Genomic DNA, 72089 nt, shown 5'->3' with positions numbered 1-72089 from the left:
AGTATTATGATAATGGACACTGGTCAACGCCAGTATTAAATGGACACCGGTCAACGCCAGTATTAAATGGACACCGGTCAACACCAGTGTTAAATGCACACCAGTCAACGCCAGTGTTAAATCCAGATTTCTTTGAATTGATTTTTTTTTTAATTTTTATTTATTTTAAATGTATTTATAAATTTTAAATTCACACCAGTCAACGCCAGTGTTAAATGCACACCAGTCAACGCCAGCGTTAAACACAGATTTATTTGAATTTATTTTAAAATTTTAAAATTTATTTAAAATTTATTTTTGAATTTATTCAAACTTGTATGGAATGAAGTGCAGTAAGGAGGCGATAACGGAGTTATCGTTCCTTACGGAACGGAATGTAGACACGGCTACTTTTGGCTACTTAGCAGCGTATTACTGCGCTTTGGGTGCAAATAAAACGCTACTTAATTTTTTAATGAAACTTTCCACATTTATAAAACTCGGTGTGATCTACGTCCTGACATATTCGGTATATCTGGGAAAAATCTAGTTGTCGAGATATTTGGGGCCAAACAGGCCAAAATCGACACTTTGACTGTTGGTTACTGTATAACTCGACCTGGAGAGTTTAATCTTAAATCTGACGAAATGACCCTCCAAATGTAGCAAGTAGAAGTAATTCTGAAGAAAACAGTATCTTTGGTTTTTCGATAACTGTCATAAAACGGCCACAATAGGGTTTTGAAAAAGGGTCGTATTTATCAGACGTGTCATGGAATGTTCTAGAACATTCTAGAACACATTCCAGAGGCGAGTCTATTCCGGATGTGACGTCAGTGACGTCACCAAGTGTGTTGTGCAAGCCGCCTGCCTGATTGAACTGCTCGGTAAGCTGGGTTCAGATGAATTTTACTGTTATTGCCAGTATATATTGCTATTTTTCAACATCAGAGGCAATGCTCCAGGATATAGATACTTTGTAGCGATCACAAACATGCATGCGAAAAATCAACCCAGCGTTCAGAATGTCAAGCAAATTCCCGAAGCCTCGGAGGTCTAACGCTGACGGTAAGTAAAAGTGTTTGTTGACGTTTGATGAAACAGACGACGGTAAATATGCACGGAGAACAGTCCCCGTTTATTTGATATTTAATGTAGTGATACTTTGTCTTCGAAGTTAACTAATTGTTTAATTTGGGTAGTCTGTGTACCGTATTTGTTTGTAGCTAGATTCGTTATGTGATTGTTTACGTCTAAAAATAACAACGGGAATCTCCAGATTGAAGTGACAAATGTACACAGAACCGTGTTCTCTGGGATACTATCTCGTGAATGACCACACCCAAGGCTATTTCATTGCAACTTTTCTGATATATGAATTAATTTGTGAAAAGAGAAATAACATAAATCTCGATTTTTACCGATGATTTACTGACGTAGACTTACTAGAGTCCCCGAGGAGAAGGGATGCCTTACTCGGGCACGTCTTGCATTGCTACGTACTCTCACAAGAAAGACTAGCATTACCCATGAACATTATAAAAAAATACAAGCATTTGTAGAACGGCGACTTAAATGTGACTTGGATTTCATTTAATTTTGTAGAACTATTTAAATTGAACCACCTACACTGCGGGCTGGAAACTTCCTCACTACACTACAGTACAGTACAATACTGCAGTAGGCCTACATCATATCAATAGATTAAAAATGAAAATTTCAAGATTTGGAATAGATTTCTGAATAAAATATTGAATAATGTCAGCCTGTGTAGCATTTTACAATTTGAAAGGCCAGTTCAAACTATTTGAATTATTTGGTTCACCTCATATTATCAGCAACTTTTTTTTCAATTAGTTCATTTTTGAAATGTTTAATGAAATAGTATTCTGATCTATTATATTCAAATGCTTGTAACTCAAAATTAAAGTCTGTAACATGCCCTTGATTGAGACTATGCCTTTGGACAGGTTAAATCATATCATCTTTTGCATACATGTAAATGTAAATAAACAAAATTAATATATATAGTAAATTTTCAAATTCATTGTTTCAAATACCATACAACATATTTAAATCGTTCGCTTGCATACACCGAAGAGAAGTAAAATACAAAAAAGCTGTTCTGACAAATTTATGCTAAGATATTGTCAATTATTATGATTGCATTATCTGATTAAGTTAAATTAAGTTAATTTTGGGTGGGAAAACATGTTATGTACAGTAGCTTTTTTTAATATCTTGACTGAAAGTTCATTTCAACTTATTAGAAAAGGCATTATAGAAAATTATTTGACAATATCAGTGTTACCAGAATTCAGCTCTCACAATTTTGCAAAATATTCTTCGAAATGTCACCTGCACACACGAAAATTTGTGAATTTTCAAATATCTTTGCCTCAAATACCATACCAACATATTTAAACCTTTCGCTCGCATACACCGAAGAAAACAATGTGCGAGAAAGCTGTTCTGACAAATTTATGCTAAAATATTGTCAATTATCATGTCGAATTAAGTTAAATTAAGTTAATTTTGGTGTGAAAACATGTTATGTTATTTTTTTTGTAATATTTTGATTTAAAATTCATTTCAACTTATTATAAATGGTATTATAGAAAATTATTTGACAAAATCAGAGTAACCAGAATTCAACCATTACAATTTTACAAAATAGTCTTCGAAATGTCATCTGCACACAGGAAAATTATTGGATTTTCAAATATCTTTGCCTCATATACCATACCTACATATTTAAACCTTTCGCTCTCATACACCGAAGAAAACAATGTGCGAGAAAGCTGTTCTGACAAATTTATGCTAAAATATTGTGAATTATTATGTTGCATTAAGTTAAACTCAGTTACTTTAGGTGTGGAAACATGTAGTGTATTGTTTTGGCTTTTGAAATCAATTTCAACTTATTGCAAAAGATATTATAGAATATTACTCGACAAACTTTAAGAATTACCAATATTAAATTATGACTCTTTTACAAAATATTCTGATTCAAAATGTCATCAACAAACAGGTAAACAAGAGTAAATTTTCAAATATTTTTACCTGCAATACTGTACCATACCAACATATTTCAACTTTTTATTTACATGTGAAAACAATATGCTCTTGATAGCATGTGAAAGGCCTCCTATACTGTATGTTCTTAAGTGAGGTAGTCACAAGCTACTACAAGGAGACCCTACCTCAAAATGAATGGCTGTTCACGGGTTGATAATCCCAGCAAACATAACAACACAAACATAGTTAAGAGTAAGACATGTCATTTATTTTCAGTGTTGTTTTGGTTGTGTCCTGGATGACATGCAAAAGGCCTCCTGCATGTTGTTCATTGAGGTAGTCACCAACTACTACCCGGCCTTAACTAAGATATACCACTTATTTTTCAGAAACCTGCCTAACTGGTGTACACTGTTGCCTCATAAGAGGTTGAAAAAAATTGATTTAAAAGAAAACATGATTGTTTACACTTGATTAAGCTTCATTTACATAAATTTTAGCTCAAATTCATTTAAAACTTGCTACTTACCTTATTTGTGATCTGGCAAAGATATTTAAGGGAGATAACTTGCTTATCTGGTCTAATATATAAAATTGATTATCAGTAATAATGAAATGATTACTGAATAATTATTCAATGTTTTATAACAAACTCAAAATGACAGATTGGATATTTCATAATCCATATATAGGCTGAAGACTGGTTGATTGCCCACTTTGTGAACCCGTAAATTTTGGACACAGGATTTTTACATCATATATGACATTTTAAAATCTTAGATGGCATGTCACTAATTTATTGATTAGAATACTGTGAGTGTGTAACAGACCGCATGACTAATTAGATTTAAATCACTGTCTCCGCTAGGGATCGAACCCAGGACCTCTGGCTTACAAGTCTTACGCTCAACCAATCGAGCTATAGAGAAGATCTCTCTAGCCGAGCGGTATATTGCGGCTGGTATTTACCAGGGTTACATACTTCCCCTCCAGGAAAGAAGTCGTCCTCGAGTTTACAGGAGTAACAGTGATGCTTGTGGAGCAATCCTGATTATTTTCCCCAGGTCCCTACATGGGCCAATGTAACAGAGCGCATGATTAATTAAATTTATATCACTGCCTCAGCTAGGGATTGAACCCGGGACCTCTGGCTTACTAGTCTTACGCTCAACCGATCGAGCTTAATTGAAGATCTCTCTAGTCCAGCGGTATATTGCGACTAGTTTTTACAGGGTTACAAGTGCATAATTTATTGTTCTGTTTGTTAGCTGGGTTTATTGCCATATGAAGAGTCAGGATCATTTTGAGGCTGGGTCTGCTTGGATGGAGTAGTTGGTGACTACCTCATTGAACAACACACGAGGTGCCCAGAACTTAGGATTGGATAGATGCTATAGGATTGGATAGATGCTAATTGAATCAACATGCCATATTCCAGAACCTGTTTTAGTGTGAGAATTATTACAAGATAATTTATAACCAATACATAATTAAGTCCCCCACTTAATGAAATTTGACACTCAAAGGCTTCTAATTACTGGTGGAAATTGAGTTATTGTTCGATTTTGAGGACGTTTGGTATGTAGGTACATCATTGGACATCGGTCCCTCTCGTAGCCTCACTTTCACTTTTAAACAAAATGGCCGCCAATCCTTGGCCTCCGATTGGTCCAAATTTAGATATAGTTCGATTTTGATGAAATTTGATATGTAGGAACATCCTTGGACACAAGTCCCTCTTGTAGCCTCAATTTCACATTTAAACAAAATGGCCGTCAATTCTTGGCCTCTGATTGGTCCGGATTTAGATATCGTCCGATTTTGATGAAATTTAATATATAGGTACATAATTGGACACGGTACCTCTCGTTGCCTCACTTTCACATTTAAACAAAATGGCCGCCAATTCCTGGCCTCTGATTGGTCCAGATTCCGATATCGTCTGATTTTGATGAAATTTGGTATATAGGTACATCATTGAACACCGGTTGCTCTCGTAGCCTCACTTTCACATTTAAACTAAATGGCCGCCAATTCCCGGCCTCTGATTAGTCGAAATGTAGATAATGTTCAGTTTCAATTCGATTTGATATATGAGGGTATTAGGGGACTGCAAATTCAATTTCATGAGTTTTGTTGCCTTTACGAACAACACATTCTTTTTATTGGTCGAAAATTAGATATTGAGCGATTTTGACAAAACGTGCTCACACAGAGTTATCGCCCCTTACTACACTTCATTCCATCTGTGACATCCTTCAGGTGTCACCCTCTAGTAAAGAATGAAGTGTAGTAAGGGACGATAACTCGTTATCGTTCCTTACGGAACGTAATGATAGTATGAGCTAATTCGCCTATTTTGCCGGCTATTGTAGCGATTTGGGAGCGGAAAAAATGGCACATACAATTCTGATAGGTCTTTTGAACCATTGTAAAACTCGGCTCGATCTAGGTCTGGATGTATTTGGTATCCTTGTGGAAATTCGTATTTAGGAGATATTTTGGGTCAAACATGCCAAAATCGTCACTTTGACCGGTAGCTTCTGTTTAACCGGTCCTTAAAAATCAGCGATTCAATCCAAAAATTTGAAACTCCAAACATAACAAGAAGAGATAGTTCTGAAGAAAACCGTATCTTTAGTTTTTCTATATCTTTCATAGAACGGCCACAATAGGGTTTTGAAAAAGGGTCGTATTTTATCGAGAGGTGGCGGATGTTACGTCACGAGTGTTACGTCACAAGAATGTGTGGAATGTAGTGTATTGAAGGACGGAACGTAAAGTACATGCGGCTAATTCAGACCACTTTCTGGAGCTAACTGAAAAGCGACTCTATACATTTTGATAAAACTTTCCACACTTATAAGACTCGGTGTGATCTACATGTATGTCCAGGCATATCCCGTATATCTAGGAATAATCTAGTTATGGAGATATTTTGAGTACAAACACGCCAAAATCGACACTTTGACTGCTGGTTTCTGCACAACTCGGCCTAGAGAATTAACGCATAAAGCCATCTTATTGAAACTCCACACATCACAAGTACATGTAATTCCGAAGAAAACAGTATCTTTAGTTTTTTCTATATCTATCAGAGAACGGTCACAATAGGGTTTTAAACATAGGTACTATGTACCGCGAGGTCACACATTTCGGAGAGTCTATTACATGTACGGACGTACGTCACGAGTGACGTTACTACGTCTGTTCTGCTTGTCTGATTGAACTTGTAGCGCTCGGTGAGCTGGTTGTATTTTGCTGTCACTGCCTATATTTCTTACAATTTTACAATATCAGAGAAAATACAAACGACACAATTCTCGGCACATTTTTTTTTTTTTTTTTTTTTTACATATTTTTCACAAATATCTCCATCCCAAAGACAGGATTAATCTTGTTTTGACATATATGGTACATTAAGTTCATCATGTCCGTGATGCAACAGTTTCCGCTAAGGGCACACGGGTACGTATAATCGAAAGACAGTAAGCCAGACATTTACACTGCACTGGGGAAGAATTCCCGCCTTTTTACACCCAGAATCCAACGCACTAACACATTTTCGGAAAATCTGAAAATTTGAAATCCGGAACCAGCTTAAGTGCAGTAAGGGACGATAGCGGAAATTGTATTTAACACTGGTGTTGACCAGTATTCATTTAACACTGGCGTTGACCAGTGTCCATTTAACACTGGCGTTGACCGGTGTCCATTTGACACTGGTATGTCTACATCAGTGTAAAATGCACACTGGTTAACGCCAGTGTTAAATGGACACTGGTCAACGCCAGTGTTAAATGGACACTGGTCAACGCCAGTGTTAAACGGACATTGGTCAACGCCAGTATTAAATGGACACTGGTCAACGCCAGTGTTAAACGGACACTGGTCAACGCCAGTATTATGATAATGGACACTGGTCAACGCCAGTATTAAATGGACACCGGTCAACGCCAGTATTAAATGGACACCGGTCAACACCAGTGTTAAATGCACACCAGTCAACGCCAGTGTTAAATCCAGATTTCTTTGAATTGATTTTTTTTTTAATTTTTATTTATTTTAAATGTATTTATAAATTTTAAATTCACACCAGTCAACGCCAGTGTTAAATGCACACCAGTCAACGCCAGCGTTAAACACAGATTTATTTGAATTTATTTTAAAATTTTAAAATTTATTTAAAATTTATTTTTGAATTTATTCAAACTTGTAAAGAATGAAGTGTAGTAAGGGACGATAACTCGTTATCGTTCCTTACGGAACGTAATGATAGTATGAGCTAATTCGCGATTTTTGCCGGCTATTGTAGCGATTTGGGGGTGGAAAAAATGACACATACAATTTTGATAGGGTTTTGAACCATTGTTAAACTCGGCTCGATCTAGGTCTGGATGTATCTGGTATCCCTGTGGAAATTCGTATTTATGAGATATTTTGGGTCAAACATGCCAAAATCGTCACTTTGACCGGTAGCTTCTGTTTAACCGGTCCTTAAAAATCAGCGATTCAATCCAAAAATTTGAAACTCCAAACATAACAAGAAGAGATAGTTCTGAAGAAAACCGTATCTTTAGTTTTTCTATATCTTTCATAGAACGGCCACAATAGGGTTTTGAAAAAGGGTCGTATTTTATCGAGAGGTGGCGGATGTTACGTCACGAGTGTTACGTCACAAGAATGTGTGGAATGTAGTGTATTGAAGGACGGAACGTAAAGTACATGCGGCTAATTCAGACCACTTTCTGGAGCTAACTGAAAAGCGACTCTATACATTTTGATAAAACTTTCCACACTTATAAGACTCGGTGTGATCTACATGTATGTCCAGGCATATCCCGTATATCTAGGAATAATCTAGTTATGGAGATATTTTGAGTACAAACACGCCAAAATCGACACTTTGACTGCTGGTTTCTGCACAACTCGGCCTAGAGAATTAACGCATAAAGCCATCTTATTGAAACTCCACACATCACAAGTACATGTAATTCCGAAGAAAACAGTATCTTTAGTTTTTTCTATATCTATCAGAGAACGGTCACAATAGGGTTTTAAACATAGGTACTATGTACCGCGAGGTCACACATTTCGGAGAGTCTATTACATGTACGGACGTACGTCACGAGTGACGTTACTACGTCTGTTCTGCTTGTCTGATTGAACTTGTAGCGCTCGGTGAGCTGGTTGTATTTTGCTGTCACTGCCTATATTTCTTACAATTTTACAATATCAGAGAAAATACAAACGACACAATTCTCGGCACATTTTTTTTTTTTTTTTTTTTTTACATATTTTTCACAAATATCTCCATCCCAAAGACAGGATTAATCTTGTTTTGACATATATGGTACATTAAGTTCATCATGTCCGTGATGCAACAGTTTCCGCTAAGGGCACACGGGTACGTATAATCGAAAGACAGTAAGCCAGACATTTACACTGCACTGGGGAAGAATTCCCGCCTTTTTACACCCAGAATCCAACGCACTAACACATTTTCGGAAAATCTGAAAATTTGAAATCCGGAACCAGCTTAAGTGCAGTAAGGGACGATAGCGGAAATTGTATTTAACACTGGTGTTGACCAGTATTCATTTAACACTGGCGTTGACCAGTGTCCATTTAACACTGGCGTTGACCGGTGTCCATTTGACACTGGTATGTCTACATCAGTGTAAAATGCACACTGGTTAACGCCAGTATTAAATGGACACTGGTCAACGCCAGTGTTAAATGGACACTGGTCAACGCCAGTGTTAAACGGACATTGGTCAACGCCAGTATTAAATGGACACTGGTCAACGCCAGTGTTAAACGGACACTGGTCAACGCCAGTATTATGATAATGGACACTGGTCAACGCCAGTATTAAATGGACACCGGTCAACGCCAGTATTAAATGGACACCGGTCAACACCAGTGTTAAATGCACACCAGTCAACGCCAGTGTTAAATCCAGATTTCTTTGAATTGATTTTTTTTTTAATTTTTATTTATTTTAAATGTATTTATAAATTTTAAATTCACACCAGTCAACGCCAGTGTTAAATGCACACCAGTCAACGCCAGCGTTAAACACAGATTTATTTGAATTTATTTTAAAATTTTAAAATTTATTTAAAATTTATTTTTGAATTTATTCAAACTTGTAAAGAATGAAGTGTAGTAAGGGACGATAACTCGTTATCGTTCCTTACGGAACGTAATGATAGTATGAGCTAATTCGCGATTTTTGCCGGCTATTGTAGCGATTTGGGGGTGGAAAAAATGACACATACAATTTTGATAGGGTTTTGAACCATTGTTAAACTCGGCTCGATCTAGGTCTGGATGTATCTGGTATCCCTGTGGAAATTCGTATTTATGAGATATTTTGGGTCAAACATGCCAAAATCGTCACTTTGACCGGTAGCTTCTGTTTAACCGGTCCTTAAAAATCAGCGATTCAATCCAAAAATTTGAAACTCCAAACATAACAAGAAGAGATAGTTCTGAAGAAAACCGTATCTTTAGTTTTTCTATATCTTTCATAGAACGGCCACAATAGGGTTTTGAAAAAGGGTCGTATTTTATCGAGAGGTGGCGGATGTTACGTCACCACTCCCCTAAATATCCAATCAGTAGGCCCGGATGCATTCATCTTCCTATTAAATCTTCTGCCCAAACGGGAAAAACCCACAATCTATTTTTGATTTTGTTTTGTGGTCCCTAGAAGCCCTGATTTTGACATCATAATGATATGCATAACATTTGTTTTATCTTTGATCGTATATGTAATTATTGATCGATTAGAATACCGCGAGTACATCTGTTACTAAGATGAACTTAGGGTTGATTGTTTGGTTGTTTTATCACCACGTGTATATATTGCAATCAGGATCGTTTTGAGGCTGGGTCTCCTTATAGTAGTGGGTGACTACCTCACTGAACAACAACACACGAGAGACCCTAACGTATGCTTGCATAGATGCCAATTGATGTCTCATAATCAATTAATGTGTCATATTCCAGAAAACTGAAGAATTATTAAAATTATTACAGTGGTAACCCCCAAACCTTCAATTCCTCTCGCCAGTATTAATATTTAAACGTATTTGAGAGTTTTAAATGTCGCGCGAATAAATTAAGTGCAGGTGAGAAAATTAAGTGAAAGTGAGGAAATTACAGTGCTAACATGCAAACCGTTGACGGTTCAGGCCGTGTATAATCTGGTGACCCATTTGTCGAACATCGTTGTGCAATACAAAAGACAGTGGGCGGGACCACGATACCAATTACCGCAGCTCATTATAACACACGAGCGAATCAGCGCTCTCGGATTGACAGGCCACGTGCGACAGAAATAACAGACCGATTGTCTGTCTTGTGGAGCGCATACAAGTATATATGTGCTACTGCATTTGAATAAAGGGTGGATTGTTAAAATAAAATATTTATGGGAATTGTGTACTTTTCCCAAGTGGCAAAAGAAATATCTTTGAATTAAAAGGACTGTTTTACTCTCAACGTAACCCAATTTAAGTATTGTAAAAAAAATCTCAAATCCCCAAGTATCACTAATTGGTTAATTAACCGTAGATAGACATGGCATTTGTGTACGGTAAATTATTCTGTACATTTTCGGTGTTTATTTTAATACTGGTAGGCACAGAAACTCGTCTTATTCTCATTTGGGCACACATGTAGTTCTCATCGTTATATACATTTTGCACATTTCTGTTGTCGGAACGATAGCGATAACATGGAAGAAATTGAGGTGTTGGGCAATACTGTATGTCCCCTTGTGATAAATGAACATGGCGATTGTTTAAACATTTTCTCATAGATTTTGATTAAAGGAATGTTTTTGAAAACCCTAGCGTATTATTATCGGAGGGACTTGACATGTTACCTTGACAGAAGATCATTAAATGTTAACAAAATTATTCCATTTACATGTAATCCACTTCATATCCCTATGTATTGAACACGTTTCCGTGATAATAATAATATATAAATCCTACCCTAGATCCCTATTTTTGGGTCAATTTGAGAAAGGAAACTAAAAATCGTATGTGAAGTTTCTCAAAGAATGTTTGATTAACCGATCACGGGTGTCGTATCACCGTCGGCTGATTGTAAGGTCCTGTCAAACGCATCTGGTGTTTTGTCATAATTTGGCATGCTATAACCAGTGCCTTTTCACTTGAAGTCAGATTTGTCTCTGGTTGTGTGCAATAATGTAGGCTGTTGGAAAATTGCAAAAAATTCTATTTCCGTGAAAACACCAAAAAATCATGATGTACAGAAAAAACTTACCGACAACGTTCTTCATTTTCAGATCAGGACTAAACTACTCAATGAACACGTGTGTACTGACGATACTGTTCCGTCAGTAAATTTAATAAATAAGGCTATCCGGGACGATTTAGGAATGTCAAGTAAACGAATTCAGTGTACTCCAGCAGAATCGTTTACAGATAATGTTATTCCGACCGGAGCAAGTTTCATTTTTTCGACGGATCTTCCGTTATTAAAACGGCAGGAAACAGGAATTACGGACATAGTTTTGTAGGTACACCTACACAGTTAAGTTGTGTTGTGTGTTTTTTTTTTTTTTTTTTTTGGATGGACTTCTTTGGTATTATTCAGGGGCCGTCAAATGCCCTAGAAATGATCAACTTTTTTGACCAACTTTTACAACAACGGAATGAATTTAGAAATCCGATTATTGTATTATTCTTGATAACTGCGGTTTCATCATCACAGGGTCGGAGAACAATTACTACGTAATCTTTTTGGTCAACATGGCGTCGAATTGTTATTTCAGTCCCCGTACAGTCCAGAACTGAACGCTGCCGAGTACGTTTTTCACCTCACGAGAAACGGTCTAAGGGAAAATGCTACATTAACATATATATAACTTTACTGAACTCGCAACGACATTGGCAATTACTGCCATTCCCAATCATGCCTGCGAAAAACTGTTTGAAAAATGTGGTATGTATAGTGACTACTGCTTACATTTCTAATTTAGTACTATATATATCATAGACACGGTTAAATTTAATAGAGAAGTCTAATAAAATCCTGTATATAATTGAACATTGTATCAATCTCATGTTGTCTGTTATTTCTGTCGCACGTGGCCTGTCAATCCGAGAGCGCTGATTCGCTCCCGTGTTATAATGAGCTGCGGTAATTGGTATCGTGGTCCCGCCCACTGTCTTCTGTATTTTACAACGATGTTCGACAAATGGGTCGCCGAGTTGTCGGGTGGTGCCAGGTGATACACGACCTGAACCGTCAACGGTTTGCATGTTAGCACTGTAAGAGCAAGTGAAGGTATTTATGCTAAAGGAAAGGAAATAAAGGTTTTTGGGGTTACCAGTGTTATAAGATAACCAATAATCTATTTAGTGTCCCACTTAAAAAAAAAGACACAAATGTTCTTCAAGGTCATGGGGTTTGCAACTGATCTTTTATTTTCCGATCGGTCAGCCAAGATGGCCGCCGCAGACTTATTTGCCTCTGCCTGGTGAAAATTTAGATATTCTTTGATTTCGATTACCATTGGTATATGGTATATATTGGTATTAGGGGACTGCAAATTCCATTGCATCGGTATCATTGCCAAGGCTTCCGATTGGTCGAAGTTTAGACAATGGATTTGGATGCAAAATGGTACATTTTTGTAAATAGGGGAATTCGAATTCAACCACATGGGATTCATTGCCATATAACCACGCTGATGCTTCTTATTCGTCGAAATATTGACATTGAACGATTTTGATGTAAACCAGGACTCGTGCATGGAACCTCTGAACTCAAGACGGACAATTCTGTATCACCCTCAGCATTTATTTTTTTCTGTCTTTCGTGGTCATCCAGAGTTATCTTCCCTAACTACACTTCATTCTTTCTGTGACACTCCTTTAGGTGTCACCCCACTAGTAATCACATTAAATTCGAGTTAAGAGCACATAAAAATTATCATTTCAACTATAGACTATAAAAATAAAGAACATCATATTACTCAAATAAACGATTGGTTACAAATTTAAGCTTGGTGCCAACACATCAATAGTGCTAGATCTTTCATAGTGCAAAAAATCATATAAGTCAGTAGAGTGAGCAACTTATAAGCAAATAACTTTAACCGAAATACGAAATCACTAATATTTGCTAGACCAGTCTACAAAACACTTGTCCATTTGTCCATGTCTTTATGTGTATAGGGAAATCCATTTTTTTGTTTGCTCATTTTGTCTTTGTTGTTGTTCCCCCTTCCCCCTCCCTCAAGATATCCACCTTTATTCCAGTCTCTTACATTCTTTGCTATTCTATAACGTTTCAATCAAAGATAAAGTCAGTATACTTTGATAATAAATCCAACTACTTCATTCAGTTAATCTTATACATTTTGTATATCATAATATATTTTGTATACCACAAGGGCTAATGTAATGTTGATGTAAAGTATATATTGTATGTAATGCTTCCCCGTATGTATATATGTATGTTATTGTATTCTGGTTGAAAATTAAAATGAATAAAATATAAATTTAAAAAAAATCTTACTCATCCTTAAAAAAAAGGCTAAATGAAACAAATTTTATAGATAAAATACATTAGATCAGAATAATAATTTTGCAGAATTGAGTAAAAAGGCAAAGGGAATCAGATAATATTAGAGTATATAGAATTAAGGGAAGTATAATAAGTGCAAAAGCATAATGGAATGAGGAAGGTGAAAAACCAATAAATTGTTTTTACAATCTAGAAAGTAGGAACTTCATGTCAAAAGTTATTCCAAAGTTACAGCGAGATAATGAGGAAGTAATCACATAACAATGGGCTATTTTATCATTATTTTATTTTGAGGTTAAATCTTTTTATGAACAATTATATAGGGGTGATACTGATATAAGTGAAGTCAACTTGGATTATTTTTTTCTGGGGAATCATAAGATTCCTAAATTAAATGAAGAAGAGGTAATGTATTAAGAAGGTTAATCCAAAAGGTCACTCTGACGTGACCCCTTATGCGATGTTGTTAGATGTTCTAGTAACGCAGTGAGAATGACCATCTAGATTTTAATTGGATTGAGAGGTATTACTGTAGGTATGATATATGCTCTTTAGATATACATCCGCGGATAACAAATCATTTTGAATTTGATGATATGTATATCTATACTAATAAGTACAAGTTCGTATGGCCTACGTAGTGTTATATATAGAACACCGCGAATGTAAACCGTGTATTTACAGTTGTGTATATATACAATTGTACTATTTAGAGGACATTGATAAGTTGTGATAACTTGTGTGCAATCACTTATTTATGTAACGATATTGATCTAAAGTCAAAAAGGATAACAAAATCTATTTGTGGAGAACCATTACTAATCGAGTACAGGTAACACTTACCTTCAATTAAACATACACAAAACAAAAACAAAAACAAAATAACAGAAACAAAAAAAAACTACCATTTTCTTAAGAAAGAACCCTTGCTTTTCTTCGAATGTGAAAACTTTGTAAAGCAGTAATTACAACAATATCAAAAATACATCATGAATTATTTTTCGGTACATATTTCATCACAGGAACCTAACATTATATTTCTAACAAACAACCGATGTATGCATGCATTATGTACTAGTTCTATAGATCTATATCAACCTTAGGATGGTGACATGTCTCGGTGTTTTCAATGTCTCTTTCATATCAACTTTAAACATAGAACTTATATTATCTCCGCTATAAAAAGATGTACCCCAGGCACAAAATTACCATTTTAAAGCTGAAACAGAAAACTCGTCATCTTTGGTTTTCATTCGGCACTCTTACCAAACGATACCAGCTTAATTAGCCAGAACGTTCCGACGTCTTATCGAGTCACAGGAAAGCCGTGCCAATTTTCAGGAGGTGAGTGTTAATGAAATCTACTCGATATTGAATATTTATCAACTAATTTACGAAAATGAATAACAAAGTATTTGTTTTATGAAACCACTCATATATCTTGTGTGTGCTAAAATAGCTACAAATTAATGCATCTCTATACCTTAACACATCCTCTGAAAGGCTATTATCTGTGCATACATTAGGATATAAAATTATTGAATTAAATCACAGAACTTTTATAGATCATTCATTACATAATGTTTTGATAAAAGTAAACTTTAAAGTTCAAAGAAACAAACCACAACGTCGCCTGTAAAAGTGTAATTATGAACAATCGAAAACAGGACATAGCTTTTGTTTATAATACCAAATCTTAGATACATGTTACCAGGTTCTAAAAGCTTGCGTTTTTTCTTATAAGTAAATGTTGATATGCAGCTTTATTCGGAAGTCGTTATTGAGTTTTTTTCATTTGTAGGTGTCTATTAGATACATATTCCCTACCCTGTGTACCATTTTAGGCATTTTAAAGATATACCGTGTCTACTGTCGGGAATGTGACATTCAAACATGCATTACATTTTGTTAAATCAAAACTAACACACTTCATTTACGTCATAATTCAATTATGTCAATCCACACTTAAGGATTATTATTATCATTGTAATTTCATTACTAATACTCAAGACTCCAGGCAACATAATTTTAACACAAAATGAATAATAACACGAATTCTAAATAAGTGCTGATACATATGTATTTCCGCTGTAATCAATATCAAAATATCATAGAACGTTCACAGTTAATCAATCACTTCGATGCTTTCGACATTTAGTTGTATCGATACAGATAAGTAAGCAGTTTCATTTACCTGAAAATTCATGTTATCAGCCCATAAAAAGTGACGTCGCTGTTTGTAACGTTGCATTTGATTGGCTGATACAGTGGCGTAATAATTTCCCAGAGAAAATAGTTCATCAATAAAAGTGGATTTCCATATTGAGGAAAGTAAATTCAATTATAAGGATTAACTTGAAAATATCTTCTTTTATGGAACTATTCAAAATTCCCGAGTGTTCTTTTTATAAACCGCTTCGTTTTTGTTTTGTTTGTTTATTTCAATAGCGTCAATTCCACCCCACTTCCTCCTGGAAAACGTGCTACTATCTGCAAAGTGGCCCTGTCGAAGAAGTTAAGGTCACCCAAAGTTTTCTCATCGGTTCCTGTGTCAGGGCAGCTGATTTGCTTTCCATTATATACCAAGAGGATATCTTGTCCCGATAATCCCTCATGTTCGGATAATTTTTGGAATAACGATGACAGTTTGTCGCTCTGTGTAAAACCATAAAGACAATAGATTTAAATGACTATATTTGGATTACACTGATTCTAAGTAATGGAACATTGGGATTAATAAATGATTTTTTAAAAATGAAAGAATAAAACAGGATATAGAATCAAGTTTAAGCTTATGTTAATCCAATTCCTTCAATTGATTTTTTTTAGTATTATTGAAATAGACTTATTTCATAATTTTTATCATATAAAAGAAAAAGTAAACAAATATCAACGCTGAAAAGGTTGATTCTACAATATACAGGGGCTCACGGGCAATACGCAGATAGTGGCGTAGTCAGAAGAACTTTTCAGGCAGACGGACTACGTACGCGAACTCGGACAAGAACTATTGCTGAATTGGGGGTCTTCTCAAATAATATTTCATTTGATAAGTTGTGACTCTGTGACACTGACTACTCGACGCGTAATAGTCACGTGCATTGTACACAGAGTCTGACTATACAGTTATATACGATACTATTGCAGCATGGAGGTAAATGGAATAAATAGATATATTATGTTTGTATACATATTGATGCATTGTTCTGAAGGCCTTACCAACCCAAGATGTGTTATTTCAGGTGTCGGAAACAAATTTACAAGCATGGTTTCACGATGTCACATGCATGACTTCTGATTCCTGTACAGGGGTTTGTATTAAATGGTTTATATGATGATAATTCAAAATCGAGTTGTAATCAGTATCTATGTTGTTTTTTGTGTATATTCGCAAACTGATAAGATCTGTAATTGTTATCGTAAAACCTTATTAAAAACGAATACGATCGCACACTGAGAATATACACGAGTGTACATATATGCACTTAGGTAACATCGCGGAAACAAACGCCAGTATACACTTTTGTGTTTGGTTTGTAAAAACATTCGTTTTCCCGGATCGTTTTGTCAAAATACGACCAAAAGCAATACAAAAGCATTAACATCGTTGGCATCATTCTTGGCCGCAGTCGTCTTGCAGCTTATCAAAGGAAATAACTCTAAATCTGATAGATCAGAATAAGCGTGGTTACGTTGTTATGGTAACAACTGCGGTATTAAATTCATTGGATTCATATGAATGTTAGATTGAAAAACGTACGTGTTATAATTAACACTGGGGTTGCCATTTTTACTGACTTTTAATCTAGCCCCAAAAACGTCTGAACATGTGCTATATACACAAGGGAAGGTCCAAATACATGTAGACTGTAGCTAATTATCAGGTCCCTGTGTCGCATTATGTACATTTACACCTTTGAGACGACCCCACAATTTTGCAGTAGTTAGCGTCCAGATCCGCGTTCCTAGTCCATCTTCCTGAAAATCGGAAATGTCTTGAAACAATATGAGTCGTGTCTTTTACTTTAAAACCTATTAAACAACATATTAAAACGCTACTATTACAGCTGGTCAATATGTGATAAAATGTTCTTATTTATATAATGTATCATACTTACTGATTGACAGGTCTTGAAATATTTCTTTCCTTTAATATTTATGACCTGTAGTTGTAATGATGCCATTATTTATCCACCTGTGATAAGATAAATAAGTGACACTTTATATATGGCATGTTAATTAGTAAAATCTATATGAATATATCAAATTTGCTTTCTACTTCCCTGGACGTAGTACGATGGAGGCATAGTCAAGAGTTAAGAAATTTGTGGTGACATTGACTTAATTCATTAGCGATTGATTAGGGAAAACTTGTATATGTGTTACTATAAAAAGGCACTACTCTACATATAACCTATAACGTATGCTATTGAGGAACAGGTCTCCTGTATTATAAACCTCTGTGGTCACAAGCACTTGTTCCTCATTAATTGTGTCAGTTTCCATTCGCAAGCACACATTCATAAAGCATTACGTGGAAAACACGTTGATCTGTAAAGCATCAGCGCTTGCATTATATATCAGAAGACATGTTTAAATATTATTATTTTCATATATTATATCGGACACTGAGCTTTTGTTATAAAGTATATATACATATATATATATTATGTACATCCATCACAAGGACAGCGTTTACTTTTAATTATATATACACACACATATATATATAATTGTCAAGTAGTAATAACGACAGTACAGGCAAGTAAATTGTCGAATTTTTGAGGCAATCTGCCCCTTCATCAAGACATAGGTAAATTACATACGATCACATATAGACATAGAACATGGAACAGTTACACAAATATAGTAGGTATAAACAACAATAAATATCGTTATGTTTTGAAAACGATCCCCCTCGGCCGATAATTAGTTCGCCGAGAGCCCATTATGATTAATTAGAAAACATCGTAGGTGGTATACAGATGGTGAAAGTTAATGAATAAATAAATAATATGACTAAAAGGTTTAACAAAATAACATCGCGAGTTGAATCGATGTGATGGCAGCGCGTGCTATGTAGTGAATGTTTTTGCTTTTCTACGCGGCCCAAACAGCGTGTAGCAGTGATATCGGGTAGCAAATCCCATATTACATATACAAAAAAAATGTACTAACATTAGTTCGTTTTAACGAAATTGAATACATTTTATATTTATTCAATTTCGTTAAAACGAACTAAAAAGAACTAATTTTAGTCAGTAATATGGGATTTGCCAACCGATATTGTCACTGCTACCCGCTGTCTGGGCCGATATTTGTGGGACGAAATGAACATAAAATCATAACCGATCACATATAGGCATAGAACAGTTGCACAAATCTAGTAGATTAGCCACGAACAATATCGTAATGTTTGTGAAGATGATCCACTCGGTCGATAAATATACGCCGAAGGCCTGATTCTGATTAGTTCGAAAACATCTTATATATAAATAATTGTATAAACATTTCTGTTTCTGTAACAGACTGTCTAATGTACATTGTCAGGGATGCAAATACAGTTGAGTGTAAGCTAATCTTTACACCCTAGTGCACACCTAGTGCACTACGAGCTACAGGTAAACTAGTAGTGCACTACGTCCAGTCAGGTGTGACCACAAATCCCCCTATACAGGTAAGCGACAGTGCAACTGGACACCTGTGTGAGATACTTGTAGTTGTTACATATATAGACCTGTGTAAATTGACTGCCTTATATCTGTCATCCTGACTTTACCAGGTATATTTAAATGATCTAATATTAACTCAAAATGAAATTAGCTGCGGTTCTTATGATATATGGCACAAGAGGAATTAAAACTCTATCAATTGGATTTGTAGTGGGTTTTTCTATCATTAATTTTTTTTAAAGGTTTCATTATAGTGTGAAATTAAGGTTGATCTTTCTGATTTCAAAATTTTGATGCTTTTCATTTTTTAGATGTAATAAATATACATTTAATATTAATGATTATTTCTACCTTAGGCCTTGATGACTGTAGATGTTCTTTTCAAGTACAGTACTGTATATGTACCTTATTTTGATATTCATTACTTTATCAAACAAACAGAATCTTAAATTCAATATATTGTTTTTTCTCTAATATCTGTTAATTCAACCATGAAATCATTTCATAGTACATAATCAAGAATCAAGAATCAAAAGTTTAGTATATCTCATTTATGTTCGGTTAAAGACTAATAATAAGAGCGTAGCTCTAGGGCGCCGAAGGCGCCCGAGCGAAGCTCTCTAAATACTTGAAAACGGTACCTCCAACAAGAGTTGCCTCCCTTCCCATACATACGAACAAAGAAAATTGTATGGTCCAAAAAACCGGTACCGGAATGGCTCAAAACCGGATGTAGTAAAAATCTTGAACAATATCAACACCAAAGTCTCTCTATAGTGTTTTAACATTAGTGATATATGTCTTTTGTTCTCAGATGAAAAATGAATAACAAAACAGCGGTATGTTTTCGCTTTTATTTTTATCATGTCGTCCTTAACCGATCGGGAATTACCGAATGTCATCGTCTCCATTCACGTCTGAACTATACATGGTACACAACAAGACATGCGAATATGTTGGAATTAAACTCGGTATAGGGTCCTTGTTATTATTTTTGTATGTGGTTCTAGTCTGATCTGATCAAAGGTAGGCATTTGCCGATAACACTGTGTTATGATCGATTCTATCGTAAATATTTAGGCTTCTTGTCGATTTATTTTCTCAGTGTTAACGTTAGGCTTACGTCACAGGCACTTTATTTACATTGTAAACAATAACATGCCGAAAGACAACTAGGCTAGGCATATGCATAGGAAACAAGTGTCTATCGGTTACGTCCCAGCTTTTGTATTGTTAGTTACAGATGATACGATGTGCCTGACTCGCATTGTTTATTATAATTAGAAGTAGGTTATATTATCTACAGCACATGGGGCTAGTAACCATTTAAAATGTGTCCGAGTAATAGGCCTACTAGGCTACTGTATATCAAGCCCATGTGATAACCCTAGATTTTTATCATTTATGAAATGCAGGCTTAGTAGACTACATGTGTAGTTAGTCTACATTAGTCAGCAGAAATAAACATAGATCAACATGGCATATGTAGGTTGTACCAACAATAATGATTGAAATTTATCTGAAAAATATTGTCATATTATACTGTTGGGAGTATTACAGATCAGATTTCTATTGCTAAGTATAGTAACTGTTTATTTCACAAAATATTGCCTGAAATTAATAAAAAGGAAATTCAAAACAATCTTATGTGTTCGAAGTTCCAACACTTCTCCAATGCCTGGCATGTTCTTAAATGACCCTGGCAGTTAATTATATAATGAGGCTCAATTTAGAGGGACATTCCTTCTTTCAGATATCAGAACCATGTACATTTTTTACTGATGAAATCCACTTTTGAACAGGGAAATGAATCAATGCCAAAATGTACAGAAAAATGATGAATCCTGCAAAAATACTGACTGGCTTTCAAGTACAAAGTGATATTTTGGTAGGAATAAATAATTACCCTGCGAGTCAAACTTTTTGATTTATGTAAATTAAAGATTTACTATTTGGGAAAAAAATCATATTTTCCAATAAGTTTAATTTTGGTGACCTAACCTTTGAATTTAAACTAATGAATGAATGACCCTTGAAATGAAGTAAACCAAATTTAAACCAAATTTATTACAATGTTTATGAACACATGTACATGTACAGTGTAATATGATTAAAACCTTATAATAAACAACTGCTGTTAATTTCCAAAGCCTGGAAGATTATAGAATTTCTATAATTATTTTGTAATTAATCATAATGACAAAAGGAGAGTAATTGTCTATGGTGTTGACTCTTAGTAGGTTTAACTTAAATTTGCTACAAATTCTGTTTTAGTGGAGACAAGAGAACACATGTATTTACAATCAAAATTAATTAACTCGAACTATGATAACTCAAAAACACTGATTATAAATTAAAGTATCTCACTGGTCCAAGGCAAAATCTTTGTTTTTTAGGTAATAAAATATATATAAGATAATTCAAAGTTTGACAACTCGAAAAACTCTGATATAAATAACAAAATTTTAACTTCCAATCAGATATTACAAAATTGACAGAACATTATATACTGATGTAATCCCAAAGTTGATTCATATTTTATTTTTAAAGGCGCACAATGTTAACTGTTAAGTGAATTTCTTTTAAAAGTTCTCTATAAACAGATCTTCAAATCATATGTTATAAGTACATGTCCTCGGTCCAAAGCGGTTTTGCCCAAAAATGAGTTGAAGTGACTGAATAACAGTTCAAAATGTTCTATTCTATTCCAAATATATGGTAGAATCAAATATTACACATGGTAGAAGGATCTTCAATTCAAGTCCTTTAAAGTTGATATAATTTAATGCACCTTGGGTCTCTAGTTTTGGTTTTTTTTAAGATGAGGGGATCCGTGTTATTAGTTTACTCTGTTTACTCTGCAGTAATAAGGGAAAATACAAAAACAGAAATTATATTGAATATTGCTATTGGAAATAACACAAACTTTAATAGAAGTATCAGAATGGGCAATATCTGTGCAATAGTATATGTTTATATATTTATGTATATGTGTATATTCATATATATATATATTAAAACTCGTATAAACTTTGTGTATAGATTAAATATATATATAAAAATATATATTGGCACTATGACTGATCCACAGTGGCCTGAGTAGTGGGACCAAAAAGCGTAAAATTGACGAAACTTCTAAACTTCCAGATATGAAGAAATCAAGCATCCTTCATGGATGAAAGAGACTTGATTAAGGCACTTTTCAAAATATGAGTTGTTTTTTTTTCTTTCTTTTTTTTGTTTTTTTTTACCACAGGATGTCCTGTTCTAGATCTGTTATACCCTATAGGGATGGGTTATTGAAATAATTGTTTAATTCATATACAGAAATCACACTTTTTGGCCTTATTTAATTTGTTCAATTAATTTATTAAATAAAAGCGAGTTAACAACCATCACTACAAATGTATTTAATAGCAGTGGCGTCAATATTTGTTTAAAGTCCACATTTGACAGTGTTATTGAGTTGCATGCTCTCAGATTGAATTGAAACTGGTAAGGGTACTGATACAATCATATATACTGTTGTACATGCACCTGTCCATCATTTAGAGGATTTTTTTTCAGGTTCACCTATTTTTGGGTAAACTAAAAATACTAACAGGTAATTTTGTGAAGTTATGTTAAGATTCACTTTAAACTGTGTTATAAAAGCAATATTAATCTAATTGAAACTTAAATGTCTTTACAGATTCACATATTTTGGCCTCAAAACTGAATTTTGAGAATTTTCATTAAAGTTCAGTTTTCACCCTATCTCAATGTCTCACTGAACATTTGGTTTCTGATATTATTTAATTACTTGAACACTACTCCATAAATTGAAAAATGTTATTGATAAAGCGGGAAAGATGAGATATAGAATTCTGTATAATTCTTGTTATATAAGGCCTTTTGATGACTTATCATGATGCATGACCTTGTGATTTTCATAAATCTGCTAATATAATGAAAAATTACATATAGTACATTAACATATATATATACACGTATACAAGGGACAATTAGATTAGCTGTGCTCTTCCAAGGCTTTGCCTTCATTCATATTATTATATGTATGTATATTTGGTACTCTCAGAACATGCTTGTTATCATGGCCACCTGGGCCCCAGGACCCAAACCCCACCTCACCACCACCTAATGGACATCTATAACACCTTACCTATATATATTCATCAGATGAGGATTAGTCTTAAGGTGTGCTTGTTTTAACGGTGTGTTTTCTTTACTCTTTTTAGAAATAACATACGGGAAGGTATGTTGTGGCAGTCATTATAGTCTGCTTCATATATCCCTTACCTGTACATTCCCTGGGTTTTACCTGTATTCTCCGACATTACATGGTATTAACTCTATTTTACACAAGCTTTGAACTACCTCAGTTCATTATTATTCAATCAATTTTTACATAGTTCACTGTTTGAAATGATTAAAAATGCGAAATCACATCAGGCCATTTACTACTATCCAATAACCCTTATCAACATGGCCAAATATCGCTGGTATTTTTCCTGATACTAATTAATTTAAATGGTTACAAATCATATATATACATTATTGGAATTAAGCTGAAAGCTTATACTAATTCCTTTCCTAAAACACTATTACGGCGTTAAACCATGGACATTTGCACACAAAAATGGAATGGACAAATTAACTTCTCAACAAAATACTCCAGCTGATTACATATTTGATACTTTCAATTCTGGAAAATTCGATGTACATGTAACCTCAGTGGAAAAAGAATCAAGATGTTGACATTATTAAAATCTCTTACTGTTACAAATGAATTCTGCACAGAAATGAATACTTCTTCATTTTTCTTAGTGTTTAGCGATTGATCACCCCATAAAAGAGTATCTTAAGGTTTTCATTAATATCATATTTCGTCATTACATTTGATAAATATTATTAGTTGATGAGACAATTGAGATAAGTGTTTAAGCTGTCTGATTTGTAAGTATACAAACATCAGGATGGCTATGTCTATCACTATTCCCGGTCAACCAATAACAAGGCAAATGAAGATTCGGATGAAATTTCTTCGGTACAAGGACATCACCTACAGTTGATACATACAGGACCCCAGGGCAACATAACTACGTATATTTTATTAGTTGTGTATGCATATTAAAAGTTAATGAATAATCTATCATTCATTGTCCAGTGCAAAGTGTATATGCCAAGTATTCCTTGCATACATGTAAACAATTACTATTAACTGCTAATTATTATTAGATAATTGTGTTTCGTTTAATTTTTAATCAGCCGATGTCTAGTGTTAAATATTATAAGTATGCTTTTTGCTTTAGCATTTTCACTTCAGGCACATATCGCTTTCAATGATGTAAATGTTCTGTATTAGTGTATTATCTGTATACATCCAAGCATTGAATTATACTATCTTTCTTTCTCCTTATATTATAATTGCCATATGCTTCAAAATTTTTGCTATGCTGTGAAATTCAACTGATTAGTTGAATCTGGAAAATATCATTATTGAAAAAATAAACAAATAGAAATAATGAAAATAAATAAATAAATAAATAAAATATATACGCAATACAGAAACATTGACAGCAACCTTTAATATAATAAAAGGATATATTGTGATATATATAGTACATGTACTCTGACTTGATAATGTGATAATACAGGTAAATATCTACCTGTAAATATGCACATTTCCAGAACAGACTATAAAAGGCGTGTCATTGTTCTCAAGTGTTTATATAATTCTTTTGATTCCAAAAAAGTGGGAGAAAGGAGAACAGTTTTTTCAAGTCCCCAATTACCACCCAGGGATCCAGTTATAGCATGCTGTGCATATACAAGTGTTGTATAATGCAAGCGTTGTATGACAAGTACAGTTCCAGATACATGAACATGTATGTGTGTTATATAGGCTTAAATTTGTTGCCCTCCCAAAGTTTGCAAATATATGTATTTCATAACAAAAATGACATCAATTTTCCCCTCAGCCATTATCTCATTCTGTGTTACCTGTAACTGATACACGTACCGGGAATCAGATCCAATATGTTAGATCTTCAAAGTATTAGATACATGCACACGGGTACATGTACAGAAATTTCAACTATTTCAGTAAAGATAAATGGAAGGTGTATTACAAGCAACATATATGTACCTTTTGTAAACTTAAAATATTGAAATGTAGCACTGATATGATCACTTAATTCCCAGACCATTCAAAGAATCTCTGTCTTTACATGTTAAATCAAGGTTTAACTCATTTCTTTATGTATTTAGGTTTCTGACTACATTGTATGCATTCACATAGAATGTACAACATATATCATGGGCTGAATTAGGTTTAATATCACATTAAAAATGAAATTATGAACATGCTGCTTAATTTAATCTGAAATTAAACTAAGAATTAAATTAAATGTATCAAATTGAAAATGTTCAAGTAACGATAATTATTTTCAAATGTTTTATCATATACTTTCATGTGATGAAAACAAAATTACTGGAACTAAACATGTGAAATATTATAACTGATCAATCAATACCAAATATAAAGTACCAAAAGATAAATGAAACTTGGCTTGAACACTTTAACTTAGTATCTTGATTTAGTTACAGTGTATAATTAACAAGAATAGAGAGATTGAAATATAACAGCAAACTAAACTTCCAAAACCTTTTTAATAACTCTTGGAATAAATTTGTTTATTTAATTTAACGTGTTTCACGTCCGCTATAACGGCCTTGCGGCCTTTCAGCTGACGAACAAAGATAACTGCTAGACAACTTTATATATACAGTACAGGTAAAAATCACAGGTAGCCTTGGGTACTGCCCATTACCTGTATGGGAGTTTTGCTGTCAATCACCTCTTAGGGTGTAGTGCACTACTAGATTACCTGTAGTTTAAATGTAGCGACTGCTAGTTTAAACGTAGTGCACTACTAGGTGTTAAGGTTATCTTACACTCATCTGTATATACATAAAACAGTTACCGGGTACTTTGAAAGTACTTAGAAACACGAGGGGCGAAGGAAGACATAAACATATATATATTTCAAATACGAGAAACAATTAGTGCACCGTGTATATATATATATATATATTCCGAGGGTCTTTACCCACCCCCCAGGAACTTAGTTTCTTTGCTACATTTTTGAAGCCATTGAGATCCCCACCCCATAACCATATATATCATTGTTGGGCATAAAGAGATGAACACAATCATGATGTAAAATAGGCCCTGGGGTCTTTCCTAAACCCAAGAAACTTAGTTTTATTAAACACAATGTTATTAAAACAATCCCTTGCGTCTTTTCACACCCTACGGAATCAGGACTTTGTTTCTAGATTTTATTTTTCAGTTCCCCATAACCATAGCATTGTTTGACATCAACAAATAAATCTACGATCAAATTGAACATGAATATATCTTAACTTTTGGTCAGATCAAACCAGATGAGCGATAAAGGCACGCTGGGCTTCTTGTTTACCAAACCAGTATGCTATAAAAAAAATCCTCGAACAAATAACATTTCCAAGGTCAAATCAAGGACCTCTGTGAATGTCCCAGGTCAAATAGAGAAAGTTCTACGGGGAACGTTTTGAGTTCTAGAAGAACTGGCGTGATAATTTGTCATTAAATAAATGCTGTATCGTATTCTCACATCCCTCATACCAATGACATTTGACATTTTCAAGGTCAGAGAGGTCAAATACGGTAAGTTATCTTTATCTTAAGTAAGTCAACAGCCATTTCACAAAATTCAATATTTCAATATGGATAAAGAAGCAGCAAAAACGTGTTACGTCATTGACAACTGAGCGAAGTATGGTTACTCCGCTCACGCTTTTAGATGCCTGTCTTTGATAGGTCATATTTTACTATTATTAGTTTGTATCCAACTGTCCGCCAAAATTTGCCAGTCAGAGAAATCGTAGCTTTCTTATCATAAAATCCTGTCAAGGGAGGTTCTTGGCCATTGGCCTCTTGTTATTTGATAGAATAATTGGGTTCGATAATATTATGCATTGTATATAGGTAGAAATGAAACGGATTTAAAACAATGATAGAAGGAATGACATTGCTAAAATAACAGGTTTTTTTTCTTTTCTTTTTTTTGTTATCCGTCTAATAACAAACTGAAAATAAAAGTAGAATAATTTTACCGGCGAATCATCAGGGTTAAAATAAGATTAATTTTAGTTTAAAGGAGCCAATTAGAGGGGAAATAGCAAACGCGTGAAATCTCCGTAGCCATATTTCAATACATCATTCCTTATATCACAATCAGTTGATATGATTAAAAGATGAATGTTATATTCCTATTCCAAACTGAACTTTTTTTATGTTTTTTTTTTTTTTTTTTTTATATTCTGTCGGTTATTTTTCGCTTTTGTAAATTATATACAGTGTAATTATTATAGATTAAGAAACAATTGTATATAGATATGTGTTTAATATCATATTCTTATCTAATCAATTGAAGTAAAACAATAGCATTAAACAATTACTTTTTACCAATGTTCTTTGTAATTTACGACTATCTACTTGGGTTTTCCCATTAAAATGAAAGAACGAGTTGTCGTTATATTTAGAAGTCGATTGTCAAACAAATATGTTCTTTAAATACACTGACTATCTACGTGTGTCTTCCAATTAAAACGAAAGATATAACGCTTCATTGTTATATTTAGAATACAAGGAATATATAGTTTAGATTAACATTAACCGATTATATATTAAGAACATGGAAACTCTAGAATTGTTTCTAATTAAACCTAGTTATAGAACTGCAGGTGAAGGTTATGTTTGTTTACATGCTTATCACGTTTTTATGTTACTTGAAGAAACTCTCAATCCTACTAGTGTATTTAGGGAAACTTACATGAAAGGCTGTGTTATATGTCATAAAGTTATGTAATAAAGTCGTATTCACCTTTTAGAATTGAATACATGCATCAATTGAAATGTTGCAAATTTAGGAATTCTCAAGATAAGTTTAAAATGTCTGCAGAAGGACGAATACAATGGACAATGCCAACCACAAACGTGTTTATTAGTCTCAAAATCTGCAGAGAGAGATTTATAGAATCTCACCCCTTTGGAACGAGACAGGGGGATCTCAACCTGAGGGGGGATTCTTAAGTTGCCAAACACAATGCTTGCCCTGAGGGTCGAGGTCCCCGTCACACTGCCAACGTGGTGAATATTTACATTACATCAAGATAATTGTGACGTCACGCAATTGAAATCTCGATGTGACAACAAACAATTGTTGAGAACGTGCAAAGAGTACGCGCAGCATGTTTCAAGGGTGAGGTAAGAACATGTCAGACAGGTTAATTGTAAATATCACAGTCCAGGGAAGGAGAAATTGAATATTGATGTATAGAAAAGAAGATTTAATTTTAGAGAATATCCTTTAAATTCCGTTCGATTCACAAAAAAACTTCAATACATTGGTAACAGAACAGTGGTGAATGTGTTATCACTGTGTCGTATTCAAGTAATGTTAATATCATATCACGAAATCACTGTGAAATAATCAATTGCATTAAAACAATAACATTAAAAATCACTTCTTACCAATATTCACCAACTGAAGTGCTATGAGACGACCAATGATCTCCGTGTGATGATGTCAATTAAGTGTGTTCTTTGTGAGTATCGACTATCTACTTGGGTTTTCCCATTAAAATGAAAGAACGAGTTGTCGTTATATTTAGAAGTCGATTGTCAAACAAATATGTTCTTTAAATACACTGACTATATACGTGTGTCTTCCAATTAAAACGAGAGATATAACGCTTCATTGTTATATTTAGAATACACGGAATGTGTTGTTTGGATTAACATTAACTGATTCTATATTAAGAACCTGGAAACTCTAGAATTGTTTCTTATGAAACTTAATTATATAACAGCAGGTGAAGGTTTATTTGTACACATGTTTATCACGTTTTTATGTTACTTGGAGAAACTGTCAATGCTACTTGTGAAGTATTTAGCAAAACTTGCATGAAAGACTATGTTATATGTCATAAAGTTATGTAATAAAGTCGTATTCACCTTTTAGAATTGAATACATTCATCAATTGAAATGTTGCAAATTTAGGAATTCTCAATAAGAGTTTAAAATGTCTGCAGAAAGACGAATACCATGGACAATGCCAACCACAAACGTTTAAGTTTAAATATATTTTATTACGTACAAGAATGACAAAGTGATTATTCAGCAAGTTTTACCATCTTATAAACGACTTCTTCCACAAACGTGTTCATTAGTATCGAAATTCTGCAGAGAGAGATTTCTAGAATCTCACCCCTTTGGAACGAGACAGGGGGATCTCAACCCGAGGGGGAGGGGGATTCTTAAGTTGCCAAACACAATGCTTGCCCTGAGGGTCGAGATCCCCGTCTCACTGCCAAGGTGGTGAATATTTACATTACATCAATACAAGAAAATGTTGAAGTCACGAAATTGAAATTTCGATGTGACGTCAAACAATTGATGAGAGCGTGCAAAGAGCACGCGTAGCTTGTTTCAAAGGTGAGATAATGTCACACAGGTGAAATTGAGGATATCACAGTCCAGGGTAGGAGAATGGAATATAAATATTTCAAGAAAAAAATAGTTAATTTGAGTGATAATCCTGTAAATTCCGTTCGATTGACAAAGAACTTCACTCGATTGGTAACAGAACAATGGTGAAAGTGTTATCATAGTGTCTTATACAAGTGAGGTTAATATCATATCCCGAAATCACTGTGAATTAGTGATAAGAGCAGGCATTCCAATCGTCCTCCAGTTTATATTCATTTATTCACATTATTTTCATATTACCGTATTCAGTTTCTTGTCCCAGTTCTTAATATTGCCAAAAGATGGTACGTATACTGATAAGACCACAGAAAGCTAAATAAACAAGAGGCCGATGGGGTCTGCATCGCACCCCAGTTGATTTCAGTTATTCTGGCAATGCACTATAAATTATATCACAAATCAGTCTCCCTTGTTAGGATCTACAGTGTCTAAATTTAAAGGGGGGGGGGGGGGATCCTTTTCCCAAAGAATACTTCTGGCCAAATTTGGTCAAAATCCATTATCTCTATTTCACATATTAGGCCCTGACACTCACAAGGGGCCAGAATCACAATTTATGTTCTACATTCATGCTTCTTACCAGATTTGGTCAAACGCTTTCAGTCGTTTATAACTAATATATATTTCGAAAGAAAAACAAGAACCCTCAATTGTTGTTTATTGGGCCTCGCCCAACTAACCGCTAGGAGGGCCAAGATTCAACATTTATGTAATATTTGTTTTCTTTCCTCCAATTATTCTTCTGACCAAATTTGGTCAATATCCATCAGTTCATCCATCCGTTTATGAACAGGTGAGTTAACAGCATTTCATTTGCAAGGCTCTTACATTGTAATATGTATGTTTTATTAAATTATGTTTTTTATATTAAAGGTGCGAATTATGTGAATAGTCTTCACTTCTAGCAATCAATCAACCAGTATTATTGAAAGTTTACTCATAAAATTAATTCAAGTAGAATTGAGGCCACTCGAAATGTAAATCAAAATATTTTTGAACGCTGATCGGCTAATTGCATCTATAAAATGAAGATCTTATGGACTACACACATTCCGTTGTGTAAAATCGTGTTTAAATCGGCATGCCTGTTTGTTACGCTCCGTCCTTCACGATTGTCATCATGGAAACCCTACTTCAAAATAACTGTACACAATAAAAAAAAAAGAAAAGAAAATCACCGAAACACTATGTAGTATTATATATGTTTAGCAACCGTGTCATATATATGACCACAGGTTAAATATCAATGGCTTCCACCGAGAACCCTTGCTACCATCTGAATCATTGCCCTGTCGTTGATGCCGAGGTAATACAAAGTCTTCTCGTCCGATGTCTCATTAGGACACCTGTATTCCTTTCCTTGAATTATCAAGCGGATATGTGGTATATCTGATATTTTCGATTACAGTTTCCCGTCCTGTGATAAACAATAAGTTAAAAGCATTCAATTATGATTATGTATCGCTATCAGCAGACTGTTTCACTACATTATGAGCGAGCAATGAGGATTTTGGCAATCCTCGATGATTACTACAAGGAGACTGCGCCTCAAAATGACCCTGGCTGGTTAAGGGGTGATAAACCCAGCAAAGCACTGATACTATACGATTAAATCACTGAGGAATCTTTTAGTGAGGGAAGATTATCTTAAGCTGTCTTTGGAAAAAAAAAGAATATCCCCAAAATGATATAAGTTGCACAAAGTCTCTATAAGATAAGATAACGGAGAGGTGTATTAAAGTAGGAGAAAGCTGGAAATATACAATGGTTATGCCTTCAACGAAAGTAGTGTATTACTAACTAAAAACGAAAGTAGATTTTTGCAAGTGTGAAAACGCTAACGAAATTCAACTTTATATACACAAATTTTTTTAATAAAAAATTAAGCATATCCTTATTATTTAGCAAGACTATGATATATATGGGCCAAGTAACATGGATTTGTTGTCAAATGAACTAAAACAATGAGGTTGAAACATTTCTTTGTCGCCAATACTCACCAATTGTCGAACAGTAATCTCCGTGTGACAGTATACATTTTTTCTTGAGTAGCGATTATATAATTGTGTTTACTAATTCGACAGTAAAAAGATCGAGGTGTACTTATATTTAGAATACATGAAAATATAAGGTTTCTATTTCAATTTTCATTTTGTATTTTAGCTCGGATTCGACGCAAATGGTTATATATCAAGACGTTGAGAATTCCATAATTGTCCATGATTCTTTTAAATAAACCATACGAAATTAATTAATTATCTTATATGTGCATGTTTGACATATTATTTTACTGAATTCAATTATCACACCTACCGTCCTTTATAATTGTATTGCATATTGAATTATTTCCCATGAAAATTTTATTTTCAAATCAAATATTAGTATTCCATTTGATGTAAACCTACATGTACATCTTACCTGTATATCCTATATATGCATCTTACCTGTAAAATCTATATGTATCTCTCACTTGTAAAATCTATATGTTTAACCGGTATATCCTCCATGTACATATTACTGTGAAACCTACATGTATATACTATGTATCAAGGAAAACCTGAAGGCTGAACCTGGATGGTTTTGGCATTCAGGAAATATGATATTGAAGAGAAATGTCTTAAAAAAATTACCTGAATTGAATTGTTGTAATGAGACTATACAGGACTCGTCAAGATGCCATTTATGTGATTTTTTAAGTCCCAAGAAAGAGCAGATATCACATGACAGGTAGGTCAATATGTATTGCTTACGTGGTTTTATATATATAATACCGGGAATCACAACACTTCCCCTAACGCCCACTTACATGGAAAACATATCTATAAACGGCCTTTCTTATCAGTCACTTGCAGGTCCTAGTACTGGACATTGCGTTTAACAAAAACTAATAAGTTATTTTCGTGTTTTAGGTACCTTTTATCAGACTGTGAGTTTGGAATTAGTCCCTGTGATTTAGACGACTGTTTCATATTACTTTAAAACAAAACATATAGTTCATTGTCTTTATGAATAGACGTACTACAGGGACAAAATAACCGGATGTAAACCGAAAACAGAAAACCCGTCATAGATATTTTCACTTCAGTTTCAGAATTCGTAAAAAAAGTGTTGATACTACCAGGATTGCCACCAGGATGTTTTAACTACTTCGTGAGTCTCGAGTAGTAAGGCAGCTCAATTTTCAGGTGAGTAATGTTGAAATCCGTACTAAACTGATTATTTGTCAATTATTCTCTATTCAATTCAATAATATTCAGTATGTTATACCATCAGTCCACAGCTATTTCAATAATTGTTTCACATAAAAGTTATATTATATATGTATACCAAACCTGTCACTATATAATTAAAGCAAATCTAGAAATCACTATGGGTATTGAATATGGTGATGTAGTTCACAACAAAATATTTGGTATTGGCATGTAAAGATATATCTCATTTCTCTGCGTTATGTTTACTGCTGAACGAATTGATTTGGCACGCTGTCTGCTACACTAGCATTACGTACCCCTTTAACAGAGCCACTCCACACATACAAACGACAGTATATAATAAAATGCAGTTCATCTTCAGCTATCCTGTTACTTTGCTGTTCTCATAACAGGTTTATTGTATCTGATAGTTCAACATTCTGCCATCGACTTGAATCTAATACACTGTTACGGTTACAGCGTCTTTATATGGCTAATATCTCCTATCTGTTCATGCTCAAGAATGAATGTATTTTATGCTCTAAGGTACATGTATATATATATATTTCATGCAACCTTTGTTCCCTATCCTACTGTTAATACCGATATCTATGTATATTAGTCATATTCAATTCTCGAATTTTTTTTTTTTTTTTACAGGTTTATTTAAGATCTACTAATGTAGTACGGGGTATTTCAATTAAAATAATTTAATGTTGAATGTACTTGGGCATTGGTCACACCCCTTTCTCGCAAAGTTCTCCATCCAGACCAGCAGTGTTCTGTGTTTCCCTCTGGCTAATATATAGTCTTATTCCAGATCGGAAGTGGACACAAGCCTTGTGATCACAATGTTTTCGTTCTTCAAAAGTGTTGTGATCGGCTCTCCTGAAACAAACACCAACACCAGGACGGATACCAGTTACACCAGGCAGGACACCAGTGACACTAGTGCGAAAACCAGATGGTTTCAACGACTTAGTGAGGATGAAGTAAAACCGGACATTTTATGGATAGTGAGTGATATTGAGAAACACACATAACTGATTATCTATCAGTAAATATAACAAGAGGCCAAGGGCCACGTATTTCTCTAGGCATGGTATTATTATTCTATTTATTGTTGTCAATTTTCTTGAATTTGGCAATTATAATTAGTTTTTCAGAACCAACATCTCAAATGTAAACGATCTTTTACCGTAAGAGCTGCAGCTCTTACGACTTTCTCAGCTAAAATTTCAAATTTTCCGCTCAGTCGGCAACCGTAAATCAACAATCAACGGACCATCAATCAATCTGTTACCGAATAACCGATTAAATTTTATCATCAATCAAAAATCGATAACTGAAGGAAATCAATAATTGATCACCAACGAATGATCTGTTTTGAACAATTGCTAAAAAGGCTAGTATGATGTATCATAGTATTATCTTATGCATTATGTGCATTATTATATTCCATAGATCCTACTTACATATAAGTAAGAAAATGATACTTTTTTGGGATAATTATTTGAACTTGTATGTTTAATTTTACCAGATTTGTTCCATGTTCAAAATGAAGGTAAGAATGCTTTATTACTTGTTTTTGTGAAATATTTGCTTTAATGATTTTTTTACAAGCACAACGTATTGACAATGTTATTGACAATGTATTGCGACACCAAACAGACCATACAAGTTCAACTCCCTTAGATAACATATAATACTATCTAAACATATGTATTGCAATAGTTACTTTTATGCATATTTATAATAAATTTAATAATTCAGTATGTCGTTTGTTTGAATAATCAATTTACATGCAGTGATAAAAAAGTTTTGTTTTACTTTTAAATAAAGTGAAAATGGAATCAAAATCTGCCTACAGGTTTTTTATACGGTATCTCTTTATGTTCATGTTTCTTTACACTATTCCAATAAGATGACACACAACAACGATGTTTGAATTTACGTAAGAAGCTAGAAACATTTTTTTTTCAACTACACACTTTAAACATTCTGCTTTTGAACAATTTGCAGGTAAGTAATGTATTTAGTCTTCACCAAACTGCATTTAATTCCTCTATAAGACTCTACTAATCACTTTTCATTTCCAAGAGGGTACCGGGTCTATTAGTTAACTTGATAAAATCATTGCTATGAAACAAATTCATGATACAATAAATGCAACAATGAAAAGGATTTCATCTGCAACCACATTATTACATTGCTTTACAGATTTATGAGATAGATATGAATACTTAAGGTATTTATTTACACAGAAATGAAAAATATTTTTAAACGGGTGTTAAAATGATATGAAATAAGCAATTCAACGTATCATATCATAATATGAAAATTATGTTTTTCTTGCATAAACTGACAGTGCTTTCAGTACATTTTATATAAGTTTTCGTTCATTTTTTTCTGCTAGACGGTCCAGGATGTTAAGTCTGACATAGCTTCAGAACTTGATGAAGATAGAAATAACATCGACATTGTCGATAATGACAGGGTAATAGAAGGGTCACGCCTCGTCCAAGACCTGTCGCGCCCCCTACAGGTGGTGGTACACAACGCTAATAGGACACTTCCCCGACGTCTTCAAACGAATAAAAAAGACATGATGAATGATTGGGAAGAGGAACCAAGATGTTTGATGTCATGTGGACATGCTATTAGTAAGTTAATATAGTTCATAATTATACAAATATTTGTTAAAATGTATTCCTGACATTTTCTGACCATATTACGTTAAAGTATGGTATATATATGGTTTCTATATGTACATCAAATTCAAAATAATAAAATTGATTGAATTACGGGTCTTTTCTACATACCAATCTAGATTTTGGCATTTAACTTTTTCTGTTTCGTGTTTTTGTCACCTTTATCACCGACACTTTGGGGCCCAAAAGCATCCCTGATAAGTCTTAGAAGGCCGATACAGTTGTATGGTGCAGTTTTGATTTATTATGGATCTACTGTATAACTCCTTTTAAAAAAATATTAATATCTTGTGTGTCTTTTGTACATGCAATTGCATCTTAATTCTGATTCTTTTTCAAAGGTAACATTCAGGGAAAACAATCGTAGATTCATTTCGTTTAAAGTTTAGCTTAAGGAAATTAATAGCACATGGTATATATAAAATTCAAACCTTAGTTAATTTAATGAGTTTTTTTTTTCGCCTTCTTTGATAACACTTCATCACCGTTGAGTACTAGCAGGACAAAAGAGTAGTGTGACACAATGTACATAACTCTCAATTTGTATTGGCAGGTGCTAATATTTTGTGTGTCTTTTGTACAAACCTCCTAATTAGAAATTTAAAAAAAAACTAACAATGATTTCTTGAAATATCTCTGTTTTAGCACCGGACAATCTATACGACTACTGTTGGGCAGAACTTACCAACAAGCTTGCCATCACTTTCCACTGTTTTGCTCAAGTGGGTGAAAGACAGACGGAAAGTTGTAATGCAGTGTGGGGGTTCCAGGAAGTAGTTGACGGCGCATGCTTGTCTGTAGATGAGCGGGCTCTGTTTGAGTCCCGTATCAATCGAAACTTCGTGTATCAGTCCGAGGGTATCCAAGAATGTCCAAACTGTCGTGTTACCTGTGCACGACAAAGCTCGGAAAACCCGCGTGTGCTGTGTGTCTTCTGTAAAAGAGCAGGCAAAGCTCAGTACGAATTCTGTTGGTTTTGTCTGTTGCCATGGAATCATAATCACAGCTGCAGCAAGGACGTGGTACGGCAGATTCTAACGACATGCCCAAAGAAAGACATTGTTAAAGTTCCCGGATGTCCAGCTATACGCGCATGTCCAAAATGTCAGCTTCTTATTGAGCATAAGGAGGCATGTAAACAGATGAACTGTCGTGGATGTCAGACCGCATTCTGCTTCATCTGTCTCAATGTAAAAGGATCAAGTGGTTTTACTTGTGGTTCGTACGACAGCGCGTGCAGTGTCGCTCCAATACAGACAATCAATTAAACATTTGTAGTGAAATACTAGTACGTTGTTCATTGGTAATTGTGGTAGCACATTACATGTATGCTTTAGATAACAAAACATAACATTCCTTGGTGTATCAAACGGTGCACTATTTTAATCATACACTAAGAGACTAATTCAAGTCCTTTAACAAAGTAAATTATATGTAGACCTGACTAAAATTATTGTACAGTACATATACAATTATATTCCATTCTATTTTAAGTGCCTCACACACGAGTGCCGGGCAGTTATTGTTATCTGTGCGACGGAAGTGATGGAGTGCGCAAGTGTAAAAATTATGGGTCGAGATTACTGCTGCTGATTTTCAAATAAAGTTTTCAAATGCCTGGTCCAGCAATCAGTCTGTTTTATAGTTATTTTTATAGTTATATGAGGGGTATAAGATACAGAAAATATAAAAAAGCGTATGAGGCAGAAAATGGAAGCTGCCGCGAGCAACTAACGCAATGACGAGACTTTACGAAATGCCTTTTGCCCGAGCCTCAGCCTCAGCTCGATTTAATCCTTTCAGGCACGATAATACCCGCTAAAATATTGACCTTTGAACTGCGGCATGACAAAGAGTTTGACGTTCTATCAAAAAGAATATATAATTGTCATGATGATTGTCGTATGTTATAAGCTATCACCAGGAGTTAAATGGAACGACGACCAAAAATTATCACCAGGTCGGTAACAAATCTTATCGCGCAAAGTCAATAAAAATATTTTTTTCACGTATCAATACATGTAAAATCCTTGAGTAAATTTTAAAGTGCACTAGTTTTTGAAGCCAGTTCGGAAGCCATGGCATGACGTCATACCTTAGGCAGCTCTGCACAGAATAAGTAAGTTTTTATTTTTTTAACACATACGGTTATAATATAAAGCCATGGCTTCCGAGTAATGATAATATGATTCCAAAAATTTAACACTCCACACTTGTTTTATACCATTGGGGAAAAATGCGTAGAAGTCGCGATCAAACGAAACATCAGTGGCGATCGGTGTCATGATTTTCCAACAAACAAACAAACAAACAAATCAAGCGTCACAAATGAAAAAAGAGCGATTATTATTTCCCAGTACGGATTATTGGAAGTCCATGCTTGGTCAACTTGTCAATAAACAGAAAAGATCAAACACCACCTTTAATATGAATTGACCTTGTTTTATTAAAGGACGTGCAGGCCACTGACCCCTGTGCCAGTGACAACTTTCTTGTATAGTGTCCTAAAATAGCTACAAATTAATACATCTCTAGACCAAATAATGTCCTCTTAATTGTCACATATTGAATAAAATCACAGAAAAAAGGCAAAACAGTTGTATGGGATCTCTAACATCACTGGCAGGTCCTAGAAGGACTAAGCAGCGGTATGGGGTCCGTAACATTACTGAATGAAGTTCCAGTAGGACGAAACAGCTGTATGGCGAATCTAACATCACTGAGGAGTCCTAGAAGGACCAAACAGCTGTATGGTGTCCCTAGCATCACTATCGAATCCTAAAAGGACTAAACAGATGTATGGTGCCCTTGTATCACTGACAAGTCCTAGAAGGACCAAACAGCCGTATGGTGTCCCTAGCATCAATATCGAATCCTAAAAGGACTAAACAGATGTTTGGTGTCCCTAGCATCACTATCGAATCCTAAAAGGACTAAACAGCCGTATGGTGTCCCTAGCATCACTATCGAATCCTAAAAGGACTAAACAGCAGTATGGTGTCTCTAGCATCACTGGTATTTCCTAAAAGGACTTAACAGCTGTGTGGTGTCCCTAACGTCACTGACGTGTCCTGAAAGGTTCCAACAGCTGTGTGGTGTCCCTAAAGTCACTGACGAGTCCTGGAAGGAAACAGCAGCTGTATGGTGTCCCTAGCATCACTGGCAATTCCTAGAAGGACTAAACAGCTCTATGGTGTCTCTAACATCACTGAGGAGTCATAAAAGGACGAAACAGTTTTATGATGTCCCTAACATCAACGGCGTGTACTATAAATCAACGATTAATTATGAGAGTACACTCCAGTTTTTGTGTTTTAGCTCCATAAGATGAAAATATAATTTCAAGGTAATCCTTATAATTTAATTTACTATGCCCAGTTCCAGTGGGAATCCATTGATGGACTCTTTTTTTCGCAGAAATTATTGCGCAACTGTATCAGCCAATCAAAGGCGTCGTTACAAACAGCGACGTCATTTTTATGTGATAGGCTGATGACATGAATGATCTACTTATTTAGGTAATAAGATACATCAGCAGTTTATTTCATCCAATGAACAGTCTATTTATAGTTTCCTCTGTCTAGATGGAAAAGGGAGATTCCCTAGACATAGTTCCAGCTAGTATAGTGATACAACATCTTGTATCACGCATGGTATATGTAATACAAACATAGATAGAAAATTGTAATATAACTATTATATAGGTATGTAATAACTTTGTATAAGCATTTTTAATAAGGTCATAGTTCATATGCTTTCCCATACTTACTGGATGGGCGTCCAATGGAAAACGCCTATTTCCACCTTTAGATATAATTAGTTGCATTGGTGCTATTATCTATCCACGGGTGATACTAAAAACAAACGATACGTTTTATCTGGTCTGGAGTTTAATATTATTTCTATGGATATCTAAACATTGTTTAGCTAATTTGTGATGTGATAGGCTGCAATGAAATGATGCGAACATGTCTATAGGCAAATGTTCAAATGTACGATGCACTGTTGAAAATTTTCATTTTATTCAACAGATTTTATTGACATAAACTATTATGTACACTTATCAAAATTAAAACGAAACAAAATGAATAAATAAATAAAAGTACATATTAATCAGACAAGTTCACTGCCATGTTTAATTGGATTCGCACATAGGCAAGGGTTACAATGAAATAAAAAAAAAATACATTTAAAATTGAAACGAAACAAAATGAATAAATAAATAAAAGTACATATTAATCAGACAAGTTCACTGCCATGTTTAATTGGATTCGCACATAGGCAAGGGTTACAATGAAATAAAAAAAAAATACATTTAAAATTGAAAATTACAGTTTTTGTCAAAATATATATGGTTATGGTCGAAGGCATGGTTACTGGGTTAAACCAATTAATCAGAAAATCATTGTAAAGATGGAATCCTAGAAATGAAAGTCGATGGAAACGGATTTATAACAGTACAGGGAATGGAAGGCTGTACAAAAGTTAAGGTAAGCTAATCCTTACACTGAAAAGCTGGTTATCTCTACCGTCTCGGTCAGTAGTGTAAAACTAACTGGAAACGAAAGTAAAATATGATGATACTAAAAGCATGATAGCCAATACAAAGATAACAAGGTTATCCTTAAACTGAACAGCTGGTTAGCTCTACCTTCTGAACTCGATCAATAGTGTATAACTAACTGAAAAAGAAAGTAAAATATTTCATGAAACTGAAGAGTAGAAAGCTTCATGTTAACAGGTAAATTAGGTTATTTTAAGTTAAACAAAACAAGAGGAATGATTGTGAGTGGAAGTAGCACTGTGAACTATGACATCTCAGTAGACATGATTTTTGATATCTCAAGACAACAAACATTTACCTGTAACCGTTAACAGGAACAATTATATTTGACATGAATATTACTTTGATATTCTATCATTTGATCAAATGTAACAAAACAATGATGTTTAAAAGATTCTTTCTTATCAATTTTCACTACCAGTCGAGACGACCGGTGATCTTCCTGTGATGAAGTCAGTAGAACGAATTCGCGTTATATCGAGTTATCGTTATATTTAGAATATGGGAAATCATTTTAAGATATTTTACTTTCAGTTTGTATTATAGTCTGACAACTGCGACGCAAATAGTTCTAAATAAAGAAGTCAGCAAAACTACCGTTCTTTTTTTAAATCTCTTTTTTATCGAATATTCCACAAATGTGATTAAGGTTTTCCATTGATAGAAATATACATTTACATAGCTCTGTACTATCGGTTTATTTACATGTTACCGTGATCTGGCCATGGACTTTAAAACTTCGACTAACACATTGCAAATGTAATCTAGAATTACTCAATACATGCATGTGTTACTTAGACCAGACAAATTGAAAAAGGATACAAATACTTTGGAATAAATGTCGTCGATTTCGTAGTTTTAAAATAAAATCGCGAAATAAAACCTGCATTTATGTAAAAAAGTAATTGCGGAATCAATATATATAAATATGTTGTGGTTCGTACATAAGTTGTTGAATATGTAGGTAATTATCATATATTGGACAGGTGAAATTACAACCTATCGTGGTAGCCAGTCATGTCAGTGTGAAATCCTCCGAATTGTATTGATAGGGTATAGTGTCCGTCTAGAGTTCGGAGGGACCTGGGTTCGAACCCCGGTCTGGCTGCTCCATTTTCTTCTTCACCTGTTACATAATTGGCGAGCTTGCCTACCCTTGTTAAAAGCTTTAAGAGTATGCTTTGCAAGCTGATATCCGAAATTGAGGTCCGCAGGAGGCGATGAATTGAAAACAGGAGGGAGGAATGTAGAGGAGCTGGACTGAGTTAATCATCGGCAACCAGGTAGCTCAATGGTAAAGTGTCCGTCTAGAGTTCGGAGGGTCTCGGGTTCGAACCCCAGTCTGGCAGCTAAATTTTCTCCTTCTTCTGTTACACCTATACTAAATATAACTTTGAACAAAGCCATATATCATGATTGTCAGATAATTAAGAACTGTGTCTAACAGTAATATTTACTTGAACTACTAGTAGTTTGTCCTCTTGTGTAAATATAGTGTGTACAGTCTGTAGATAGTTTTTGTTATTCTGACAGTCAGACACGGTCGACAATTTAGTCTGTCATAGCGTCGGTATTTGGCAAAGAAGAAAGAAATTGCATCGGTATTTCAGCAGATCATTTCATTGCTTTTAATTCATAATGCAAATAATAAAGGCCAACCGTCAGCAGATGTTAAATACATTGTTGCATTTTGGTGCAGAGATATGATCATGTTTAGACTGCGATAACGTGACCAGATAGCGATCTATGTGCCTTACGATATTGATATATAGCCCTCCTCCGACTACAGGAAAATATATTTATAGCAAGACGTCATACATTTCTTGATAAAGTGTCAATAAAGGCAATGAACGATTTTTATCACTATAGAAGAATGAGTAATTTAAATTTCAAACCATATGTCCCAAATAGAAGTGTAAACATGGATGAGGTTCCAATGGCTTCTGTTGCACCCTGCTCCTAATAGAACATCATGTGAACTGTATCCCATTTTAATTTTAAAGTTGGCCATAGCGCATTTAATAAAATATAGAAAACTGTTTAAATTCCTTCATGACTAGTTTTTCCCTCCAGACGGCGGTCGTGTTTATTCTTTTTTTGACGTTCTAGTGTCCGCTGTGGCAAGGCAATACTTTCCTAAAATAACTCCTTCTAAGTCAACTAGTGCAGTATCTATGGAATAACACATATTATTGGTTCATGGCGTTTATTTTGTTATCCTCAGGCAGAAACACCTGAAATAAAATACAATAATGTGAAAGTAAGTTACATATTCGAAAATATGTCTGAATATTTAATGCAAAACCTACTTTCACTTTATACCATAAGGTAATATATACATGTATATTGTACTGCGAAATCGACTGAATGTACAAAAGCGATATTTATTTTATGTCTACATGGGGGATGTTTGTACTTGTTGTACATTTTGTTTTCTATATGTTAGTGTTTTAGGTAAGATCCAGCCAATGTCCTGTTGAATCTGTGCTAGGTTTAGGTAGGAATGCATGTTGTTTGTTTTGTCCACGTGTATCAGTCATGCGTTGTTGATTGTATCAAGTCCCTGTGTCAGTGTGCTGTGTTTTGATTGGTCGGTCGTTTGTGCATTGTTACCGTTGTGTATCCATCTATTACTGTATACAGGGATGTGTCATCTGCAAATGATTTTATTTCATTGCTTAGAGTTTTAGGAAAATCATTAAAAAACAAAAGAAATAGAAGGACCAAGAACCGACCCCTGAGGGACCACAGAAAATGCCTCAGTGATAATTCTTTGCTCCTATTAGATAGATAACTTTTAAACCAGTTAAGCAGATTTCCAGTAATATCATAACATTCTATCTTGTCCAGTAGTCCAATATGCCAAACTCAATCGAGTGCTTTATTTATATCAGAGAAGATAAATTTTACATCTTTCTGAGAGTCGAAATTACTAGTTATTGTATGCTAAATGGATAAGAGTTGATTGTCAGTAGAGTCACCAGGTATGAATCCAGATTGGTGTTTTGATATCTTTATCGTGTTCTTCATTATAGCTATAAAGATTTTTAAGAGCTGTCATTTTTCTATTATTTGGCTAAAACAGGAAGTAACTGATATTGGTCGATAATAAGATATGTCACCATGTGTTCCAGATCCTTTATATATTACAATTACATTAGCCATTTATCTTGTATATTACCTGTTTTAATTTTTTAATAATAAGTAGATATAAAGGGTAAATAACACTTTTAAGATTTTTAATAATTTTACGGAGTATTTAATCTGGTCTGGGTGGTTTATTTTCATTTAAAAGAGTGATTTGATATTCAATGTCCTGCTCAGTAATGTTTGTTATGGTGCATTTATTATTCTTGGTGGTTCGGCCATGTTGTCAGATGAGGTTGCAATAAAGGTAAAGTAGTCATTTAGTTTTTCAGCCTGATCGGATGGATGGTGGAGTAATATATTATTTGTTTTAGGGGTGGAATGTGCGTCTTTGTTATTGAAAATACTTACAGACTTTGCTAATTTCCTCCATTTGTTTGGAGGGATATATTTACTTGATAGTTTAGCTTGTAATTTTTCCACATAATTCTTCTTTCTTTCTCTAACTAAATCAATAACAGTATTGCAAATTTATCTGAACTGTGACCAGCTTTGTTCAGTATTTTTGGTTGTGTCAATTTTGTGTATTTTTATTTATTGTCGCAGTTTATGTGGTATTGTGTTTGTCATCAATGGCTTAAATCAGGTATAATTGTTAGTTTTGGATGGTACATTTTAAAGAATTAAATCAGATATAGTTTCAGTAAGAATGTCATTAAATTCATTAACATCTGTATTTTCCGATATATCGTGCCAATAAATGTTACAAATGGTATTGTTGATACTGTCATAATCTATACACTAGTGAAGATAAATATCATTCTGGTAACACTTTTGTTTACAAACAGAGTAAGACAATTTAATATAAACAGATGAGTGATCAATACAATAGGGTGATTCAGCAAAGACTTTTTTAATTATATTATAGTTATTTACTAATACTATATCTACCGCCGTTGTTGTTGTTGGTGAAATTCTAGCAGTTTCATATATCAAGCTAATAAGGTTATATTTTGTGAATAGACGGCTTCAGTGAGAGTTAGGTTGTATGTTAAACATATTGATATTAATACAACCAGTAAGTATTAGATTCAAGTTGGTTTCAGATGCTCCTTTGAGAATATCATCTTTCCTATCCCAGTAATCTATTGAATTTCAGGTCTGTAGACGCAGCCTATGATAAATGCATGACTCTTTATTTTCACTTCTATACACATTAGTTCAATATCATCGGTTTCTAGATCTACCGATGTTTGATAACCACGGTGTTGTTATAGTAGATAATAATCCCTCCTACTGGAGAAGATGTTCTATCCCTAAGGTGTAGAGTGTTGCTGAAATATTTAAGAGTTATGTCTTTGTCATGTATACATGGGTGAAGGTGCGTTTCTGTTATACATAATATATCATTTGTGTTTAGTTCTGCTTCCAGTATATCTAATTTATTTCTGAATGATCTTAAAAGGTGTGTTATGTTTTTGTTGTTGTTTTTTGTTGGGTTTTTCTCTCGTTTTTTTTTTGTATATCTAATTTGTTTCTGAGTGATCTTAAAAGGTGTGTTATGTTTTTGTTTTTTTGTTTTAATATTTTTGTTTTTTGATTTTTGTTTTGTTTTTTGTTTTGTTTTTGAACCAGGGTTCTGATGAATACCCATACATATCAAGAGCAATATCCTTAATAGTTTCAAGTAAAATATTAAATTACAGTTTGGTCTATTCAAACAAGCGTACTATTGAAAAAAATATCGAAGATACAATCATTCTGAATCCAACGAATCTATTTCACAGATATTGTGGGTAATATTTAGACCACTGGGATATAGAAGGTTAGTACTGTCGTCAGGTCTGTGTATCCTAATATTATTATAATCTGTAATAACCATTGTCAAATACAAAATGTCTAATGGTTTAAGTTTAGCACACTTGGATATGGAAGACAGTTTTAACCAACATGTAATATCGTACAACAACTTACTGCAAGTTACTACAGTTAATTTGAGATATTAAAAAATCAATAATATATATACACATACAGATAACCATAGTAAACAAGTTCTTTACTATCTCCACCCATCATACTCATACAGACGTTCTGTAGTGCTTACACTATATGTTACATTATTTAAGAATTTAACAGATTAAGAGTCGAATCCATTCTTTTAATAAGGTAAGGGCGAATCAAGCTGATTTTGTTAGTACAGCTGGAACCAGAAACATAGAGAGCCATCAGAATCAGATAAACAGGTACTGTCATATAATGGCACACATTAAAAATAAAACACATGTTTGTTTTTGACATTTGTTCGGGTTTACCTGATTATGTAGATGAGTATTAGCATTCATAACAACTGAATACGGTAGGTAAATATCAAAGTAATTGTTGGAATATTTATTTAAATAATAGATGGGTATCTAAGAGTAATTGTGTGAAGTTTAAAATGAGTAAACATTTCAACATTTCAAGTGAAAGCATTTCGGACTCAACACAAGTGATTAAACTGAATTGACCTCTTTTTTAATTAGACTCTCGGATGTTCTACAGTAGCAATCTCAGCATAGATTGAAACAGTGAGTATTCTTTGAACACATTAAAATTGCGAGTTGATTGGCGATTCGTTATGTGAGTGTTTAATTACTAAGAAATGTCTGAAAGGACACAAGAATGAATTCGTTATGAACAATTATTCGTTATGTTAATTCCTTGTACAAGTGGTTATATCATAAACATTATTTAGTACTGCAGTCGGGGATGGGTTTTTATTACGTTATACATGAAACTTCGTCCAAACCAGTTAGTCGTACTCGAGTTTTGCTTTATTCTAAAACTTTAACAAGTTAGAACATCTTCGTGGATCATTCTTGCATGTATATAATTACTGTACCGATGATGTAATTTTTCAAAACATTCCACAGAGGAAGACGAAAACAAGTTCCCAAAAGCGGGCATTTCCAGCAATTCGGTCAGATCATTTGACGAACTAAATTTATATCATTTTACGGGATCTTTTATGTGGTAGCATTGCTTTCACTGAGTCGAGTGATAACAGAGGCGTTGGTTTGTTTCAGCAAATTTATATAAACAAAGCATGTGATGTACCAAGTAACACAATAGATACTATATACAAGCCGATAACACAAGCTTCATATAAGTGGCGTATGTGCGTGGCACCCGTGGCCTGTTCATCGATATAAACATATTTATTGCCCCAAAATTGAGCAGAGGATAAGACACAATATTTTCCCCAACTTATCAATGCCTTTCCCTTCAATACAGTTCATATATTGATATTTACATGATGACATTTAACAAGGCATACAAATCATAATATACAATCAATACCTTTTACTCAAAGCTGTTGATGATTTTGATGAAAATATGCACGTGTCTGAAAACTTCTTTATTTATGTCAACGGACAGATTTTCATTTAAAAAAAAAAAAAAAAATGAACTCGATTTATATTTAACGACCTTGTGTTTTGAAATAGTGTGATTCATGCTGCATTATATAGTTTACATACTAGGAAAAAAATTGTAACATCTTCACAGGAATGTCCAGAGTTACATGAAGGTTTGTTAACAATCTTAATACAGAACAAATCATATTTTAAGGAGCTACACTGGCATGTCAGTCAAGGGGCTTCGTACTTTTCCACTATCTCTTGTCGACCGATATCTCCTTGCCGCTTCTCCTCGCGCGTGCTGTCACAAGCCAAAAACGTCTTTCATTGGTTTTCACTGAGTTCCTGTTCCGAGGTCGGGCTTGCAGTATATTCCACAAGTGCACACACATACAGTATTACCACATACAGCAGCGGAATGTTAAGTGAATCGAAATCGAAAGTAGAAAGTTGATATTAACCTGTTATCTAGATAATACATCGGAATTGTATCGAGACAGATTTTTTTTTTTTTTTTTTTTAGTTCGATTCTAACTTTGAAAAGTTTTAATGGGTGTTGGGAAACGTCTACCAAACATTTTGCACATGGCTCTTTAGGCTGACCTATTTAAGATGAGATATACAATCTGGCCTATACCCATGTGTGTGTCTGAAAGAAATACCATATACAACCACGCGTTGTGTAACACATATAGAGTCTACATGTAAACAGAAATTATATGCTACGTTCGTATGAACAGTTTTGTACCTGTTAGAGATAACAATTTCGGAACAAGAAAACAAAATCATATTTTTGCAAACTCAACAATTTATACATAACACAAAAATAGTTTAATACCCGCACCAATCGATATCTTTATTGTAGATTTGTGATCGTATCCGAGGTTGTAACCCGGCGACCGGTTTCCCAGATTAGGCGCTACCCGACGACTTCCGGTCGGGTAAGTTGTATCTTTAAAGCTGACAACGCAAGTTAAAAAAACTTTCGTTTTGAAATAAAAATGAAATAAAAAAAATGAAATGATTTGGAGGTGTTCCCTGTGATAAATATATATATCTTCCGGACACCGTTTCCTAGGAAATGGCAGAAAGGTGTTTCTGGGTTTAGGAGCTTTTTTTTTTGCTTTTTTTAGTAATAACACGTGGAATAGGTACTTCCTATACACGATAATAAAGGGTAATGTCTTAAGACTTGAAAAACAAAAATATACGTATACACTACTGAAAATATAATGACGTAAGACTACAGGTGAAAAGGGCGGGAATTCCCCAGGTACGTGGGGGTTCATCCGTCCACTGTAAATTTCAGGATTACCTCCTTTCGAGTACCAGTGTGCTCTTGTTTACCGTTAAATCTTTACAATAACAACATTTATCCGATAGAAAAAACTTCAAACTTTAATTTGATATAAATTGCACACCATTTGATCTTCAAATGAGTGATTGAGGGGATGAAGTCACTGGTAGTAACATATAGTAAACTATTTTGCTGTGTGAGTTCCATCAGGTGACTGAACTTCTCACTGTATAATGAAAGAGCGAGTCTTTTTATTTGGGTAAAACGAAGAAATCTTATTTTTGTGTTTTGTATTGATGTCAAGATATAGCCTTGGTCCTGTTACGACTGACATGCGATGGGTATTTATCTGTTTTAACTGTTATTGGAGTATAAAAACACACACACGAAGTCAAATGTCGAATTTAGATATCAATTATAATTTATTCAGGATCTGAAAGACAACTTTACACATTTCTTAAATGTCCCCAGACTTCTGTTTGTAATTGCATGGCCCGCCACCTGGGTAACTGAATATCAGATGTAATATAGACCGGTTTTGTATACCATGGTGAGCAAGTGATTTTTCGTCCTTGACAGCATCCCCTGTCGTTAATTGCTTCCCGCCAAACAGCAGTCTCGTATATTGTACAGGTTCCCCTGTCACGTCTGCTATTTTTTCGAACAGTGTTGATATTTTATCGTCCTGTATGAAATCAGAAATAGTTTAACTTTATTATCGGTTCCTGGTTATACAGTATTATTGATTTACCATGACCAAACGAGACAGGTGTTTATTTCTAAATGTATCTATGTAGTAGTGTATCTTTCACCTGACAAAAATAAATAAATAGATAAATGAAAATACGTTATCTTTTAATTTTCACAGCACTTCTACTTACTGGATGGGTTTCAACAGATAATATCTTCCCATTGCCTCTTTGCACATAAATTGTGATTCTCTCCATTTTTGTCCCGTTGAAATAAGAAATAAATCTCTGATCTGTCCTACAAATACAAAATGAGAGCATTTCTCAGCAAGATAATTAAATGGTATACGCTGTATCTCTGTGATGAAAAAAATAATGCGTCATATACTAATGGTATATAATATGATACATAAAACATGCCTTACAATTAAATCAGTTCTTATTTATTTTATTTTTTTTATTATTACTTATATAAATCCTGAAATACATGTGTAAATGTTAAATATTGGTCTCTAACATTGATTTGTGAGGATATTGTATTCTACCCTTTATTTGATATGATATTAGACTCTACCCTTTATTTTATGAGATATTGTACTCTACCCTTAATTTTATATGATATTAGACTCTACCCTTTATTTTATGAGATATTGGACTCTACCCTTAATTTGATATATTGGACTCTTCCCTTATCTGCAGATTATTTTTTCGTATATATTTTCCCCATAATTATTCACAATCATTCAGTCAGACGTATTACTATATTTATGAGCATAAAATCATACGACGAGTGCGCCGGTAATTTTTCCCCTAACAACGTTTGTTTATGTTTCTCGGGAAGCTGGTAAACAAATTGGTACTGTCGTGGTTGCGTCCTTGGGCAAGACACGTTACCCTTATTGCTCTGGATGACATGTGATGGGCCTCCCGTATGTTGTTCAGTGAGGTAGTCACAAGCTACTACAAGGACTATCCGCCTCAAAAGGAACCTGGCTGGTTACTGGGCGATTAAAGAGTACGAAATTCATTTACTTTTAAATCCACAACAGCCAGGGTTAGTAACCGGTGATATATACTGTACTATACCTATGATTTTGCGACACCTGTACACAGCCCATGGCAGTAAAAGGAGGTGTGAACCCCGTAAACCAATCAACAATTGACTGTATTCTTGTTCTGTTAATCATTTAACTTTCATTTTTAATACTCATAATAAATAAAAAAGTAAATAAATAAATCTGACACAATTTTGTTTTGTTTTGTTTTTTCACCTCAATACCAATGCTGAATTTAGATATAATGATTGGTATAGTGGACTTGAAGACAAATTCAGATTAAACCTGTTTGGTTTAGTGGACAATGATGAGCGCTTGAGCTGAATCTCTGTGTTAAATGTATATGCAAATCTTTAAAATAAATTGATGATGGTGCAAACACCATTCATCACGCCAGTATCAGTTGATAGCTATACAAACATTACAAAAAAAAAGATATTGGTGATGAAGAAAAACCTTAAATGATCAGAAAAATACAATTTAATTTCACAAAAACTGTTCGAAAATTAAAAAAAAATGAAACAATTGCACACGGCATAACTGTTAATACTAAATCAACCCGTCAATTGATAAGCTATCAATGTTATAGCTAGTCGTTTAGCCACATAGTCGTATAAGACTCATTTAATCACTCCTTGTAGAGTAACTGTAAACTTAGATAACTTAAGGTCTACTAGTAATCTCCATGTAGAGTAACTGTAAACTTAGAGGACTAAGGGTCTACTAGTAATCTCCATGTAAAGTAACTGTAAACTTAGAGGACTAAAGGTCTACTAGTAATCTCCATGTAGAGTAACTGTAAACTTAGAGGACTAATGGTCTACTAGTAATCTCCATGTAGAGTAACTGTAAACTTTGATGACTAAAGGTCTACTAGTAATCTCCATGTAGAGTAACTGTAAACTTAGAGGACTAATGGTCTACTAGTAATCTCCATGTAGAGTAACTGTAAACTTTGATGACTAAAGGTCTACTAGTAATCTCCATGTAGAGTAACTGTAAACTTAGAGGACTAAGGGTCTACTAGTAATCTCCATGTAGAGTAACTGTAAACTTAGAGGACTAAGGGTCTACTAGTAATCTCCATGTAGAGTAACTGTAAACTTAGAGGACTAAGGGTCTACTAGTAATCTCCATGTAGAGTAACTGTAAACTTAGAGGACTAATGGTCTACTAGTAATCTCCATGTAGAGTAACTGTAAAGTTAGAGGACTAAGGGTCTACTAGAAATCTCCATGTAGAGTAACTGTAAACTTAGAGGACTAAGGGTCTACTAGTAATCTCCATGTAGAGTAACTGTAAACTTACAGGACTAAGGGTCTACTAGTAATCTCCATGTAGAGTAACTGTAAACTTAGAGAACTAAGGGTCTACTAGTAATCTCCATGTAGAGTAACTGTAAACTTTGATGACTAAGGGTCTACTAGTAATCTCCATGTAGAGTCACTGTAAACTTAGAGGACTAAGGGTCTACTAGTTATCTCCATGTAGAGTCATTGTAAACTTATATGACTAAGGGTCTATTAGTAATCTCCATGTAGAGTAACTGTAAACTTAGAGGACTAAGGGTCTACTAGTAATCTCCATGTAGAGTAACTGTAAACTTTGAGGACTAAGGGTCTACTAGAAATCTCCATGTAGAGTAACTGTAAAGTTAGAGGACTAAAGATCTACTAGTAATCTCCATGTAGAGTAACTGTAAACTTAGAGGACTAAGGGTCTACTAGTAATCTCCATGTAGAGTAACTGTAAAGTTAGAGGACTAAAGGTCTACTAGTAATCTCCATGTAGAGTAACTGTAAACTTAGAGGACTAAAGGTCTACTAGTAATATCCATGTAGAGTAACTGTTAACTTAGAGGACTAAAGGTCTACTAGTAATCTCCATGTAGAGTAACTGTAAACTTAGAGGACTAAGGGTCTACTAGTAATCTCTATGTAGAGTAACTGTAAACTTAGAGGACTAAGGGTCTACTAGTAATCTCCATGTAGAGTCACTGTAAAGTTAGAGGACTAAGGGTCTACTAGTAATCTCCATGTAGAGTCACTGTAAAGTTAGAGGACTAAGGGTCTACTAGTAATCTCCATGTAGAGTAACTGTAAACTTATTGAGGACTAAGAGTCTACAAGTAATCTCCATGTAGAGTAACTGTAAACTTAGAGGTCTAAAGGTCTACTAGTAATCTCCATGTAGAGTAACTGTAAACTTAGAGGACTAATGGTCTACTAGTAATCTCCATGTAGAGTAACTGTCAACTTAGAGGACTAAGGGTCTACTAGTAATCTCCCTGTAAAGTAACTGTAAACTTAGAGGACTAAAGGTCTATTTGTAATATCCATGTAGAGTAACTGTAAACTTAGAGGTCTAAAGGTCTACTAGTAATCTCCATGTAGAGTAACTGTAAACTTAGAGGACTAATGGTCTACTAGTAATCTCCATGTAGAGTAACTGTAAACTTAGAGGTCTAAAGGTCTACCAGTAATCTCCAGGTAGAGTAATTGTAAACTAAGAGGACTAAGTGTCTACTAGTAATATCCATGTAGAGTAACTGTAAACTTAGAGAACTAAAGGTCTACTAGTAATCTCCATGTAGAGTAACTGTAAACTTAGAGGACTAAGGGTCTACTAGTAATCTCTATGTAGAGTAACTGTAGACTTAATGAGGACTAAGGGTCTACTAGTAATCTCCAGGTAGAGTCACTGTAAACTTAGAGGACTAAGGGTCTACTAGTAATCTCCATGTGGAGTAACTGTAGACTTTTTTTTTTTAGCTTTCAAATTTTTTTATTTTCTTCCATACATATGCATACACGTAGCAATACATAATATTGGTGTATATTTAATTGCAACAATTACACTTTTCATACGCTTAATAAAAAATTCGCTCATAAATACATGAAGTATACCTCAGATGCAGTTTCGTCCCAATACATTAAATCGTGCAATCGTATAAAATGAAAGTGTTCATCACGATATCATAGTATCTCATTGTGTAATGTGGCTGATAGAACATGCTCTTTTATATATATATATATATATATATTTTTATTGTGTTGCTATAGCTATTTGTGGTATACCTCAGGTAAGGATATTGCCATATTAGTTCAGAAGAAAACTTTTTATACATGTAGATATACAAAGAAAAAAAAAACATACATAAAGACTTCTTACATGCACAGACTCATACTTTAACAGTAATAGAGTTCTAAAAGTAACAATAACAAGTTTTTCTTTTTTTGATTTGTTACGTTACAAGTGCTTTCAAATCAACCCATCGTTTTTCAAATTTTTGGACAGTCATATTTTTCCTATGAATGTACTGTTCAATTTTGTAATGTTTTTCCAGTTCCATTTTGAATATAAATAGAGCAGGCAGATGATTTTTATACTTTTGCTTGTATTTGTGCAATTTTGCTAAAACAATAATTAAGTTTATGTTGTTTATTTCGTTGTCCGTTTTCCCAAGGATAACATCTGAATTAATCAAACTCAGAGTTTTCCCGGTTTTGTTTTCTACCCATGTGGTGAATTCTTGCCAAAATTTTGTAACAAGAGTACATTCCCAAAACAAGTGGATTATTGATTCTATATTAGCTTTACAAAATGAGCATACAGGCGAGTTAATTACACCTATCATATGCAGGTATTTGTTTGTGCTAATGATTCTGTGAGTAATTCGGTATTGGAACCATTGAAGTGTTGAGTCCGAGGTTAACTTAAATATTATAAAGTTAATCTTTTCCCACCTCTTTTTCCACCAACTCAAGTTCAAGTGACCATTTGACTTTGTATTTATCATTTGTAGTTAAATCTTTAATAAAAATATTATATATCGAGAGTCCTCGTTGTTTATTTGTTAAGATGTGATAAATGTACTTTTGACAATGTGGAAGTATAATAGTGGAATTATAATTTCTCAGAAAAGGCCATTTAGACAGAATGGTATTCCTGATGCCATAAAACTGAGTTAGTATTGGTGAAAAAGAAACTTTTTCGCAAAATTCTTCATAGTTTTCAATTAATTTACCTTGGTCATTACATAAGTCATACACATAACATATCCCTTTTCGTGACCATTGTTTAAAATGTAAGGTCTTGTTATCAATCTTTATTTCTGGATTGTGCCACAAGGGACGATACAAAACACTTTCTTCGTTGCATGGAAGGTACAAAAAACAATGTATATTTTCAAGGACTTCTTTCCAGAACAGATTTTTAATAGATTTCGACTTTTTTCTCCAATAGTCCGCCCCATATGAAATAATAGTAAATTTTGATTCGCCAATCACTTCTTCAAAAAGGTAGGTCCATGAATTCTCATTTGTTAACAGGCGTTTTATCCAGGATAGTTTCATGGATTTAATGAAAGCATCAATTTGAACCATTTTAAGACCGCCATCTTTGTAATTTTGAACTATCAGGTTTCTCGAGATTCTGTCGTTTTTCCTGCCCCATATAAAATTGTATAAAAGTCTTTCTAGGATTTTTACAAAGTCCTTATCAGGTCTTGGAATACTTATAAATAGATGTGTTAATTTAGAAAGAATGATGCTTTTAACAACTGTAATTCTACCTATTGGACTAAGACACCTCTTTGACCATATGTGAATGAGAGTTTTAATTTCTTTAAGTTTGTCACAGTAATTCAAGTCAGCAAGCTCTGACAGATTCGGACTAAATTTCACTCCTAGGAAAGTGAATGGTTCATTTGACCAAGAAAGGTTATTATTAGCACATATCCTATCCGTACTTAATTTTTTAGTTCCAAACCATATACACTTTGTTGAGTAACTGTAGACTTAATGAGGACTAAGGGTCTACTAGTAATCTCCATGTTGAGTAACTGTAAACTTAGAGGACTAAGGGTCTACTAGTAATCTCCATGTAGAGTAACTGTAAACTTAGAGGACTAAGGGTCTACTAGTAATCTCCATGTAGAGTAACTGTAAACTTAGAGGACTAAAGGTCTACTAGTAATCTAGATGTAGAGTAATTGTAAACTTAGAGGACTAAGGGTCTACTAGTAATCTAGATGTAGAGTAACTGTAAACTTAGAGGACTAAAGGTCTACTAGTAATCTCCATGTAGAGTAACTGTAAACTTAGAGAACTAAGGGTCTACTAGTAATCTCCATGTAGAGTAACTGTAAACTTAGAGGACTAAGGGTCTACTAGTAATCTCCATGTAGAGTAACTGTCAACTTAGAGGACTAAGGGTCTACTAGTAATCTCCATGTAGAGTAACCGTAAACTTAGAGGACTAAAGGTCTACTAGTAATCTCCAGGTAGAGTAACTGTACGTTTTTGGCCATTGTTAATAACAGTTAATTTGATGTACTACACGTCTAGTTGTGATCCCAAAAGATGTTTAAGAAAAAGCATTTATATGAATTAACATAATCTACATAGATTAGCGTCCTTTTACGTGATAGTTGTGACTTGTTGATTCAAAACAATGTTTCCTTATTACCGATATTTACAAAATGATGTTTTAGGAGATGATCAGCTACAGGTAATCGGGTGGTGTTTACTGTTTGAAGTGATTCTGTTTTGACAACAGCAAATGATTTTACGATAAGAAGGCGTACGCTACGTTATAATTTTAGATAGTTCAGTTATTGCTCTGTTGCTGCAGGCATGTCAAATTGGTCAGTGTTTCAGAGAGAAACATAAAAGAAAACAACTAGATTTTATTTAGATTATAACAAAGAAAATCGGGAAAAAAGTTCTGACGGTAGCTTTAATACGTGTTTTACTTATACTGTATTTCTCATATATCTTGACATTTCTTAATTATTCCGGAAAAACACTTTTCTAAGTGCCACATTTGTGTTATGTTTGATGATTTGACCTTGAAACATAGCACACACCTTCAAAAGAGTCTATTTTTCATAAAGTGTGAACAGAAAGAATCGTATTTAAAGGAGACGAAACATTTAAAGTGCATTTTGTAGATATTTTAACTCTTGCAGGAAAAACTTCGCATTTGTCAAAACCTCATATCTTCATTTTTCATCCGATGACAATGCAATTTAAGCATTCAATCTGTCGATCATGGTCTTTCATGTTAAAAATTACTCAATTTGAGATATTTATTTCTGGCCTACTTTTAACCTCATAGCGAGGTCTTGACTTTGAAACTTTCTCTTATAACATGTTATTGAGAAAGGTTATCCCCAACCAAAACGAAGCTCAAAGAGGACATGGAGTGAAGAGAATGATTCTGAAGTTATGGTCGTTCAAAATAATCTAAACAATAAATTTATAGAACTGTGACCTTGACCTTTGAACTGATGATCACCAAAATGTTAGTGCAATGATCAGTTCATTATTCCAAGGTCAGAGTCAACTTTTGTGGTCAGCCAAACAGGCTAATCATCAAGATTTTATGTTTCACAGAAATGAGAGAAAAACATGTTGCAACTTTTTGGTTTTAAGTCTTTGTGGGGTAACATTTTCAAAGTGTCGAATCTATCATTATGTTTGATTATTTGACCTCACTTTCATAATGGCATGTTCCAAAAGCATTATCGAAATAACCAAATTTTACCCACCCCATAGTGTAAGTGTTGTTATCAGATCAATCTTCTCTTTCATGTACTAAAATATAAATGTTATTTTGCCCTTTGTTCCTTACAAATCAAAAGTGTAAGTTAATGCCTTACTAATGCCCTTATTGCCCTTACTCTCATTAATATATCTTAGCCTATCAAAATCCTCTATTTTGTTCCCCATAAAAATGGCTATGGAAGCACTCGATACGTCACTCAGATTAAAGGTATTAATAAGTTACACCACTTGACAGAGTTTTAATAAAAAGGACTGATGACTTATTGGTCATTACACAATTTTTAAAATTCTTTAAAAAGAAAATGATTGCACATCCAGATTATGATCACTAACCTTTATATGTAGTTTTATTGAATTGAAATCGCTTCGCAGATACTAGCATGTTGTCCAGACATAACTTATTCCATTATATCCTCTCCATAACTTCATGGGTTATAATTGCAATCAAAATGTAAGCAAATGTAGACCTTTATGGCCTGATTGTTCTGGTGTGAATATGCGCTAAATCTGTTTCGGGGTTTATGAGATAGCCTTATTTACAAACTTTATTTTAAGGCAGGTAAGTGTTACCTTTGCCCTTGAACTTTGTCTCTGAGTTTGTGATTTGAATTTGAACAACTGAGCTTGATATCCAATACAAAAAGTTTGAACGGACGGAGAGACTGAGGCAGACATTTTGGTGATTTCAATTTACCCTTTCAATTAAGTGTGTTATATACATATATTTGTATATATAACTAAAACAGAAACTTTCATTTTACATGAATGTTTTGTTATAAATATTCCAGTCACATTAAACTGATTAAATATGTAAACTATACCAATATTAAGCATGTTAACTTACCAGATTAGCTTTTACACGGAAAGTTGAAGTCTCCCAGAAGAATTAACACACAGGTAGTTAAATTTTGCTAAAAATTCAATTTAGGATCTCTTTATACACAGGTAGATATAGGTATCTCATAGGATGTCCTATTGTTAGTGCTGTAAACACTGGTGTTATGGAGACAGGATAGATTTTCTAGTGTCGTACGATCCCATAACAACCAATAGTTGGTGCTTATTAGTCACGTGTCATACTTTTCTGACACGTCATTTAAACATTGAGGTTGTATATTGTCTATCTGTATTTTAGAACCCAAACCTTCACAACATGTAACACAATGCTACAATTATGCAAATTCAATTAGCAGCTAAATAACAATAAGATTGGGCTTACTTTGTACACGTTGTAATGTCATTCAGAGTTACCCAACTGGATGGCAAGATATAAATAATTCAATTGACAAAGAATTTAAATTGGTCTATTGATGGAATACATTTATTTCACAGATATGGGGAAGGAATCCTTAGATGGAAAACTACAATGGAAGGGGAGGACGTGACAAAGGGAATATGGAGAGGAGAGGTGACAGACGGGTAACGGCTATGGAGGGGAGAGATAGTGGGGTAGGAACAGGAATTATCGATTTGGAAGGGTGACCTTAACACATTTTCTGATAATATGTAATTGAGAAGAGCTAGCCCTGACGACGATGACCTACGTGACGCACTAACTGTGCGTGGAATGGAGCGAACGATTAAAAAAGATTATAAAAGTCTGTATTGATAGACCTATGACATTGACCTTTGAACTTATGATCATCAAAATGTTTTCTAATACCCATACCATTCAATGAACTGATGCTAACACTTCACCTGTAGACATATTTTTAAACTTACCTGTACGTTGATTAAACCGTCTTTGTCTGTTGCTTGTATACATACTCATATAAACACTAATTTAGCACATCTACAGGAATATGGATGTATTCGTCTGACCAGTTTTGGTAATAGTTTCCGGTGTCGAGATAGCGGATCGATTGTAAGGACATATTGTAATTATCTATATATACCGGTAGGTAAAACAACGCCAAATTAAAACCCTAGAGTTAAGGGAAACCGCCAAATTTTAACCCGCAAAAATTTAACTTTCAATTTTCATGACCAAATTGCCAAGTTTCATGACCGCCAAATGATGTTCTATTGCACGAGGTTGAAGGCCGAGTGCAATAGAGCATCGCTCGATTACCTGTACCAAGGGCCAAATATGCTGGACTCAAGAAGCCTAGACGTTGCCATGATTGTCGTCTGGCAGTGTTGACATCTGAGTGGCTTAAGCGCTAGAAATTGTAGGACTAAATTCCGAAACGTCTCATCTGTTCAAAAGTTCGCACGTGACCAAATTCCGAAACGTCACAGGTGTTCAATAGTTCGCGCGTGACCGTGCAATAGTCATTTTAGCCGTGCATTGTTTTTCCAAAATATAGCTTATGCGCATAGTTAAGGAAAATCGAACACATAATGTTTTGCAAGATCTGTGGAAATAAGAAATGGAATACAAAATGTATATTAGTGTGCAGTGTGACCATGCCAGTTGAGGAATGCAGGGGCGACGGGGTAAGCTCTAGTCTGTTGATATATGCACCTTATCCGCTTAATATGTCTAGCAATTGCTACGATGTCACTTGAGGAACACAGTAGTGCCGGGGCTAGTAATGTGGAATCAGTATCGGAACATCTCGCAGATGCCAGAGAGGTATTAGATATGTATTCTGACATGTCGCCCACCAATACAAGCCGATAAGAACCCGAGCTGGATTCTAATTAAGATCAGACTGCAGTAAGATTTGTTGGCTTAGAGGGGTCAGGGAGGACATTTCATACACTTAGAATAAGTTCTTGGAACGTCAAGAGGAGTATGAACATCATGCTTATTTATTATTTAATGCATATGACATCGTATGCCTAACTCCGTGTTGGTGGATGATGTTGACGATTTTACTGTAAGAGAGCTTGAATGTTTCCCGCCTTTTCACAGAGATAAATGTAAAGGTGGAAGTATTGTTTGCTCATTAAAATATTGCCTTAAGGATTATATCAATTTAGAGGCTTTTGTAGTTGATAACCTTGTTTAGATTAGAATACAAGGTAACCTATTTGCTGACTAAAAAGAGTGATTGATTCCATTAACTTACTTACCTGCTGAAAATTCCACATTTAATAATGTTTATGAAGAGGTTATTTTTGACCTGCTTGAAAGTAGTATTGGGAGATTCTGTTCTTTTGGTCATGTCTTTGTATTGACCGAATCAGATAGTTGAATGAGTAACATACCTGATTATCTACCCCATACTATTCTTCATTAAAGTGTACACAGAATCATTGACAATATTGTGTCTTATAACAGTGAAATACCCAGTAATCGTCAGTCTCAGGACTCTCAAGTTATCACATTTTGTCATCGCCTTCTGAAGTTATGTAAAACAACAAGTCTGCACACTCTGTAACAGTGAATCTATGGATCTGTTCGATAGTTATGAGGTTGGTGTAATGAGTACTCTGACCAACGCCATTATTGCTAACATTGAAAGCTGTGTTGTAATGATAGTAACCCCTATTCGATAACGTCTTTATATTGGTCTGGTATTGAAAAGGAAAAATCAAAAATCTGTCAATGACAATGTATTTATGCTTAGTAACTCATTTAGCGATTTTGTCAATACCTCTTGGAGAGATCGTTGTCTGGAAACTTTTTCAGATATTATTCATTCTGTCCGAGAAGAGCTGTTATGAGCTGCGATTGCTCTTGTCATAAGTATCATCTTCAAAAATCCAAAGAGTAAAACATTGGTTCGATTCAGGATGTAAGCGATTATGTAGAAATTGAAAAAAAAAACTGCACTTAATCATTTTAATAGATGTAAGTTTGTTCGGCATAGAGCCCGTAATTACCTCCAAATGGAGGTTGACATGATGATCACCTAAATGAAATGAAGTCTTCTACCAACATTTCAAAAACGCATGTCTGGTATTCCTGGCAATTTGTCAATTGACGATTTCTTTAAATATTTTATGAATTTATCTGTATATAATCTGTCTGACCTATTTAGACTGATGCTGTAAATACGATAAAAATAAGTGTCTCTCCTGATCTCGATGTTGTATTTAATCTCCAGAAGTTAGTTATTGCTATCAAAAGTTGTTGCTCAACATGTGTTTTACCAAATACACTTATCTATTCGCACCAGTTTTATTAATTTATTAAAACTTTTTAATACTATCTTTTGTGTAGTATATTTTCCAAACATCTGAGCGCAGGGTGTGTTTGCCCATGTAAAGAGGAAAGGTAATGAAAATTGTGTCAACAACTATAGAAGTATAACAATAAATAAGTAATAGAGCTTTTTACTTCTCTTCTAAATAAGCTGTTATTGATGTGGAGCGAAAGTGGAAATGTAATTACTAATTCCTAGTCTGGGATTCGGCCTAAACGTGGGACTAGAGATGCATATTTTGTTTTGAATACCTTGATTAGTAAGACTTTATAGATTAGCAAAATGTGTTTAATGATTATAGAGAGGCTTTTAATAGTAAACCTCATAAAAGGTTGTGGCTCAAATTATGGAGGTCTTGAGTCCGAGGTCGTATTTTAGACATTATTAGATATATTACAGCAACTTCAAATCGTAGAGTTAAATAGTAAAATATTGGTAATGTTTGGCCTACATGTGATTACCCCAAGAGGAATCGTTGTGTCGATTTGTTTTCTTGATTCATTAATGACTTTTTGTATTCGTATTCCTTCACAGTGGGATTTTGAGGTAGCTGGAAAAAACTGGAAATGTTTAGGAAAAGTAATATGATTTATCCTATTGAACGTTGGACTTACAATGGTATTCCCATTGATTTGGTAGATCAATTCTGTTACCTTGGTCTATTTTTAACTATAATGGTACATATACTGTTGTTTTGAGTAACTCTGCTATCCAAGGTAGAACAGCTTACGTCTTATTTAACAGGAAAATGAAAAGATTCATGTTTAACTGTGAAATTAAACTGTCATTAATTGATACGTATATTTGATGTCTACTGAACTACGGGTCTCAACCTTTAGATCCTCCGCTAGAGTGAGATTTAACAGGAGACCAAAATGATCAACGCCAGGTGCGACTCCTACATCAGAGCTCAGAGCAACAATATTTTGTTCTGATAACTGGCGATGTTTACGGAAAAATCTATATCGCCACCTTAAGGATAAACAGTAAAACCAGGACATTTTCGTTTCCCCACTCCAGGTTATTTTAGATGATTGTGTATTATGATATCAAAGATCATTATTGCTAATTGTTGCTATTTATTTCTATTATTAGTGATAGACAGATGAAAAAATTACCAAAACAATGTTTTATCGAATCATAGTTAACATATTGAGGTCGGACTGGCAGTATTTTACACAAATGCACACACACACACACACATATGACAGTATTTCATTGAATAGAAACCGAAAGTAGAAAGATGATATTAACCTGTAATCATTATGATATAATATCAACAATATTATCTTGCCATTTTATCTATTGATAGTGATTAACAGATGAAAAGTTTACAAAGACATTGTTGTGGTGAATCCTAGTTAACATATCGACGTCGATTTTTTTGTACACTAGTGCACATGCACGGTAGCATGTGTAGTTAACACACAAAACAGAGAATTTTCTTTAATGGAATCGAAACCGAATGTCGGTTTACATTAACCAGTAACTTAGGTAAGTATGTCAAAATCGTATCGAGACAGAGCTTTGAAGTATGTCTCGTTCGATTCAAACTTTAAATGTTTTGATAGGCGTTAGGAAATGTCTACCAACCATTTAGCCCTTTAGGTCTGACCTACATTGTACAATCAAGATGAGACGAGACATAATTAAGAAATAGCATATACAACAACTCGTTAAGTGACACATATACATATACCATATTAACAGAAATTATATGCTACGTTAGTATAAACAGTTTTGTACCTTTAACAGTAACAATTTTGGAACAAATCATATTTTACATACTCAGCAATTTATACATGACTCAAGGAGATTTCAAGTGCCAAAACAATCGAGTACGGGATGTGATGAACATTTGAAATCTCTCTCTCTCTCTCTCTCTCTCTCTCTCTCTCTCTCTTGCATTGTGAACGGGCTCAAGGACACAAAGAAAGACATTATTTAAAAATGATATTTTCACGATTTTACTTAACGAGTATATTTTCTTTCCTTTTTCTGTTGATATTCCAAAACTTATTGATACAACATACATAGGTAAAAATCTACATTTCTTTACCAGCAGAAAATGAGTGGCTTCTTGGGTATAGGATACGTGTTCTAGGTTACATAGGATTATTAATAATATTCCTGGGCCAAGAATCATTAACCTTCTCCACCGTACTTATTTATTGAAGGTTATTATTTAGAATTGGTTGCTAAATAAAGACAAGTTCAGTTATTTAATAGTTGTAACGAATGTTTAATTAAGGAAGTCAAGAAAACAACAACAAAAAACAAAAACAAAAAAAACAAGTTAAAAAATCAGGCATCGAATTCAGATATCAATTATAATTTATTCATGATGAAAAACTCATTTATTAACATTTCGTAGGCCACCTATCACTTCATGGGAAATCAGATATAAGAATGCTCTGTCCATCATACCAATATAGGAAAGTGTCCTCCCGTTGGCAGGATCATTTGGCCCAAATGTTTTTCCTCTATGCACCAACCTTATTTCATTCCTAGTTGTTCCTGTCGCTTCAGATACTTTTTCGAAAAGCGTTGATATTTTATCATCCTGTGTAAAATCAGAAACATTTTTCATTCGTTTAATCATCGGTTCTTGGTTATACAACGACCATACGCGACATAAGGTGCATGTATATATATATACGTATCCTTAAATCTGACAATTAAAAAAGTGAAAGAGAAAAAAAAATTATGTTTTCTCTGTAATTTTCGCAGCACTTCTACCTACCGGATCGGCTTCGATAGTAAAGGTCTTCCCTCTAGAAGTTTGTACAATAAGTGTGATTGACGCCATTTTCGTTATGTCGTAACAGCCCTAAAACCAAAAAAAAAAGTGTATTTCTCTAAACGACACTTAAATTGTATATGCAATATATCCGTGGTAAAAAATGTGACATAGGTTGTACAAAAGACATTTATACACCCCCAAATAGGAATTTATTGATATATAGATATGCCTAATTATAAGCATTCTAATCAGAGTTACTTCCCTTATAGGTTCACTTTGTAAAATGTATCTATAAAGCTTGAGAGCGGTTAGGTCCGACGCGTCAATAATGACTGGGATCATAGGTGTACTGTAGCATATGGGAATTAGAAAATAAAACTCAGTCTATCTACATGTACTTGACTTCTAATTCAATCAATTTTGTATTTTTAAAATTTTTAGTATTACATTTCTTTTTAAACTTGGAGTCTATGTCTAAAATCGAGGATATAAATTACGTGTAGAATAAGGCAAGCCTTACGACTCTACCCTTAACATGAAAGGATATTGGACTCTCAATTTGATTTGATATTGGTTAATACTCTTGTTTTCAAAGGATACTGTATTATTCCTTTAAAGTTGATATGATATTGGACTCTACCCTTGATTTGCTGTGATATTGGATTCTACCCCTAGATGCTATGATATTGGACTCTACCCTTGATTTGCTGTGATATTGGATTCTACCCTAAATTGCTATGATATTGGACTCTACCCTTGATTTGCTGTGATATTGGATTCTACCCTAAATTGCTATGATATTGGACTCTACCCTTGATTTGCTGTGATATTGGATTCTACCCCTAATTGCTATGATATTGGACTCTACCCTTGATTTGCTGTGATATTGGATTCTACCCTAAATTGCTATGATATTGGACTCTATCCTTGATTTACTGTGATATTGGATTCTACCCCTAATTTCTATGACATTTGACTCTGCCCTTTATTTGAATATATATTGGAATCTAACCTTAGTATTTCGTATAGAAAGATGCCATTCATTTGTACCGGATGTAAAATTATATCCAGTCAAGGGTAAAGTCCAGTAATATAAGAACATTATCCTCCATGATAACGACTACATACTGGTATCAAATAGTTAATCCTTCTACTGCTTTTTAAGAGTATCTGTAATGAATTTCTAAAGAAATAGTGTATAGACCTTACGATGAAATTTCTGCAGTTCAGAAATAAAATTGGGTAAATGGTTCTTAGATCTTAATATGCCAAGAAATGGAGGAGAATAGAAAACAATGGCGAACGAGTAGGTGTATAGTAACTGTAGACAGATGGGAGTCTGGGTCTACTAGTAATCTCCATGTAGAATAACTGTAAACTTAGAGGACTAAAGGTCTACTAGTAATCTCCATGTAGAGTAACTGTAAACTTAGAGGACTAAAGGGTCTACTAGTAATCTCCATGTAGAGTAACTGTAAACTTAGATAACTAAGGTCTACTAGTAATCTCCATGTAGAGTAACTGTAAACTTAGAGGACTAAGGGTCTACTAGTAATCTCCATGTAGAGTAACTGTTAACTTAGAGGTACTAAGGGTCTACTAGTAATCTCCAGGTAGAGTAACTGTAAACTTAGAGGACTAAGGGTCTACTAGTAATCTCCATGTAGAGTAACTGATAAGTTAGAGGACTAAAGGTCTACTAGTAATCTCCATGTAGAGTAACTGTAAACTTATAGGACTAAAGGTCTACTAGTAATCTCCAGGTAGAGTAACTGTAAACTAAGAGGACTAAAGGTCTACTAGTAATCTCTATGTAGAGTAACTGTAAACTTAGAGGACTAAGGGTCTACTAGTAATCTCTATGTAGAGTAACTGTAAACTTAGAGGACTAAGGGTCTACTAGTAATCCCCATGTAGAGTAAATGTAAACTTAGAGGACTAAAGGTCTACTAGTAATCTCCATGTAGAGTAACTGTAAACTTAGAGGACTAAGGGTCTACTAGTAATCTCTATGTAGAGTAACTGTAAACTTAGAGGACTAAGGGTCTACTAGTAATCTCCATGTAGAGTAACTGTTAACTTAGAGGTCTGAGGGTCTACTAGTAATCTCCATGTAGAGTAACTGTAAACTTAGAGGACTAAAGGTCTACTAGTAATCTCCAGGTAGAGTAACTGTAAACTAAGAGGACTAAAGGTCTACTAGTAATCTCTATGTAGAGTAACTGTAAACTTAGAGGACTAAGGGTCTACTAGTAATCTCTATGTAGAGTAACTGTAAACTTAGAGGACTAAGGGTCTACTAGTAATCCCCATGTAAAGTAACTGTAAACTTAGAGGACTAAAGGTCTACTAGTAATCTCCATGTAGAGTAACTGTAAACTTAGAGGACTAAGGGTCTACTAGTAATCTCTATGTAGAGTAACTGTAAACTTAGAGGACTAAAGGTCTACCAGTAATCTCCAGGTAGAGTAACTGTAAACTTAGAGGACTAAAGGTCTATTTGTAATATCCATGTAGAGTAACTGTAAACTTAGAGGACTAAGGGTCTACTAGTAATCTCCATGTAGAGTAACTGTAAACTTAGAGGACTAAGGGTCTACTAGTAATCTCCATGTAGAGTAACTGTGAACTTAGAGGACTAAGGGTCTACTAGTAATCTCCATGTAGAGTAACTGTAAACTTAGAGGACTAAGGGTCTACTAGTAATCTCCATGTAAAGTAACTGTAAACATAGAGGACTAATGGTCTACTAGTAATCTCCAGGTAGAGTAACTGTAAACTTAGAGGACTAAGGGTCTACTAGTAATCTCCATGTAGAGTAACTGTAAACTTAGAGGACTAAGGGTCTACTAGTAATCTCCATGTAGAGTAACTGTAAACTTAGAGGACTAAAGGTCTACTAGTAATCTCCATGTAGAGTAACTGTAAACTTAGAGGACTAAAGGTCTACTAGTAATCTCCATGTAGAGTAACTGTAAACTTAGATAACTTAAGGTCTACTAGTAATCTCCATGTAGAGTAACTGTAAACTTAGAGGACTAAGGGTCTACTAGTAATCTCCATGTAGAGTAACTGTTAACTTAGAGGTCTAAGGGTCTACTAGTAATCTCCAGGTAGAGTAACTGTAAACTTAGAGGACTAAGGGTCTACTAGTAATCTCCATGTAGAGTAACTGATAAGTTAGAGGACTAAAGGTCTACTAGTAATCTCCATGTAGAGTAACTGTAAACTTATAGGACTAAAGGTCTACTAGTAATCTCCATGTAGAGTAACTGTAAACTTATAGGACTAAAGGTCTACTAGTAATCTCCAGGTAGAGTAATTGTAAACTAAGAGGACTAAAGGTCTACTATTAATCTCTATGTAGAGTAACTGTAAACTTAGAGGACTAAGGGTCTACTAGTAATCTCTATGTAGAGTAACTGTAAACTTAGAGGACTAAGGGTCTACTAGTAATCTCCATGTAAAGTAACTGTAAACTTAGAGGACTAAAGGTCTACTAGTAATCTCCATGTAGAGTAACTGTTAACTTAGAGGTCTAAGGGTCTACTAGTAATCTCCAGGTAGAGTAACTGTAAACTTAGAGGACTAAGGGTCTACTAGTAATCTCCATGTAGAGTAACTGATAAGTTAGAGGACTAAAGGTCTACTAGTAATCTACATGTAGAGTAACTGTAAACTTATAGGACTAAAGGTCTACTAGTAATCTCCAGGTAGAGTAATTGTAAACTAAGAGGACTAAAGGTCTACTAGTAATCTCTATGTAGAGTAACTGTAAACTTAGAGGACTAAGGGTCTACTAGTAATCTCTATGTAGAGTAACTGTAAACTTAGAGGACTAAGGGTCTACTAGTAATCCCCATGTAAAGTAACTGTAAACTTAGAGGACTAAAGGTCTACTAGTAATCTCCATGTAGAGTAACTGTAAACTTAGAGGACTAAGGGTCTACTAGTAATCTCTATGTAGAGTAACTGTAAACTTAGACGACTAAGGGTCTACTAGTAATCTCCATGTAGAGTAACTGTTAACTTAGAGGTCTGAGGGTCTACTAGTAATCTCCAGGTAGAGTAACTGTAAACTTAGAGGACTAAAGGTCTACCAGTAATCTCCAGGTAGAGTAACTGTAAACTTAGAGGACTAAAGGTCTATTTGTAATATCCATGTAGAGTAACTGTAAACTTAGAGGACTAAGGGTCTACTAGTAATCTCCATGTAGAGTAACTGTAAACTTAGAGGACTAAGGGTCTACTAGTAATCTCCATGTAGAGTAACTGTAAACTTAGAGGACTAAGGGTCTACTAGTAATCTCCATGTAAAGTAACTGTAAACATAGAGGACTAATGGTCTACTAGTAATCTCCAGGTAGAGTAACTGTAAACTTAGAGGACTAAGGGTATACTAGTAATCTCCATGTAGAGTAACTGTAAACTTAGAGGACTAAGGGTCTACTAGTAATCTCCAGGTAGAGTAACTGTAAACTTAGAGGACTAAAGGTCTACCAGTAATCTCCAGGTAGAGTAACTGTAAACTTAGAGGACTAAAGGTCTATTTGTAATATCCATGTAGAGTAACTGTAAACTTAGAGGACTAAGGGTCTACTAGTAATCTCCATGTAGAGTAACTGTAAACTTAGAGGACTAAGGGTCTACTAGTAATCTCCATGTAGAGTAACTGTAAACTTAGAGGACTAAGGGTCTACTAGTAATCTCCATGTAAAGTAACTGTAAACATAGAGGACTAATGGTCTACTAGTAATCTCCAGGTAGAGTAACTGTAAACTTAGAGGACTAAGGGTCTACTAGTAATCTCCATGTAGAGTAACTGTAAACTTAGAGGACTAAGGGTCTACTAGTAATCTCCATGTAGAGTAACTGTAAACTTAGAGGACTAAGGTCTACTAGTAATCTCCATGTAGAGTAACTGTAAACTTAGAGGACTTATGGTCTACTAGTAATCTCCATGTAGAGTAACTGTAAACTTAGATAACATAAGGTCTACTAGTAATCTTCATGTAGAGTAACTGTAAACTTATTGAGGACTAAGGGTCTACTAGTAATCTCAATGTAGAGTAACTGTTAACTTAGAGGTCTAAGGGTCTACTAGTAATCTCCAGGTAGAGTAACTGTAAACTTAGAGGACTAAGGGTCTACTAGTAATCTCCATGTAGAGTAACTGATAAGTTAGAGGACTAAGGGTCTACTAGTAATCTCCATGTAGAGTAACTGTAAACTTATAGGACTAAAGGTCTACTAGTAATCTCCATGTAGAGTAACTGTAAACTTATAGGACTAAAGGTCTACTAGTAATCTCCAGGTAGAGTAATTGTAAACTAAGAGGACTAAAGGTCTACTAGTAATCTCTATGTAGAGTAACTGTAAACTTAGAGGACTAAGGGTCTACTAGTAATCTCTATGTAGAGTAACTGTAAACTTAGAGGACTAAGGGTCTACTAGTAATCTCCATGTAAAGTAACTGTAAACTTAGAGGACTAAAGGTCTACTAGTAATCTCCATGTAGAGTTACTGTAAACTTAGAGGACTAAGGGTCTACTAGTAATCTCTATGTAGAGTAACTGTAAACTTAGAGGACTAAGGGTCTACTAGTAATCTCCATGTAGAGTAACTGTTAACTTAGAGGTCTGAGGGTCTACTAGTAATCTCCAGGTAGAGTAACTGTAAACTTAGAGGACTAAAGGTCTACCAGTAATCTCCAGGTAGAGTAACTGTAAACTTAGAGGACTAAAGGTCTATTTGTAATATCCATGTAGAGTAACTGTAAACTTAGAGGACTAAGGGTCTACTAGTAATCTCCATGTAGAGTAACTGTAAACTTAGAGGACTAAGGGTCTACTAGTAATCTCCATGTAGAGTAACTGTAAACTTAGAGGACTAAGGGTCTACTAGTAATCTCCATGTAAAGTAACTGTAAACATAGAGGACTAATGGTCTACTAGTAATCTCCAGGTAGAGTAACTGTAAACTTAGAGGACTAAGGGTCTACTAGTAATCTCCATGTAGAGTAACTGTAAACTTAGAGGACTAAGGGTCTGCTAGTAATCTCCATTTAGAGTAACTGTAAACTTAGAGGACTAAGGGTCTACTAGTAATCTCCATGTAGAGTAACTGTAAACTTAGAGGACTAAGGGTCTACTAGTAATCTCCATGTAGAGTAACTGATAAGTTAGAGGACTAAAGGTCTACTAGTAATCTCCATGTAGAGTAACTGTAAACTTAGAGGACTAAGGGTCTACTAGTAATCTCCATGTAGAGTAACTGTAAACTTAGATGACTAAGGGTCTACTAGTAATCTCCATGTAAAGTAACTGTAAACTTAGAGGACTAAAGGTCTACTAGTAATTTCCATGTAGAGTAACTGTAAACTTAGAGGACTAAGGGTCTACTAGTAATCTCCATGTAGAGTAACTGTAAACTTAGATGACTAAGGGTCTACTAGTAATCTCCCTGTAGAGTAACTGTAAACTTAGAGGTCTAAAGGTCTACCAGTAATCTCCAGGTAGAGTAATTGTAAACTAAGAGGACTAAGTTTCTACTAGTAATCTCCATGTAGAGTAACTGTAAAGTTAGAGGACTAAAGGTCTACTAGTAATCTCCATGTAGAGTAACTGTAAACTTAGAGAACTAAAGGTCTACCAGTAATCTCCATGTAGAGTAACTGTAAACTTAGAGAACTAAGGGTCTACTAGTAATCTCCATGTAGAGTAACTGTAAACTTAGAGGACTAAGGGTCTACTAGTAATCTCCATGTAGAGTAACTGTAAACTTAGAGGACTAAGGGTCTACTAGTATAATCTCTATGTAGAGTAACTGTAAACTTAGAGGACTAAAGGTCTACTAGTAATCTCCAGGTAGAGTTACTGTAAACTTAGAGGACTAAGGGTCTACTAGTAATCTCCATGTAGAGTAACTGTAAACTTAGAGGACTAAGGGTCTACAAGTAATCTTTAAGGGTTATTTACACACAATAAGTGATTTGAACATTTACATATATATTTTATCGAGCTATGCGTCAAATGACACATAACTTGCAATCAGTAGTATATAATAATGACGGGAAAACATTCTTACCGATATTCACCAACAACCGAGTTACGAGATGATCGATAGCATGGAATCCCCAGTGAGTGACGACTATTTACTGTTGCTAAAGCATTAATATGGAAGTATGAGTTATTGCTATATTTAGAATACAGGAAATACTTCTATTTATATCAACTTTCGGAATTCCATAATTGTTTAAATAATGATGATGTAAGAATGGTATGTTGCTTGTCCTAGTTTTGTATTACTTAACGACTGATTGGTATCATATATATTAAAACACAGTTGTGTTAGCATCTAATGTTATTTGTGTACTGCATATATATCCAGCATATCTGTGGCCGTCAAACTATGGAATAGGTTCACGAAATAATGCACTTATTGGACAGCTACAGGTAACTTATAGGACAGCTACAGGAAACCCATAGGACGGTACAGGTAACTTATATAACGGTTACATGTAACTTATACGACGGTTACAAGTAACTAATAGGACGGTACATGTAACTTATATAACGGTTACATGTAACTTATACGACGGTTACAGGTAACTAATAGGACGGTACATGTAACTTATATAACGGTTACATGTAACTTATACAACGGTTACAGGTAGCTTATAGGACGGTTACAGGTAACTTATACGACGGTACAGGTAACTTATAGGACGATACAGGTAACTTATAGGACGGAACATGTAACTTACAGGACGGCTACAGGAAACTCATAGGACGGTACAGGTAACTTATACAACGGTTACAGGTAACTTATAGGACGATACATGTAACTTATACGGTTACATGTAACTTATACGACGGTAACAGGTAACTTATACGACGGTAACAGGTAACTTATACAACGGTTACAGGTAACTTATAGGACGGTTACAGGTAACTTATAGGACGGTTACAGGTAACTTATAGGACGGTTACAGGTAACTTATAGGACGATACAGGTAACTTATAGGACGGAACAGGTAACTTATAGGACGGAACAGGTAACTTATAGGACAGTACAGGTAACTTATGCAACGGTTACAGGTAACTTATAGGACGGTACATGTAACTTATACGGTTACAGGTAACTTATACGACGGTAACAGGTAACTTATACGACGGCTACAGGTAACTTGTAGGACGGTAAAAGGTAGCCTATGGACGGTTGCAGGCAACTTATACAACGGTTACAGGTAACTTATAGGACGGTAAAGGTAACTTATAGGACGGTAAAGATAACATATAGCACGGTACAGGTAACTTATAGGACGATACATGTAACTTATAGGACGGTACAGGTAACTTATAGGACGGTACAGGTAACTTATAGGACAGTACAGGTAACTTATGCAACGGTTACAGGTAACTTATAGGACGGTACAGGTAACTTATATGACGGTACAGGTAACTTATAGGACGGTACATGTAACTTATAGGACGGTACAGGTAACTTATACAACGATTACAGGTAAATTATACAACGATTACAGGTAACTTATAGGACGGTACAGGTAACTTAAAGGACGGTTCATGTACACAGCCCACGTCATGAGGTGTGAACCCCGTAAAACATTCAACAATTGACAGTATTTTTGTTCTGTTCATCATTTAACTTTCCTTTTTTTATGATCATAATCTTTTATTTTTTTTTTTTTTTTTTTTTTTTTTTGCACCTGAACAACAAGGTTGAATTTGGATATAATGATTGGTAAAGTGGACTTGAAGACAAATTCAGATTAAAACCTGTCTGGTTTAGTGGTTAATGACGAGCACTTTAGGTGAATTTCTCTG

General features: G+C 34.5%; 1 protein-coding gene and 2 long non-coding RNA genes across 3 annotated transcripts; 1 reads left to right on the top strand and 2 right to left on the bottom strand.

Annotated features, from left to right (window-relative positions):
- Positions 1-15640: 15640 nt before the first annotated feature.
- LOC117315724 lies at positions 15641-28926 on the bottom strand. Its single transcript, XR_004529752.1, has 3 exons — positions 28825-28926; positions 17691-17767; positions 15641-16227 (listed from the first exon to the last, which is right to left on the bottom strand). It is a non-coding gene; the product is annotated as an uncharacterized LOC117315724 (long non-coding RNA).
- A 3955-nt stretch (positions 28927-32881) lies between these two features.
- Positions 32882-37376, top strand: LOC117316013 (potential E3 ubiquitin-protein ligase ariadne-2-like). Its single transcript, XM_033870500.1, has 5 exons — positions 32882-33027; positions 33854-34049; positions 34574-34597; positions 35450-35696; positions 36390-37376. Exons 2-5 carry the CDS (start codon positions 33885-33887, stop codon positions 37010-37012), a joined length of 1059 nt encoding a protein of 352 aa, XP_033726391.1. The 5' UTR covers positions 32882-33027; positions 33854-33884; the 3' UTR covers positions 37013-37376.
- Positions 37377-48488: 11112 nt separating this feature from the next.
- Positions 48489-70433, bottom strand: LOC117315689. The gene is made up of 3 exons (XR_004529744.1): positions 70330-70433; positions 48972-49077; positions 48489-48775 (listed from the first exon to the last, which is right to left on the bottom strand). It is a non-coding gene; the product is annotated as an uncharacterized LOC117315689 (long non-coding RNA).
- Positions 70434-72089: the final 1656 nt, after the last annotated feature.

This window comes from Pecten maximus, chromosome 17 (genome assembly GCF_902652985.1).
Source record: "Pecten maximus chromosome 17, xPecMax1.1, whole genome shotgun sequence".
NCBI classification, from domain to species: domain Eukaryota; kingdom Metazoa; phylum Mollusca; class Bivalvia; order Pectinida; family Pectinidae; genus Pecten; species Pecten maximus.
The sequence above is the reverse complement of the archived record's forward strand: the minus strand, read 5'-3'. Positions and strand labels throughout refer to the sequence as shown.

Coding starts and splice junctions, on each gene's coding strand:
- LOC117316013 (XM_033870500.1), top strand. CDS start 33,885: ATGTTTTCGTTCTTCAAAAGTGTTGTGATCGGCTCTCCTGAAACAAAC. Junction 34,050..34,573: donor AACCGGACATTTTATGGATA/GTGAGTGATATT, acceptor TAATTTTACCAG/ATTTGTTCCATGTTCAAAAT. Junction 35,697..36,389: donor GTCATGTGGACATGCTATTA/GTAAGTTAATAT, acceptor TCTCTGTTTTAG/CACCGGACAATCTATACGAC.